We start from the raw sequence: 55730 nt of genomic DNA, 5'->3' as shown, positions 1-55730 counted from the left end.
GTGCAGGGAGGGGCTGTCTCTGAAGTTCCCCATACATGACTGAAGGAAGTTCTTCCAAAAGGAATGCAATTGTCTTGAACTTTTTTCCTAGGAATCTCATCAAACAACCAGAAAAAATTAATCACTGAGAGAAGAGGAGATTAAAAGTCACCATGGCCAGACACAGTGGCTCACGCCTGTAATCTCAGCACTTTGGGAGGCCGAGGCAGGTGGATCACCTGAGGTCAGGAGTTCGAGACCGGCCTGGCCAACATGGTGAAACCCTGTCTCTACAAAAAATACAAAAAATTAGTGGGGCATGGTGGCACATGTCTGTAATCCCAGCTACTTTGGAGGCTGAGGCAGGAGAATTGCTTGAACCTAGGAGGCAGAGGTTACAGTGAGCTGAGATTGCGCCATTGCACTCCAGCCTGGGCAACAAGAGTGAAACTCTGTCTCAAAAAAAATGAAAAATAAAAAATAAAAAAATTCTCCAATTTGGTGCGTGGAATGAAAATAAATCTCAGGACCCCAGAACCACTAAGACAAAGGGAAAAGTCAAGCTGGGAAATGCGTCAGGCAAACCCGCCTCCTATTTTAATCCCAAATAAGATAGCTACAAAGATGAAAAAGCTACATACCTCCCTCACAGTTTTCCCACAAAAAAATTCCTTGTGGGCCTCAGGATCTTTGCCCTAAAAAAGTTCTGTTGAATTTTATCCTGGCAATGTAAATTGATAGCTTATCTTCACAGATGTGGGACAGAAAGTCATCCCTCTGCTCACCTGAGACAAATGCATATCTGATTGCTTCCTCTGCCTTATTGTTTATGTAAAAATGCAGTTTCCCTGATTGAGACTAAGGCATAAATGACAATTTGCTGCCCCCACGTAAATTGTGTATTCAGTGAATTGAGTCCTTGATCAAGGACTCAAAAGAATGCAACTGTTTGTCTCTTATGTACCTATGACCTGGAATCCCCCTCCCCTCAACTCCTTCAAGTTGTCCCTTTCCAGACCAAACCAATGTACATCTTACACATATTGATTGATGTCTCATGTCTCCCTAAAATGTATAAAAGCAAGCTGTACCCTGACCGCTTTGGGCTCATGTCATCAGGACCTCCTGAGGCTGTGTCACAAGCGTTTTCTGAACCTTGGCAAAATAAGCTTTCTAAGTTGATTGAGACCTGTCTCAGATATTTCAGGTTCACAGGTGATATGTAGACTGTGTAGGGCAGGGGGTAAGGGGGTAGGGGGAGGAGTGGAGGAATGCACACCAGGAAAAAGTTGCACAATATCCCTCTATATTAGAAACCCCTCTCCCGCTACACTAAAAAGCAGTACTTGTCACAAGATAGAGCTGTCAGACTTCACTATTTTGGCATCTCCTCTCTGTAGGATACAGTTAGGAGAGTCTTTGGGAGTGATTTTGGAGACTACCCAGAATGAGTGATCTCCAAGAAATAATCAAGGCTTGGCAAGACACAAAGAAAAAAATAAAATAATGTGGAAATAGGGGTCAGTTGCCATAAAGATGCCCAGAAAGTCACACTAAAGCTCCCTCTCATCAGTGTGGAGTAATTAGCATCATATATAAAGCCAAGTATTAGTCAGGATTCTCTGAGAAACCAGACGAATAGCAGATAGATAGATAGATACTAGATATACGAGAGTAGATTTATTCTGAAAATAAGCTTGTGAGGTTACAAAGGCCAAGAAGTCCCATGATCTGCTGTCTGCAAGCTGGAGAGCCTGTAAAGCCAGTGGTGTAATTCAGTCTGAGTCCAATGTCCTAGAATAAGAAGGGAGGCTTTAGCGTAATCCTACAGTCTGAAGATCCCAAAGCCAGGAGCTCCAATGACAGGAGAACATGCATGTCCCAACTCAAGAAGACAGAGCATTATCCCTTCCTTCACCTTTTTGTTCTTTTCAGGCCTTTAATGGATTGAATGATGTCCGTGCACACTGGTGAGGGTGGATCTGCTTTACTCAGTCTGCTGATTGAAATGCTAATCTCTTTCAGAAACACTCTCACAGATATCCAGAAATGATGTTTTATCAGCTTTTTTGGGTATTCCTTACCCCAATCAAGTTAACACACATAATTTGCCATCACAGACCATAAGAACACTAAATCCACTACACCTTTCTCTCTCCAGAAGGAAGGTGAGGCTGGTGATTAGAAAAGATAGGGTTAGTGGAAGGATATGGTCCTAAGGCTAATTATTTCTGACAACCTCATGTTAGAGTAGGCACTAGGCAGACATGAACATGGCATGTCTGCCTAGCTACCCCAATCCCCTGCCCCAAGAATGTCAGGTCACCAGCAGGTGATGATCAGGCAGTTGTTAAACTGTCTCTCTAGAATAATAATTGGTCAGCCGGGCGCTGTGGCTCACGCCTGTAATCCCAGCACTTTGGGAGGCCGAGGCGGGCAGATCACCAGGTCACCAGGTCAGGAGATCGAGACCATCCTGGCTAACACGGTGAAACCCCGTCTCTACTAAAAACACAAAAAATTAGCAGGGTGTGGTGGCGGGCGCCTGTAGTCCCAGCTACTCGGGAGGTTGAGGCGAGAGAATGGCCTGAACCCAGGAGGTGGAGCTTGCAGTGAGCCGAGATCACGCCACTGCACTCCAGCCTGGGCGACAGAGCGAGACTCTGTCTAAAAAATAAATAAATAAATAAATAAATAATAAATCAATAAAATAAAATAATAATTAGTCATAGCCAGCACCAGGGAAAGGCAGTCTCCCAGTAGAGGCAGTCTCCCAATAGATAGAAAACATTTGGTGTTGGTTATCAGCAGCTTCCCAGTAAGATCTCAGGAGCTGGGCGAGGGGGTCAAACATGTCCACTAAGAGGCAAAATGGTGGCGTTTAACCAGTGTACGACCTTCCTCTAGGAACACTAGAAACACTAGACTGGTAAGGGGAAACACCTCAAATGAGCATGTGCACAACTTCGGTAAACACACAGTGCATGTGGCCCTCCCAAGGGCTGGCAGGCCACTGAGCATGCGGATAGCTCACCTTAAGGGAAAAATCAAAAGAGGAGAAACAGAAACCTTGGAACCATGCCAATGTATAAAACCCCAAGTCAAGGGCCAAACAGCACACGGATCTCTCAAGTTGCACGCTTGGCCTTCTTCCAAGCTCTAAAACTTGCCTTGGTCTCTTACTCTGCCTTATGCCCCTCGGACAAATTATTTCCTGCTTGGAGGCAATAACTGAGTTACTGCAGACCCGTATGGAATCGCCACTCCAAGCACTCAAACCAACAATTTCACCTAAGCTAGAAGAACAATTTAAAACTGGCAAGTTAGAGTTCTTCCGGTATGACAGTCACTTTGAAATGGCTAAACCAGCTCTATTAGAAGTACATAAGGAATTCGCTAAAGATTATAAAGTAGTTCATAGAACACCTGAGTAAGCCAGAACACCAGGCTTGTAGACTATACAGCTAGAAACAACACCCAAAATCACACTACAGAACTGCTCACACTGTTGCCACTACAAGGCAATAGTTCATGGCTTTTCTAGGAAAATGAACATATTGGCTAATACCACCACCAGAATGGATGCCTTGTACTGTCTGCTTCTTTATGTCCACAATTTCATTTCTTTTCTTTCTTCCTTCCCTTCTTTCCTTTCCTTCCTTCTTTTGTTTCCTTCCTTCTTTCTTTTCTTTTCTTTTTTTTTTTTTTTTTTAGATGGAGTCTCACTCTGTTGCCCCAGGCTGGAGGTGCAGTCTCAGCTTACTGCAACCTCCACCTCCCGGGTTCAAGAGAGATTCTCCTGTCTCAGCCTCCCGAATAGCTGGGACTACAGGCGTGAGCCACTACACCCAGCTAATTTTGTATTTTTAGTAGAGATGGGGTTTCACCATGTTGGCCAGGCTGGTCTCAAATTCCAAACCTCAGGTGATCCACCTGCCTTGGTGGCTGGGATTACAGACATGAGCCACTGCGTCTGGCCTATGTCCACAATTTCTGAATCAAAGCCTGATGTGGATGAACTTGGTTGGTGAATTCTTTGTCATATGCTTATGCTCTGGATGCAAAGAAAATGAGTTCAAAGACAAATGAAGGGGGCTTTGTGCTGTGGCTCACGCCTGTAATCCCATCACTTTGGGAGGCTGAGGAGGAAGGATCACTTGAGGACAGGAGTTTGGGATCAGTATGGGCATCCTACTGAGACCCTGTCTCTACAAAAAATTTTAAAAATTACCCAGATGTGGTGTCATGCACCTACAGTTTCAACTACTGGGGAAGTTGAGGTGAAAGGATGGCTTGAGTCCAGGAGTTCGAGGCTCCAGTGAGCTATCATCACACCATTGCACTCCAGCCTGGGTGACAGGGAGACCTTGTCTCAAGAAAAGAAAAAAAAAAGACAAGTGAAGGGGATCAAAATATGGCACCTCAAAATATGCTACTATAGCATAAGAATTATTTTTAGCTGAAGGCAACTGAGTGAAACACCAGATGCCAGAAATGCTCTCTACCTTCCCCCTTTCTGTCTAAGAGCAGAGCGTAAATTTACTTTTGTGAAGGTCTTCCCTCTCCCCTCTCACATACTGGGAAGAGGAGACAACTCTTATCATTGGAAATGCATCATCTACAATCTGCTTAAACAAACCTTACTTCCATTAACATCTTCCCCCCATCTGTATATTTACCTTACCTTACCTAAAAGCCTAAGTGCTTTTCATTTGTCTTGTCAGTTCTCCGGAATTTATCACCCTTTGTTAAATAGTGCATAAGTTCTCAAGCCTAAACACTTCTTTGGGTTTTTACTTTCTTTTCTGTGAGACCCCTGTGTACACATTAAAATTAAAATATTAGCATCAAACAAAGTCTGTATGCCTTTTCTCCTATTATTGTTTTTTGTCAGTTTAATTTCCAAGACTCCACCCACTAAACCTAAGAAAGTCAAGGAAAAAGTTTTATTTCCCCCCATAGAAGATAACAGAATTGAGTGAAAGTAGAGAATGAAGAGCAAAGAAAAGAGTGTGCTATAACAATAACAGAATTAACAAATTAGAAACAGCAAGTAAAGGAGTTTGTGGTCCTTCCCCAAAAAACTGAGTGACAAGAAAAGGTTCGTGAAAATTTCAAATAATTCAAAGAAAAAAGACAAACATATAAAAATAGTTATAAATTTTATTGAAAGATGACGGAGAACTAAGCAAAATCAGGTAACTTATGTCTGAAGTTGAGAATAACTTCAGTGGAAAACGAAATAAAACTTCAATAGAAATATTTGTAAATGTTTATAAAGAAAGCCATGTTCCACGAAAAACAAGTACTTTCAATCCATCAAAAGAAGGTATCTTAGCTGGGCTCAGTGGCTCACGCCTCTAATCCTGGCACTTTGAGAGGATGAGGAAGGCAGATCGCTTGACGCCAGGAGTTCAAGACCAGCCTGGCCAACATGGCGAAACCCAGTCTCTACTAAAAATACAAAAATTAGCTGGATGTGGTGGCACACGCCTGTAGTCCCAGCTGCTCAGGAGGCTGAGGCACAAGAACCTCTTGAACTGGGGAGGTGGTGGCTGCAGTGAACCGAGATCCCCCCATGACATTCCAGTCTGTGTGACATAGCGAGACTCTGTCTCAAACAAACAAACAAACACAAAACTGAGATACCTTTTAGGTCACCCCAGAATTTAGAAAAAACAAATAGATAAACAAAATGGAGACACATCCTCATGGTTACCAAACTTCTAAATGTAATTGCCCAAAAGGTTCGTCTTGCCAGCTGCCCAGGTGGAGCTGATTTATCAAGACAGGGAATGGCAATGGAGAAAGAGTTTAATACACATAAAGCCAGCTAAACGGGAGACTGGAGTTTTACTGTTACTCAAATCAGGCCCCCTTGAAAATTCAGAAGCTAGGGCTTTTAAATGATAGTTAAAAATTAAATTCCTCCCAAAGTTAGTTCCACCCACACCCAGGAATAATAAGGCCAGCTTGGAGGCAAAAGCCAAGATGGAGTCAAGTCAGATCTCTTTCATGGTCATACTTTTCCCACTGTTATAATCTTTGCAAAAGTGGTTTCAAAAATACAGAAAGAGGCCGGGCGCTGTAATCTCAGCACTTTGGGAGGGCGAGGCGGGCAGATTACCTGAGGTTAGGAGTTCGAGACCAAGCCTGGTCAACACGCTGAAAGCCCATCTCTACTAAAAATACAAAAAATAGCCAGGCATGGTGGCGGGCACCTGTAATCCCTGCTACTTGGGAGGCTGAGGCAGGAGAATCACTTGAACCCGGGGGGGCAGAGGTTGCAGTGAGCCGAGATCGTGCCACTGCACTCCAGCCTGGGTGACAAGAGTGAGACTTCCTCTGAAAAAAAAAAAGAAAGAAAAGAAAAAATACATTATTATTTACTAGATATTATTCAAATATAACAAAGGTGTGCAAATGGTGCTATGAAAAAGCATCTCTAACCTAGATTGAGGGCAAAGTGATACATTATTTGAATTCTGTAGTAGTAGGACTTAGCTAGAAGAAGGGATGAAATTATTATTGCATGCAGAAAAAGCAGTATCTATGAAGTCATGGAAACATAAAGTACCCTGAGGGCTTTCAGAAAGGAATGATAGTCCTAATGTGCAAGCAACTAAAAGCTGCTCTGGCGGATTTTAGTGGAAATGAATAATCTGTGCCTGTCCTGATTCTTAAGCAATTTAAAGTAGATTTTCCAAACTTAGTACAACAAAAAGTGTTGGATTATTTCAAAAATCCAAATTACCATTTTGAGGCGTCTATTTGTGGCTTGTGGACATTATTGTATTATTCAGTATTTAGAACAAATGTGGTGGAGAGAAACTCCATCATTTTAGTCTCTGATATAGATTACTGATTTTAACAATTTATGTGAGCCACTCAGATGTTATCTTTGGGTGTTCAATTTTGCAGGCAGCTCAATTCCGATTCTGAGGCATAAGTTGAGACCAGGAGGATTGGTCACTTTACATTTAGGTAGAATCTTTATCAGGGCTTGCTGTGTTGTTTTCTTTGTTCTTCTATATTTGCTGACTTTGATTTATTGGGCTTCAGGTAAATTTTCTACCTCCTGCGGTATTTACAAACTCATTACATTCTGATTGTCTCGTTCTTTTTTTTTCTTTCTTTCAACAGGGTCTCAGCTCTGTCACCCAGGAGCGTGACCATAGCTCACTGCAACCTTAAACTCCTAGACTAAAATGATTCTACCTTGGCCTGGAATTACAGGCTTGAGCCACCGTGCCCAGCCTGGTTGTATTTCTTTAGCTGTGCTTCATTCAAAAAACTGTTACTTAGCAGAGACTAGGGTTCATACTCTGCAAGGCTCTGAGATACAATATTAAATAAGATATGATGCCTGCTATCAGGGAACTTACAGTCCATTAAATAAGCATTATAAAATCGATAATTATAATATAGTTTCTTTAGGCCTACAATGACTAAATTAGTGGGGACTCCTTAGGTTGCGGGTGACTGAGATTTGATACAAATTAGTTTATCAGAAAGAGGCATTTATTAGCTGGTTTATATTGCCACTAATTCTGGTATTGGTAAATCTTCAAAGATTCCTACAGCTGAATTTCGTGTATCTTCAACAGTCCAGATAGCACAGCAGTTTCATTTCCATCTGTTATGAGGAATTTTAATTTTAGAATTCCTTAGTTTTGGTGATAATTTTGGTGCTGTGTATTTAGTCTTGGTTTTCAGTAGGAAGCAGTGAAGCCAGCTTGCTTCCGCCATTTTGGAATCAGAGTGTGTTTCTAGCATTTCCTACTTTTGCTACCAGTACATTCCTGCATTCTGAGAAGGTGGGCTAAAATGGGTGCTTATCGATTTGAATAATTTCCAGTTTTAGGTTTTGGCATCTAATAAACGCACCCTTCGGCAGGGCGCGGTGGTTGACGCCTGTAGTCCCAGCACTTTGGGAGGGCGAGGCGGGCCGATCACTTGAGATCAGGAGTTCCAAACCAGCCTGGCCAACATGGCGAACCTTGTCTCTACTCCAAAACACAAAAATTAGCCGGGCTTGGTGGTGCAGGCCTATAGTCCCATCTACTCGAGAGGCTGAGGCGGGAAAAAATCGCTTGAACCCGGGTGGCGGAGGTTGTATGGAGCCCAGATGGCGCCACTGCACTCCAGCCTGGGTGACGTGAGCGAGACTTCGTCTCAAAAAAACATAAAAATAAGACACAAAAAGCTACACGCGAACACCAGAACCCAAGGCTCAATCTGCTAGGCCCTGGTGAGATTTGAACTCACGACCCCTGGTTTACGAGACCAGTGCTCCAACCCCTGAGCTACAGGGCCAGGTTAAAATTCAGCTTACTTCTTCTTACCAAACCTAATTTCACTCTCAACTCAGTTTTGTTGCTGATTTTTCACTTTCCTCCCTCTTCCAATTTTCTGGCCTATGGTCAAACAACACAAATTCCTGCATTCTCTAATAGTTTTAGCATCCCCTCCAATTAGCTTTTTGCCATTTTTAGCCACGCCCCACTGTCTGCAGTACTTTTCACGCTGCTTAACGCCCAGATATTCTGGACTTCAGTTCTTAGCGCCTTGGGGGAAAAGTGCCTTCATCTGTCTCAGATTCCCCCAAATCATAAATCAAAAGAGCCATACTGATAGGTGAGGGTAAGGGTGAGACAGTCAGGAAGCGGGCAGTGAAGCACCTCCCGGGGACGGAAGCCCAAGAGAGGCTCCGCCTGCTCGAGTCGTCTTTAAGATTGTATCATTTTGGATCCTCCACCCAGGGAGTAAATCCTTGCCGTGTTTCTGCTTCTCCACTGAGCGACACCGAAATCCAAATAAAAGAGTTCCGTCCAACGGCGCTGTGGCAAAGAAACCAAAAATTTGTTCTCTTCCACAAGGGGAAAGGGGCTGGGAGGGGCATGAGAAAAGCTATTTGAGACTCGGCTTGGACAAGCAGACCGATGTAAAAAAGTAAACCGAACCATAAATCTTAAGTCTCCTGTCCCAAGTCGGGGGCCCTGTGCTCATAAAGAAACAGTAAGTATCCCTTAAAAAAATAAAATAAATAAAAATTTAAAAAGTCCTCGACTACTGACAAATACAAGTAACATTAAAACAACTCAGAAAAAAATGAGAGCCACTGGTTGGGACGTGGGGAATCCAGGCTCTATGCGCCTGTCTTATCCCGAGGACGCAGCTCTCCCTTCCAGAAGAGAGGCTGTGAAATCTGCTGTTTAAGAGCAATCCAGCCAGCTCTCCAAAAGGTCTTGAAGGGTAAAACAATCACACATTCCGCATCCCCACCTTCATTCCGCAAATACCGGCAAAATAATGCCCGTGTGACCGGAAGTAGTATAAACGCAAACAATAGGAAAACAAAACAAGAAATGGAGGGGCTTATGAATGCGGCAGAGAGTGAGAGCGGAGAGAATCCAAGGTCAATTTTTCCACTGTTCTCCATCCTGAACTTCTTAGAATCAAAGGCTCGCCTCCCAGAGGAGCCAGTTGTTTTTTTCCGATTTTTCAAAATCCTAAACTTGCCTGGGTAGAAGGGACCCTTTCTCCTGAAGCTCCTTGTCATCACCCGAGTACCAGAGAAGAGGGGGTTGCAGGTCCAAGAAGGATCGTGAAGTCCCAACAAGCCTGTGCAGGACAGTTTTTGAGAATGTCGTTTTATGTTTAGGTACAGTGTTCGCCTCCTGATTTCTAGTGCCTAAAGAAAAGTATAACCTCAGTGAAACACAGGTCTACTATGTTCAGAGGAATCACTTGAGTCTAATTTTTTTTTGGTGTTTTTTTTTTAATGCTCTTAAGGTATCTCAGTGGGCTCTCTTTCTTTCCTTGTCTGCTGAGATTAAGACTTCTGCTTCTTAAAGGTATTCATTTAATACAGTATTCAGTAATGCATGAGCAATCATTATGGGAAATGTACTATGGATGTCACTTCTTTATCTCAAGGAGTACACAGTAGTTAAGAGTAGGCAGGGCATGCATTCAAATCTCTACCACATAAGGCACTTGTGACACAATACTTAACCTGCAAACACACTATTATATCGCAAGTGTTTTGGCAGCTACGCGAGGGTCTGCAAGGACTGAAATTCTGGAAAAGTACCAGCCTTAATATCTCTTACTTCTCACTTCGTTTTCCACAAGTCAGCAGAGGCTTGCACCAGGGAACTTACATGGAGGGTGTCTGGAGCCTGAAGATAAAACAGACCTTCGGTTCTTGAAAAAATTAGGTATGGCCTCTTTTACAGAGCTTTTCTCAACCTGGGCTCTTTCAGAATTAGAGAAGACTCATAAGTTAGGGGGTGGAGGGAAGGGGACAGTGGTGAGAAAACAGAGACATAAAGGAAAAATAATAAAGATGAAAGGGAGAATGCTGAAGGGCAGGAATTAGGAGTGGATAGGTAGCCTGTTCCTATACACATTTCCTCTACCAAATTTGTTAGCCACATTCCCAAAGATGCCCTGACTCCACTGCCATCTCCCAGGCTCAAGTCTCTGGTTGTGAATCTGGATTTTAGAAAATAGGTAATGATCCACCTTTCAACTTATGAACACCACATTGTATACTATATACTATATATAGGTATATGTAGGTACATATATATGTATGCGTATAGGCATATATTGTATATGGAGCTTGTGCCAGAAGGCAAATCAACTATATCACTAATCATCTTCAGTTCCATTGACTCACTGATTGTAGGAAAAGTTCCTCAGTAAAGGCAGCAGTGCATTTAATTATACTTTGGTGCAAGCTTATCAGACCGTACCATATCCATATGGAATATCATGCAGCTCTTACAGATTTTTAGAAGAAACCTGCATTTAATAATACAGAGAAAGTTCATGAACTACCATTGAGTGAACAAAGCAGAGGGCAAAACTTAAGGATCACAATTTCATTCTCAGTGTATTTGCATAGCAAAATCTTAGAAGGAAATAAATCAGCATACTGATGACTATTGGTTGACTTTTGAATTTATCTATAAGTCAAATGATTATATTGTAATACTTTCTAAATTATAAAAAAATAAAATATGCTAAAGTAATATTTCTTTGTATTTGGTTTAACCTTCTAATAAATGTGATTTGAGGAGCTGAATAATTCAGGATTTAGTAAATGTAAGATCTGTCCCTTTGACTCTGTGACACTAGATTAAACAATTAACTTTATTGTTTTTATTGTTATTAATTTCTACTTCCGGTAGGAAGCAGTGGCTCACGCTTGTAACCCCAACACTTTGGGAGGCCAAGGCGGGAGGATCACCTGAGGTCAGGAGTTCGAGACCAGCCTGGCTAACATGGTGAAACCCTGTCTCCACTGAAAATACAAAAAATGGCCGGGTGGTGGCTCATGCCTGTAATCCTAGCACTTTGGGAGGCCGAGGCGAGCAGATCACGAGGTCAAGAGATGGAGACCATCCTGGCCAACATGGTGAAACCTCGTCTCTACTAAAATACAAAAATTAGCTGGGCATGGTGGTTCGTGCCTGCAATCCCAGCTACTCGGGAGACTGAGGCAGGAGAATCGCTTGAACCCGGGAGGCGGAGGTTGCAGTGAGCTGAGATCAGGCCACTGCACTCCAGCCTGGCAACAGAGCGAGACTCCGTCTCAAAACGAAAAAGAAAATACAAAAAATTAGCCAGACGCGGTGGCGTGCGCCTGTAATCCCAGCTACTCAGCAGGCTGAGACAGGAGAACTGCTTGAACCTGGGAGACAGAGGTTGCAGTGAGCTGAGATTACACCATTGCACTCCAGCCTGGGTGACAAGAGTGAAACTCCATCTCAAAAAAAAAAAAAAAAAAAAAAAAATTCCTACTTCCTTCTATTGTAATATATACCTTTGCCTAATTAGAATGTTTTAATGAGTGCTTTCAGAGCACCCATTATACTGATTTCTAATTTCAGAGTTATGTTTAAGAGGGAAAATCACAAGTGCAGGAAGTTACTATTCAGGCCATGGATCTTGATGCTCTTATAGACTCCATCTTTTTTTTTTTTTTTTTTTTTTTTTTGAGACGGAGCCCAGGCTGGAGTACAGCGGCGCGATCTCAGCTCACTGCAAGCTCCGCCTCCCGGGTTCACGCCATTCTCCTGCCTCAGCCTCCCGAGTAGCTGGGACTACAGGCGCTCGCCACCACGCCCCGCTAATTTTTTGTATTTTTTAGTAGAGACGGGGTTTCACTGTGTTAGCCAGGATGACCTCGATCTCCTGATCTCGTGATCCGCCTGCCTCGGCCTCCCAAAGTGCTGGGATTACAGGCGTGAGCCACCGCGCCTGGCCTAGGCTCCATCGTTGAAGTGCCTCCCCACACCGCGGTCAGGAGAGTAAGGATCAGAAGTGGGCTTGGGTAAATCTGGTTATATTCATCAGGTCGATTGAGGAAAGATTATTGGAGGGCTTCTTTATAGAATCAAGGGAACCAAGAAGATGTGAGGAAATCTTCAGGGATCAGAACAGTGGGGGTCTTCACTATTCCTAGGCATTAAGGGAAAAGGGAAGGGGCAGAATTGCCAGAATTTAGCAAGAGTTCCAGCAACGGGAGAGGAACCACCCACTGGGAGCTGTGCCCATGGGAGGAACACAGGCTGTCAGGGCGCAAGTAGGAGAAATACTGTACATGCACCTGCCTCTCTTTCTTTGTGCCCTCTTATCTCCTGCTGCTGTCTTCCATTGGCTGAATCCAAACGGGAGCCAGGGGCCAAGTGATTTATTTCCAGGGAGAAGAAAGGCAGATAATGGATCTGGAAGTGCAAATGCAGAATGAGCTGCATTATCTGATTGTTCTTATAATTATAGTGATACCTTCCAGGAGTTTGTTGGGTGATGAATTTCTGTACTTTTTTTTTTTTTTTTTTTTGAGACAGAATCTTGCTCTGTTGCCCAGACTGGAATGCAGTAGGGCGATCTCTGCTCACTGCAACCTTTGCCTCCCGGATTCAAGCGGTTCCTTTGCCTCAGCCTCCAGTGTAGCTGGGATTACAGGTGCCGCCACCATGCCCAGCTAATTTTTGTATTTTTAGTAAAGACAGGATTTCGTCATGTTGGCCAGGCTGTCTCGAGCTCCTGACGTCAGGTGATCTGCCCGCCTCAGCTTCCCAAAGTGCTGGGATTACAGGCGTAAACCACCGCACTCGACCAATACTTCATAAACTTTGATTGATAGGATAAGTTGAAGGCTGAGTAGCTGATAAAAAATAGTATTTACCTCAAGATATTTTTTATTTTCTCATATTGGGAGCACTACCACTGCAAGGAAGAGTATGAATAGGTTTGCCATAAACTGCTATGACGGAGGAAGTCTAGGTTCTTCCCAATAGATGCATCTCAGTGAGACTAGTATATAGAAGGCTCACCTTCTGTCAAAAAAGGGTGAAGAGGCATCTGGCCTGGGGAAGAATGCGATGCAGCTTCTGGCTTTAAGCAATAGCTTGGTTCATTCTAAATAGCCTGATAAGGCTGGAGTGATATTTTCTGGCTTTGTTATCCCAGTTTGTTTTTCTTGGAGACTTCATGAACTATACATAAATAATGTTTCATAAATATTTTTCTAATTATACCAATAAAATGAATTCTCTTTTAAAAATACATATGCTGGGCTGGGCACAGTGGCTCACGCTTGTAATCCCAGCACTTTGGGAGGCCAAGGAGGGTGGATCACGAGGTCAAGAGATGGGGACCATCCTGGCCAACATGGTGAAACCCTGTCTCTACTAAAAATACAGAAATTAGCTGGGCGTGGTGGCATGCACCTGTAGTCCTAGCCACTCGGGAGGCTGAGGGAGGAGAATTACTTGAACCCGGGAGGCGGAGGCTGCAGTGAGCCAAGATCTCGCCACCGTACTTCAGCCTGGCAACTGAGTGAGACTCCATCCTAAAAAAAAAAAAAAAATGCTGACTTCCATACAAGTGTTGGAATATCCCTCTAATACTAGTGGTGTGCAAAATTGTGCAGGGAACACCAGTTACTGGTCTACAAAAAGATAAGCTTGCACCAAAGTATAATTAAATGCACTGCTGCCTTCACTAAGAAACTATTCCTACAATAATCAGTCAGTCAATGGAACTAAAGATGCTTAGTGATATAGTTGATTTGCCTTCTGGCATAAGCTCCATATCTTAAAACAGACCAGACTAGTAACTAACATTTATAAATTAGCACTGGGTTGCAGACCACACTTTGAGTGGCTGTGCTTTACACAGTTTTATGCCTCATAGTTATTTACCCCAAAACAGAATGTATCCACTGACAATATCTACATGCATTAGTACAACCTTGGATCAGTAGATAGCTAACTGGTTCTGTTGGACTAAGAGTTTACATACAAAGCAAAGAGAAGATTCTGATTTTGTAAACTTTTGGTGGCCAGTGCGTGATAAACAAGGCTCAACTAAAATTCATAGCATTTCTCCTTACAGCTAATGCCTGATGAGGCTATTGTAATACTAACTGTGTTGACCTTTGAAATACCTAATAGGTAAAATTTTGCGGAACAAATACTTTTGCCTCCTCCTTTGTAGGATGAAAAGGGGGCAGCAGGAGCCGAGGAGACATAGATACATTTCTAGCCAGGCATAAATAACTGAAACTAGGGTGAGGCGTGGTGGCTCACACCTGTAATCGCAGCACTTTGGGAGATCCAGGCGGGAGGATCACTTGAGGCAAGGAGTTCAAGACCAGCCTGGCCACCATGGTGAAACCCCATCTCTACTAAAAATACAAAAAATTAGCCAGGCGTAGTGGCGGGCACCTGTAAGGAGAATCGCTTGAACCTGGGAGGCGGAGGTTGCAGTGAGCCAAGATCGTGCCATTGCACTCCAGCCTGAGCAATAAAAGTGAAACTCCATCTCAAAAAAATACAAAAATACAAAAATTAGCCAAGCATGGTGGCACATGCCTGTACTCCCAGCTACTCGAGAGGTTGAGGCTGGAGAATTGCTTGAACCCGGGAGGCAGAGGTTGCAGTGAGTGGAGATTGTGCTACTGTACTCCAGCCTGGGCGACAGAGTGAGACCCTGTCTCTAAATAAATAAATAAATAAATTAAATAACTGAAACTGGGTTCAAAGAGCTTAGAAAGTAAAGTGGTTAGGGAAGTTCATTGGCAAGAACGTCAGGGATTCTATAAATGAGGCATTTTATCTCAGTTCCAAGAAAAGTCAGAACAGAAGAGCAATTGGGCCATGAAGCTCACTTGTATGGGAAAGAGACTGTCTTTATAACCTGCTTAGGTAAATAAAAAGAAATAAGTCCTTTACCGTCCAAAGAGGAGGCTGATGGAGCCTCCAGCACATGATTATGGTGGAGGAAAGTATGCCTAGCTCTCTGCTTTCTACAGATCTCTAAACCCCAGATTTATATCCCACCCCACTCCAGGCCATGCTTGCATATAAGGGGCAACTTGTACAGATTAGAGAAAAATTGTTAGCCCAAGCAGTCTGGAGTTGGTTCCAACTCCTCACACTTATATCACATAAACAACAAACATATGGAAAGACATGGAAGTTCTAATCATTCTCCAGAAGAACAACAAAGAACTCAAAGTTATCAGTGCATACAGAATGAAAGGTATAGAACAAAAGAATAGAGCAATAAAGTCATGCCCTTGGCTTCATCTTTAGACCATGTTTTGCTGACAATGCCTTGGGTCTGATGTTTTCCTAGAAGACTTTTTTTTTTTCCAGCTAAGGTGCCGTGGCAGAAGCCTTTTCTTTTCTTCTCTCTTTCTCTCAGCAGAATCAAAGCCTTTTCTTAATTATAGCATTATCTGTCATCTTGAGAGGCTGGTAATGAGAAGCAGTTTTAGTTTTGAATATCCAACAAGTCCTGAAGTATTCTTTCTTTAGTTTATCTCCCTGCTGTCTTATTTTACTATAGGCAGCTAGAAAAAGCCAGGTGGCATCTTCAATATATTGCCTGGAAATAACCTTAGCTAAAGAAGCAAAATCATTAGGTATATTTTCTACTTTCCACATTTTCTTTTTCTTTTTTTTTTGAGATGGAGTCTCTCTCTGTCGCCTAGGCTGGAGTGCAGTGGCTCGATCTCGGCTCACTGCAAGCTTCGCCTCCCGGGTTCACGCCATTCTCTTGCCTCAGCCTCCCGAGTAGCGGGGAATACAGGCGCCCGCCACCAAGGCCGGCTAATATTTTTTTGTATTTTTAGTAGAGACGGGGTTTCACCGTGTTAGCCAGGATGGTCTCGATCTCCTGACCTCGTGATATGCCCACTTCGGCCTCCCAAAGTGCTGGGATTACAGGCGTGAGCCACCGTTCCTGGCCTCTTTCTTTCTTTCTTTCTTTCTTTCTTTCTTTCTTTCTTTCTTTCTTTCTTTCTCTTTTCTTTCTTTCTTTCAATTCATTAGGTATATTTTCTACTTTCCACATTTTCTTTCTTTTCTTTTCTTTTTTTGAGACAGAGTTTCACTCTTGTTGCCCAGGCTGGAGTGCAATGGTGTGATCTTGGCTCACTGCAACCTCCCCCCTCACCCCCACTGGGTTCAAGCGATTCTCCTGCCTCAGCCTCCCAAGTAGCTGGGATTACAGGCATGTGCCACCACACCCAACTAATTTTGTACTTTTAGTAGAGACGGGGTTTCACCATGTTAACCAGGCTGGTCTCAAACTCCTGACCTTAGGTGATCCACCCACCTAGGCCTCCAAAAGTGCTGGGATTACAGGTGTGAGCCACCACGTCCGGCCTACTTTCCACATTTTCACAACAGTGTTGCTAAACTTTCTGTCTCTAGATAACAAAAGTCCAGTTTCTTCCAGCTTCTAGTAACATTTTCCACACTCTCCATTAAGCATCACTGACTTTGGGACTGAGTGACAGGCAGCAATTGTCTTCAGGTGTTTTTACTCACATTCTCCTCAAGGTCTTTTCAGTTTCCACTTGCTGCCAAGTCCCAAAGTCACATGGTTCAGAATTTATTAATTGTGGCAATATCCCATTTTTAAGTAAGGAAATCTGCATTTGCTTGTACCCATTCAGGATTTGTTGCCTCTCAGCTCCAAATTCACCCTTTTTGCCTGCTTCGTGGAAATGAATCTTGAGTCCTTAGTTTTCTTTTGCCAATTGGCATTTGAAGCTTTGTCAGTAGAGGGCAGTGGAGAGACATTGCGGAAGAAAGTGAGTTTTGCTTCTTGGTTCCCATGTATTACTTGGCCTGCTGCTTCCCCAGTGCCTAGCTCCTACATGCATGCCTTTCCCCTGCATCAGTCTACTGCAGCACCCAGCAACCACTAATTTTCCCTGGCATCTTCTTTGAGTGTTTTGTAGTAGAGTGCCCTTGGTGAGACACCTCTCCACGAAGAGCTTTTCAAGAAACCCTTGAAGATTAATTTCCAACAAATTCCAGAGGACAGATTTCAAGCAAATTCTGCTGGCATAGCACCATGACCTTTTCTCTGCTATTCCATGAGTCACAGCCATGCCCTCCCCAACAAGGTCTGGATCTTAGCCAGGGGTGGGGTGAGAGGTAGAGGGCACTTCTTTTAGAGCTTTGTTTCAGCCCCAGGTGAGGTCACTTCTATGTTCAAATAACTGTGTAATTTCTCTCTCCTGATTGCACCAAGACTGACACATACCTAACTATTGTTACATAACAAATCATACTAAAATGCAATGGCTTAACTTAAACAACAATTATCATTTATTCTCTCTCACAGATGTGTTGGTCAGGAATTTGAGCAGAAAACAGTGGGGACAGCTTGTCTCTGCTCCATGATTTCTTAGGACTCAACTGGAAGACTATAAGGCTGGTTGCTGAAGGCTGGGCATGGTGGCTCACACCTGTAATCCTAGCACTTTGGGAGGCCAAGGTGGAAGGATCCTTTAAGCCCAGAATTTCAAGACCAGCCTGGCCAACATGGCAAAACCCCATCTCTTCAAAAATTTTTTAAAAATTAGCTGGGCATGGTGGTGCATGCCTGTAGTTCCAGCTACTCGGGAGACTAAGGTGGGAGAACTGCTTGAGCCCAGGAGGGCGAGGCTGCACTGAGCCATGTGCATACCATTGCACTCCAGCCTCGGTGACAGAGCAAGACCCTGTCCCAAAAAATGGAGGGAAGCTGGTGGCTAGAAATAATCTGAAGAATCATTCACTCACATGCCTGGCAGTTGCTGCTGGCTGTGGACCGGAGGCCTTAATTTTTCTCCATGTGTTCTGCTCCTATGGCCTAGTTTAGGCCTTCTCAGAGCACCATGACTGAGTTCTGAGGGCAAATGCCTTGAGAAAAAGCTGGTGGAAGCCTCTATCACATTTTATGACCTAACATTGGAAGTCTTGGTGTATCACTTCCATCATAGTTACAGGCCTATCCAGATTCAAGGGAAGGGAATGTACACCCCCACCCCTCAAGGAAATGTGTGAAAATTGTGTTAAAATAAGACAACGTGTGATGAGATATGTTGATGTGGCCATCTTTGGAAAATACCATCTGTCTCAAGTATTTTTTTATGGTCGAACCCCAACCACTCAGAAGCCCCTATCACTTCAGATTCAATTTCCTCCTAACTTGTAAAGAAAGATTAGAGAAAATAAAATAAATATTAAGGAGGTTTTTAGAAAATATACTGCCCAGAAGTTCATGAAACATTGACTATACTGTGCCTCACAAGAAGCAATGTGTAAAAGACAATTGGATTAAGACATATTTCAGTTGCAATTTCACATTCACATTACATTTTTATATTATTCATTGTCAGGTATCCCAATTTTTTTTTTTTTTTTTTTTTTTTGACACAAAGTCTCACTCTTGTGCCCCAGTCTGGAGTGCAATGGTACGATCTTGGCTCACTGCAACCTCCACCTCCTGGGTTCAAGCGATTCTCCTGTCTCAGCCTCCCGAGTAGCTGGGATTACAGGTGCGTACCACCATGCCCAGCTAATTTTTTGTATTTTTTAAGTAGAGATGGGATTTCACCATGTTGGCCAGGGTGGTCTCGAACTCCTGACCTCAGGTGACCCACTCACCTCCGCCTCCCAAAGTGCTGGGATTACAGGCGTGAGCCACACCCGGCCTATCTCAAATATTTTTAATCTACATTTAGAGGTTTTCATTTCTACAGGAAATGTATACATAGACTTCAACAGGAATAGGGAGCTACTAGAGCAAATATTCAACATATGCATATATTAAAATATATACTGCCAATTTTGCATATGATTGAATTGCACTTAGTATATACGAAAAGTATAGTTGCATTGAAAAGATTAAAATCTACAAACGGTAATCCAATTTTAAAAAGAGATGTTTCCAGTTTAATTTTAGAGTCATAGATGAGGAAATTACAAATTTAAAAATGATAACTCTCCAGGCCAGGCACGGTGGCTCACGCCTGTAATCCAGCACTTTGGGAGGCCGAGATGGGCGGATCTCTTGAGGCCAGGAGTTTGAGACCAGTCCGGCCAACATGGTGAAGCCCCATCTCTACTAAAAATACAAAAATTAGCATGGCATGGTGGCAGGCGCCTGTAATCCCAGCTACTCGGGAGACTGAGGCAAGATAATTGCTTGAACCTGGGAGGTGGAAGTTGCAGTGAGCCGAGGTTGCGCCGCTGCACTCCAGCCTGGGCAATAGAGCGAGATTCTTCAAATTTGTGTACCATCCGTTTAGGCCCTTACAGTTTAATTATAGAAACTCAGTGGCACTCCTCGCTACTAGAATTTTAAATTGTTTCTCTCTTTCACAGTTCAATCCTAGAAAAATCATTGCAACAAGGTTCTTTCTTTTTCTTTCTTTCTTTTTTTTTTTTTTTTTTTGATGATTTCGTTTTCACAGTCTTAGAAAAGTATTTTTCAGTCATAAAAAGTACACTTATCTTTAGAAATAACTGTTGCCGGCTGGGCGTGGCGATTTATCCCTGTAATCCCAGCACTTTGGGAGGCCGAGGCGGGCGGATCACCTGAGGTCAGGAGTTCGAGACCAGCCTGGCCAACATGTTTAAACCCCGTCTCTACTTAAAATACAAAAAATTAGCTGGGCGTGGTGGTACGCACCTGTAATCCCAGTTACTCGGGAGGCTGAGGCAGAAGAATCGCTTGAACCCAGGAGGCGGAGGTTGCAGTGAGCCAAGATCGCGCCATTGCACTCCAGACTGGGGGAAAAGAGTGAGACTTCGTCTCAAAAAAGAAATAGCTGTTGCCTCCCACGGTGGGTAATATTTGCAGAAAAGCATCTGAGAGCTCTAGAGAGAGGAGAGACAGGATTATCACTATACAACACAGGCGACCCTACAGGGCAGAAGACAGTGACGTTTACTGAACTGTGTAACGAAATGATGACTTCCGGTGGTGAAATCACAGTTCGGATAGGCTGAGGAGAAGGGGAAATGCCTAGAAATCCATGTACAGAACAGCCCCACTCTGTTGCTATGGCCTCCTCTTGTCCAGAAAAGTTCCCACTGGCCCTGGGGCAGCATCAAGTTGGAGCTGCTGCATCAGGACTTAAGTCACAAAGAGCAAAGTGACCCCACAGGGTCAGGGTCATAAGCAGAGGTCTATGCGAGGCAGGAGGCCTGGGTCAGAGGGAGAAGGCAGGGCCGAGAGCAGGGAGTTACTGGAGGAAGGGGAGAGGTGACGTGGAAACGTCTCCTTCATATCTTGTTCCCCAACTCCCACCTTGGTTTCCAGTACTGTAAGAATTATTCAGTTCCGCACTAATAGTTGTATTCTTCTACCTTTCCAGTCTGTAATCAGTGAATTCGGAGCTCATGTTTAGTCGGGCAAATTCCAGAGATAACTTTTGCAGCTGGGATTCAGCCAGAAGGCGAGTCGTAAGCCATGATTACTCATCATGTATACTTTCAGAGACTTTGTCACAGTGTCAGGATGGCCGAGTGGTCTAAGGCGCCAGACTCAAGCTGCATGCTTCCTGTGTTCGGGTCTTCTGGTCTCCGTATGGAGGCGTGGGTTCGAATCCCACTTCTGACACACTGTGGTATTTTGTTTTTCCCTACCAGATTTGTGCCGAAAGTTTCGCCAAGGAATGCCACAATAGTTCAGCCGTTTCTACCTCCAAGATTTCCCGCCCCAACCGATATTTGCCAAACAGGGTCTCGCAAAGAGAGAGGCATCTCTCTTACATCAAACCAATCGACAAATGAAAACCCCAGATTTACAGAATCCTGGAATATTTTCAGTGCCATTTGGACGCAGTCCCGCAGCACTGTTGGAGATCCCTTTCTCCTGCAAGAAAGTAAGCAGCAGATTTCCATCTATTGGTCTGCGAATCAGCTAACATAAAAATTAAACAAACAAAAAAAGAAAAGAAAAGAAAAAAGGCACGAGAAAAAGGTCTCCGTTCTCAGAGAGCCCTGTAGGAATGTTCCTGATTCCTGTATATTGTCTGTCTCTCTGAAAGGGGAATCGGACATTGATCTGACCAGCAACTGTCATAAACTCACACCGCTGTAGCAACGACGGTAACACCTGTTCTTTTCCTTAGCCATTCAACTGATCAGTCATGTGAGGGAAATGACTAAAATCTTCATTGCTTTTCTGCACACGTAAAATAATCTGTTACAAACTTCTACCAAAAGATTTCCTAGGTTACCTCTAAAACCTAAGAGGAAAGAACCCTTAAGATTATAACACTGCTGAAAACACGTTTGGGTCATCAATAACAAAAGAAATAATCATCCTGTTAAAAAGAAACTAAGTTTAAAGCTCCTTCTGAGATTGCTTCTCAGAATTACCTGATTTGGATATCCTTTCTGTCTCTTGTTTTTGAAGATAAAAATTGCATTATATGAAGTACTACATAGATTGAAATCTTGGGCTTAAAATTAGGGTCTTAGGTTTTTTTGCAATATTAACATTACCTGGGTTTTCCTCCTGTATAACTTTTAAATTATTACCCAGCAGTTCCACTTCTAGGAATCCACCTCAGTGAAATTCCAGCTCAGCTCCATGATTGGTCTTGCCAAGTACAGTCCTTCTAGGATTTTGAGGTAGCAGATTGTTAGAGGCAACCTAGATGTCCATCAGGTATACTGCCTATGGTTTTCATACTATGCAGCAGCCACAAGTGACCAAGCAGATGTACATGTAGCAGGATGAGTAGATTTTTCAAACAGTGTTGAGTAAAAGAAAAGAAGTTAGGATTTATTTTTATTTTTATTTTTTGAGATGGAGTCTCGCTCCGTGGCCCAGGCTGGAGTCCAGTGGCACAATCTCGGCTCACTGCAACCTCTGCCTCACGGGTTCACGCCACTCTCCTGCCTCAGCCTCCGAAGTAGCTGGGACTACAGGCATTCACCATCACTCCCGGCTAATTTTTTGTATTTTTAGTAGAGACAGGTTTCACCGTGTTAGCCAGGATGGTCTCTATCTCCTGACCTCGTGATCCGCCCGCCTTGGCCTCCGAAAGTGCTGGGATTGCAGGTGTGAGCCACCACGCCCGGCCAGAAGTTATGATTTAAATCACGCAAATCAACAACATATTTTTCAAGGATAGTTTATTATAACTTTGGCCGGGCGCGATGGCTCACGACTGTAATCCCAGCACTTTGGGAGGCCGAGGTGGGAGAATCACTTGAGGTCCGGAGTTCGAGACCAGCCTGGCCAATATAGCGAAACCCCATCTCTACCAAAAATACAAAAATTAGCTGGGCGTGGTGGCACGCGCCTGTAATCCCAACTATTTGGAGGCTGAGGCAGGAGAATCGCTTGAACCTGGGAGGCAGAGGTTGCAGTGAGCCAAGATGGCGCCACTGCACTCCAGCATAGGAGACAGAGTAAAACTCCATCTCAAACAACAATAATAATAATAATAGGCCGGGCGCGGTGGCTCATGCCTGTAGTCCCGCCACTTTGGGAGGCCTAGACGCGCGGATCACTTGAGGTCAGGAGTTCGAGACCAGCCTGGCCAACATGGTGAAACTCTGTCTCTTCTAAAAATACAAAAAAAAAAAAAAAAAAAAATCAGCCAGGCATGGTAGCGCGCGCCTGTAGTCCCAGCTACTCGGGAGGCTGAGGCACAAGAATCGCTTGAACCCAGGAGGTGGAGGCTGCAATGAGCCAATATCGCGCCACTGCACTCCAACCTGGGTGACAGAGTGAGACTCTGTCTCAATAATAATAATAATAATTTTAAATATTTTAGAGAGGGTGCCTGTATGTTGGGAGAGAGGAAACGGCTGTATGGGGGGCATGACAAAGAAAAACAACAAAACAGTAAAGGAAAAAGAGTGAGAGAGAAAGAGAAAGATTTCATTGGCCAATAACAAAAATGAGCCATGGACAGTTTGATTAATTTACCTCTCCAAACCTGACGCCTCTTCTTCCTCTCTTACACGCCTCCATGATTAATTCCACTTTTTCACTCTTCTCACCTCTGCACATTCACAAGCACCTACCACCCTTTCTTGCTCTAGGAACCTCTTAAAATGATAAAATTATTAATTTATTTTTCTCCATTCTCCACCTTCATCTTTTCCAACCATTCTTTTGAATTGGGACAGTTCATTTTTCTGTTACTGATTTTATTTCTGCTTCAAAGTATTCACAGTATATTTTGGGCTAGGTGGGGAAACCGGAAAAGTAACAATAAAAATAATGTATGACTTTTGTTTCCCTCTACAAAGCACCTGCTTAGGACGCTGAATACTGAGTTTTGAGGGTCCCTCTAGCCAGGAAACTGTTACGGAGCTAGATAGTAACTTAGGAAGCACTGTTCTGAGTATTTGCCACTTTCCCTATTGTTTCATTTCTGACTTAACCTGAAAGATAGCAACATAAGGTATTTTGATGATGCTGTTTTTAGCATCATTTAGAATAGCACCGGGCAAAATAATAAATACCGTTATGAAAACCAGGAGCGTACGCCACCCATCCGAGGTCTTTTCCTCCTTTATCGGAGCCCGCGTCTGCTGACTACGAGTTACATAAGGAAACTTAAGCGGTAATAACGCGTGTCAGGATGGCCGAGTGGTCTAAGGCGCCAGACTCAAGTTACTACTTCCCAGATTTGGGGCTTCTGGTCTCCGCATGGAGGCGTGGGTTCGAATCCCACTTCTGACACTGATATTTTGCCCCTTTAATCCTAGGATTGGGGGACTGGGCGCGGTGGTTTACGCCTGTAATCTCGGCACTTTGGGAGGCAGAGACGGGTGGATCACCTGAGGTCAGGAGTTCGAGACGAGCCTGGCCAACATGGCGTAACCCCGTTTCTAATAAAAATACAAGAATTAGCCGGGAGTAGTGGTGGGTCCTCGTAATCCCAGTTACTTGAGAGGCTGAGGCAGGAGAATCGCTTAAACCCGGGAGGCGGAGGTTGCAGTGAGCTGAGAGCGTGCCGTTGCACTCCAGCCTAGGCGACCAAGCAAGGCTCCCTCTCAAAAAGCCACGAGGAAAAAAAAAAAGGCATAAAACCACTAGGATTAGGGGACTAAGCAGGGAGGATTGTTTGAGCCCAGGAGTTCCACCCCGTCTATATAAAAAATGAGCGGTGCGTGGTGGCGCGCGCCTGTAGTCCCAGCTACCTGGGTAGGAGAATGGCTTAATCACTTGAGCCCAGGAGCGCGAAGCTGCAGTGAGCTGTATGATCGCGCAACTGCACTTCAGCCAGGACGACAGCGCGAGATTATGTCTAAAACAAACAAAAACAGGAGAAAAGGGCTTGAGATGTAGATTTTACCAGAACCATTTTGCATCTACCACCTTTCAGGAGCTTTCCCCAATGCTTCTGACCACATTTTAACTTAACAACCCGTGAGTGGGACTTACATATTCCCTGTACAATTATTTTCAGCATCTTAATGGTTTCTGCAAGGGTATGCGATAGGCTGGAGTATTATTGCACAATCATCTGGTTTCCTTTCTCAAGGTCAAACCACCACCACCGCTTCCCCCCACGCCCTCCCGCCTTTCTTCTTTCCATGTTTCCCCATTCTTCCTCTCCCTCGCTTATCTAGACCCCCTTTGATTCTTTCTTTGGTGATGGGAGAAGGGATGTGAAGTAAAGAGACAAGATGTAGGTTATTATGGGATGCATGTAAGAGAAATATAAGACCATGATGGATGAACAGAGAGATCTTCGTCTTGATTTAAAACTCTACCGAGTAATAAACAAATATATATATATATATATATATATATATATTTTAACAAATCCCTCTTGCTTTGTTAAGGTGGGAGACATACATCCAATATTTACTTTCCATTCTGTTCCATAGTAATGTTTTCAATTAGCAGCTTTCAGAAACTTCATTTCCTACAGAAACGAAACAACGAACATACACGCAGAAGACAATCCAAACATACTCGAATGTACTGGCAAACAGCTATTGCAAGATCCTATTTTGTGTACCCAACGATCAGGGGTGAATTGTTTTTTGTTGTTGTTGTTTTTGTTTTTGGTCTTCAAATGGAGAACTTCAAATGTTACCGGGAAGTGCGAAGTCCTCCGTTCTTGTTTTTTGGTTAAAAGAATATAAGCAAGAGACAAGCTACAACGAAGTTACCACCTTAAGGCAGTTTATTGCAAAAACGAAAGTACACTGAAAGCTGAGTCAGAGCAGGCTGCTTGAAGATGAGACAGTGCCAGCTGGCACTGGGGATACCCCCTTTTTGGGATTCTTTTTTAATTTTATTATTTATTTATTTATTTGGAGTGCAGTGGCGCGATCTCGGCTCACTGTAACCTCCGCCTGCCAGGCTCAAGCAATTCTCCTGCCTCAGCCTCCCGAATAGCTGGGACTACTGGAAAGCGCCATCATACCCTGCTAATTTTTGTATTTTTAATAGAGGCGGGGTTTCACCATGTTGGCCAGGCTAGTCTCTAACTCCTGGCCTCGTGATCCGCCCGCCTCGGCCTCCCAAAGTGCTGGGATTACAGGCGTGAGCCCCCGCACCCGGCCGGGAGTCTTATATGTTTATTCAAAAAGTGGCAGGCAGGAGGAGGTGTAACTAGTAAGCATGTTTTGGGTGATCCTCTGGGTGCACATGCGCTGTGGCTATACATGCTAGTACATACATTGCATGTCTCATTAACATCCTAAATCTCCACCCAGGGGTGTGTTTTTTACTATTATAATGAGCAAAAGGTTACTTTTGGAGCAAGCAAAACTGGAGCAAACTATACTCCGCTTGCCTCCCTGGGGTGGAAAGTCCCTTAAGGGGTTAGTTCCTGCTTGAGCCAGATAAGTTCAACTGCGAGAAGGGTCCAAGGGCTCTTGAAGTCTCAGATGCGGCTGATGTGTCGCAACTGTCATGGCCCCTTTCCTGGGTGTGCCAGAGATGGAGGCCAGCCTGGAGCCCACCTCCCTGTTCATATTTAACTATTGTTTATTATTATTATTTTGAGACAGTGTCGCTCTGTCGTTCAAGCTGTAGGGTAGTGGTGCGATCTCGGCTCACTGCAGCCTCCTCCTCCAGGGTTCAAGTGATTCTCTTGTCTCAGCCTCTCGAGTAGCTGAGATTACAGTCTGCCACCACCACGCCCAGCTAAAACCCGACGGGTTTCACCATGTTGAGCAGCCTGGTCTCGAGTGATCCGCTGGCCTCGGGATCCAAAGTGCTGGGATTACAGGCGTGAGCCGCCGCGCCCGGCCAAACAGCATTGTTTTAAAGGCAATGTGCAACAGTAGCAAACATAAGCCTCTTGAATCAGGTATATGTGTTTAAATTCAAGCTCCATCACTTCCGAAAGTAAAATGTATGGTATTTTGTATTATTTAGATCATTTGTGAAACTTTTCTTCATCTGCAAATGTAGGGAAAATTCTTCAAAATTATTTGGGTGTTGGCCGGGGACGGTGGCTCACACCTGTAATCCCAGCACTTTGGGGGGCTGAGGCGGGCGAATCACCTGAGGTCAGGAGTTCGAGACCGGCCTAGTTAAAATGGTGAAACTCTGTCTCTACAAAATTACAAAAATTAGCCAAGCATGGTGGCGTGCGCCTGTAATCCTAGCTAGTCTACTCGGGAGGCTGAGGCAGGAGAATCACAGGAACCCGGGAGGCAGAGGCTACAGTGAGCCGAGATCGGGCCATTGCACTCCAGCCTGGGGTACAGGGCAAGACTACGTCTCAAAAAATTTTTTAAAAAAGTTAAAAAATCCTTTGGGGATTAAAAAGAATTTGAGCAGTTGCTCAAGTGACCATTCAGCTTCATATTTCTATTTACTGCCTCTGGCATTTTTACCGATTTGCAACAACTCAAATTCTCTGCTCCATCGCCATTTCTGGACCAAGGTGTCCTACCTTCCAAACACTTAGAAAATGTGCTCGGAGTCCCTTTTTCTCTGACAATTAAAATCTTTCAAACTTATACCTCACACCCCATCATGTGCTTGTCATCCAGCACTTGACATCCCCGTCAGGACTTCTTTCTTCCTCTTTTGAACCCCCAAACTGTACTGGTGTTGTCAGTCACATGAAAAGCTGAAAACCTGACTTTCATACAAATATAACATGAATGTAGTGTTTAAGATTTCATACATCTCACTAATTACTAAGTAAATTGAGAAAACCCCTTCAAAGACGAATTTGAAGAACAAACAACACACAATAGAAAGGCTGAAAATTGTATCTCAACTGAGTACAATCTTAGGGTTAATGCAGACATGAATCACTTGCGTTATTATCACTTTTCTATAACTTAACTTCTACCATCACAGAGCTTAGCCTAGTGAATAGAAAGTCAAAGATGCATAGCTCTAAAAAAATCAGATACTTGCTAGAGAGTCTGCCAGACAATGCCAAGCATGTCACTGAAAGGAAGGACCCAGTAATTTCTGTTGTCGATTTTTAAGTCTGACAATTCTTTCTGACGCATATGGCACCTTATAAAAGTTGCTTTGAAGTAAACATGGGAGATTGTTAAAGGAGATAGAGTCTTGTTGTTGTTTGTTTGTTTGTTTTGAGGTTATTTAGTTCTGACCTTGGTCTTCAGTTTGCCCATTTATACAACTAGGTGTGTATATATTTAATTTTAATATTGAGGTCAGGTGGAACATTTAAAATCTTTTATGCTTTCCTTGGTTTACATTCTTTCTAATGGACTCTTTTTATATTTCCAACATGAATAAAAATGAATGTATTATTTTACTTTTGTTCTGACTCTTTCTTCTATATCTCCCTACTTGATTATTTTTATTTAAAATGTCAGATGTATTACGTAGTGTAAAGGGACTCCAAAATCAGCAAAGTCCAATAAGTTATTTCTTAGGCTCGATATAATGTGCCAGTCAGTTGAGATGGTCAAAATCTAGCAGACCAGAGATATTCTCAAGGTTATTAAAGACTCCAGAATTTGATTCAAGTAACTAACTCCATATTAATCTTTTTGGGGAAATTTTTGAAGCTTTCACTTGTAAAGATATCTTTTAGGATGGAGAGCAATAGCAATATATTTTCTGCGAACTCTATCAATGCACTTGAAAGAAGTCATTTTAAGAGCTCCTGAAGAGACCCTTTATACCGTAAAAAAGGTAGTTTGTGATGGCAGCTGTCTGTGCAAAAGTCACATAATTGTCTTGTAAGCTAGGGGTCAATGGAATAAAAACTCTGATGCCCACTGGCACCCAAATCCTATGAAATCAGTTTGTCTGGGGGGGTGGGGGGTAGAAGCCTACAAAAATTAGTACAGCTAGCCCTCCATGTCTGTGGGTTTTACATCTGTTAATTAAACCAATTGTGGATCAAAAAAATATTTTTTTTTAAAAAAAAGGATGGTTGCATCTATACTGAACATTACAGATTCTTATATTCTTGTCATTATTCCCTTATCAATACAGTATAACAATTATTTACATAGCATGGACATTGTATTTTAGGTATTATAAGTAATCTAGAGATAATTTAATGTATACAGGAGGATGTGCATAGGTCGTAAGTGTAGGGAAAAGAAAGAGAGATCAGACTGTTACTGTGTCTAAGTAGAAAAGGAAGACATAAGAAGATCCATTTTGACCTGTACCCTGAACAATTGCTTTGCCCTGAGATGCTGTTAATCTGTAACTTTGCCCCGACCTTGAGCTCACAAAAACATGTGTTGTATGGAATCAAGGTTTAAGGGATCTAGGGCTGTGCAGGACATGCCTTGTTAACAAAATGTTTACAAGCAGTATGCTTGGTAAAAGTCATCACCATTCTCTAGTCTTGATAAACCAGGGGCACAATGCACTGCAGAAAGCCACAGGGACCTCTGCCCTGGAAAGCCGCGTATTGTCCAAGGTTTCTTCCCATGTGCAAGTTTGAAATATGGCCTCGTGGGATGAGAAAGGCCTGCCTGTCCCCCAGCCCGACACCCATAAAGGGTCTGTGCTGAGGTGGATTAGTAAAAGAGGAAAGCCTTTTGCAGTTGAGATAGAGGAAGGCCACTGTCTCCTGCCTGCCCCTGGGAACTGAATGTCTGGGTATAAAACCCGATTGTACCTTTGTTCATTTCTGAGATGGGAGAAAAATAGCCCTATGGCGGGAGGCGAGACATGTTTGCAGCAATGCTGCCTTGTTATTCTTTACTCCACTGAGATGTTTGGGTGGAGAGAAACATAAGTCTGGCCTTCGTGCACATCCAGGCATAGTAACCTCCCCTTGAACTTAATTATGACATAGATTCTTTTGCTCACATATTTTCTTGCTGACCTTCTCCTAATTATCACCCTGCTCTCCTACCTCATTCCTTTTGCTGAGATAATGAAAATAATAAGCAATAAAAACTGAGGGAACTCAGAGACCAGTGCCAGTGCAGGTCCTCCGTATGCTGAGTGCCGGTCTCCTGGGCCCACTGTTGTTTCTCTATACTTTGTCTCTGTGTCTTATTTCTTTTCTCAGTCTCTCATCCCGCCTGGTGAGATATACCCACAGGTGTGGAGGGGCAGGCCACCCTTTCAATAAGCAAATACTACCCCATTTTACATAAGGAACTTGAGCATGCATGGATTTTGGTATCCGTAGGAGATCCTAAACCAATCTCCCACAGACACCAAGGTACGACTCTATTTTTAAAGATCCTGAAGTGTGATTCTAATGTGCAAAGTTTGAGAACCACTGTTCTAGGCTATTTCCGTATCATTGGTTACTCTATTTTTTTAAAAAAAATGTGGAATGCTTCACAAATTTGCATGTCATCCTGCACAGGGGCCATGCTAATCTTCTCTGTATAGTTCCAATTTGTGTATATGTGCTGCCAAAGTGAACACAACTCTAACTGCTGCTTGTATACATATAGTTTTTCATTATATACAGACAGTCAAAGCCAATTTTTATAGTGTAAAGAAAATCCCTTATCATATACTATAAATCATATTTAATACTACCCTCTAACAATGATTAAAGTAACTGTGTTTCTCCTTCACATCAAGAATGCCAAAATGGGACAGGTGCGGTGGCTCACACCTGTAATCCTAGCACTTTGGGAGGCCTAGACGGGCGGATCACCCGAGGTCAGGAGTTTGAGACCAGCCTGTCCAACATGGTGAAACCCCGTCTCTACCAAAAATATAAAAAAAATTAGCCGGGCGTGGTGGCTGGTGCCTGTGATCCCAGCTACTCAGGAAGCTGAGGCAGGAGAATCGCATGAACCTGGGAGGCGAAGGTTGCAGTGAGCCAAGATCAAGCCATTGTACTCTAGCCTGGGTGACAGAGCCAGACTCTGTCTCAAAATAAAAATAAAAAGAAAAGAAAAAAAAAAGGAATACCAAAATGTACAGCGAAGATAGTGTTTTAAATCTCGCCCAGGCGTGGTGGCTCACGCCTGTAATCCCAGCATTTTGAGAAGCCGAGGCGGGCAGATCACCTGAGATCAGGAGTTCGAGACAAGCCTGGCCAATATGATGAAACCCCATCTCTATCAAAACTACAAAAATTAGCTAGGCTTGATGGTGGGCGCCTGTAATGCCAGCTACTCAGGAGGCTGAGGCAGGAGAATCGCTTGAACCCGGGAGGAGGAGGTTGAAGGGAGCTGAGATTGCACCACTGCACTCCAGCCTGGGCAACAAGAGCAAAACTCCGTCTCAAAAACAAACAAACAAACAAAAACAAAAAAAAACTTATAAAAATATGAATATTTTCATTGGCATCTTTCTTAGCTCAAATTTATTGAATTATGTGTTATTTATATATAAAAAGCAAAACACATGGTGTTGGTGTCAAGGAAAACATTATTCATGGCAATTGTTAAAGACAGTAAGGAAAACTTCATTAGAGAGGGATTTTGCAGAAGGTGAGAGAGACCGGGTTCAACTTTGCATACAACAAGGAAAAGTGGGAATTTATAGCCAAGGATCAGGGTGGGGAGATGAGGTCAGTGGATGGAAAATTACTGAAAGGAAACATCACAGGTAAGGGGGTTTCTGGCTAACCTGGCCTGATAGGATTCTTGAAGGCAGGCCAGGGTGATTACATCACTGGAGCGTGGTGGAGGATGAGGAACCTGACCAGATATGAAGGATGATCAGATAATAGAGGATGAGGGATTCTGGCTAAACTGATTTAGCACGATTATTGTTGAAAGTGGGCCATGCAGAGCTACAAACATTTAAGTCCAAAAGTCAGGGTTTTTGTTGAGAAGAGCCTTCAGAGGAACCTGAGTAGAATTTGGTCATGAAGAGAATCTTTGTCACTGTTCAAAAAATGTCTGATAAACAATTAAATTATTAGAGATTAGTTGATATATTATCTAAATGTGTTAGTAATTTACATGGTTTGGCATCTTTTCTGACCTGAATTTTATAATCTTTAGATAATGTAAAAATAGAAACTTATAGCAGCGTTAAGCATTGGGGTTTCAAAATGAAGCCTCCAAATTCTTCCCTTGAGGACTCCAAGCTCCATCTTTAAGAATCCAGGGTCTGATTTTTCTTTCTTTTTTCTTTCTTTTTTTTTTTTTTTTGAGACGGAGTCTCGCTCTGTCGCCCAGGCTGGAGTGCAGTGGCGTGACTTGGCTCACTGCAAACTCCGCCTCCTGGTTTCAAGCAATTCTCCTGCCTCAGCCTCTCTAGTAGCTGAGATTACAGCCATGTGCCACCACGCCTGGCTAACTTTTTTGTATTTTTAGTAGAGACGGGGATTCACCATATTGGTCAGGCTGGTCTGGAACTCCTGACCTTGCGATCCATCCGCCTCGGCCTCCCAAAGTGCTGGGATTACAGACGTGAGCCACCGCGCCCGGCCCCCAGGGTCTGATTTTTCAAGCGTGAGAACAAGATAGTAAAGAAGCCTGAGGGGAGCCCAGCAAAGAGAACCAAACATCACTGAAATTTGGGGAGCAGAACCAGCTATATAATTTGCAGGGCCCAGTGAAAAATTAAAATGAGGGAGCCCTTGTTCAAAAAGCAGGAAGACAATGCTGTTATCATTATGAATATATACCGATATGGGTGTGAGCTGCAGGCTCACTCCCACCAAGACGCCCTTCCAACTCACCTGGGCGCTGCCAGGCTGCCAGCCAGCGTCAGGAATGACAGCCATTATGCCACACCCCAGAAATCCCGGGATTAGGCTGCAGGAACTTAACCCCTCTTCTGTAGACCCCCTAGGGGGCTTTACTGCTGAAGGCAGGTGGGGAAGAGGGGTCGGGAAAGAGAGTGGGGAAGGATGTCAGTTAGCAGGGCAAATTCGTTGCTGAAAACCCATTCAGGGGAGGCAGAGCTCTTGGGAGCCAACTCTTGGGCAGAACTCTTGGGAGCCAACTGACCCCCGTGCCTAAGCATGATACATTGTCATGTTGGCTATAGCTTACAAAACACAAGTTTAAGGATAAAACTATTGAAAACTTCAAGAAAGTCATTACAAAACACTAAACCCCAAGAGTAGGGCTGAGTGTGTTTGTGTAGGGGTGCTCGGGGGATGGTGGTAAATTGTGCGACTGCATAGATCTCAGGCCCATGAAGCTCACCCCATTGGGGAGCTTAAATTATACTCAGAATCTTTAAAACGGCTTTGCGCAATTCCTTGGCTGGAAGAACCAAGACTGACAAAAACGGGTCCACAGACGCACCTAGAAAGCGATCTGAGCCTCAGTTTTCCGACCCAGTGTCCAAAGGCCAAGTGGTCAACACACACACGCTCTCCTTGTAGTTAGGAATACCCATTACGATCTTTGTGAAAGAAGTTTCATTGTGGTGGGGGACACAGAAAACTGAATCTTCTTTGAGTAGGCATGTCGTCTCCACGTCTCCCTCAATTCCGCGAGCAACGATTTTCAGAAGTACATGCATTTCCTTCTCTTCCGTTCGTTGCATCTTCAGTTTCTCCTTAGTCCCTCCCACCTGGCCGAGGACAGGGCCACACGACCACACAGTGCCCTTGTCTTATCACGGACAAGGAGGAATCAAGGTGTTCCAAATGCAGACAGTGAGTGCACTATGGAAGGCGCGGAAGATAAACAAACAAACAAACAAACAAACCCTGAGTTCTAAATCCAACCCTAGAAGTCGGTGTATGAGAGCCTAACGGTTTGAAAATCAAGTTCCTGAGAAAGGATTTCAATCGGTTTTCTTAAGTTGCAAAGGAGCAAACAACAGGTTGTAGGTGACTATGTTGAGAAGGAAACGTGAGACAACTCGAGGATGAAAGACAGAGACTAGAGAAGATAGATGGATAAGGAAGAAAAAAAATATTGACGCAGCTGGACAGCGGTGTTAGGAGATGTTTAAATTACTTGGAAATAAGGCACAACAACTTACGGGGACAGCAGAGTGGCGCAGCGGAAGCGTGCTGGGCCCATAACCCAGAGGTCGATGGATCGAAACCATCCTCTGCTAGCTGCGTTTTTTCTTCCTCCAAAACACTGGATCTTGACTTGTTAGAGGTGCTTTAACACCTGTCATGAATGACAGAAGACCTATTGTGACCGAGCGAGCAAACTCTGTTTTAACTGCCTGGTCCTTTCTGAAACCTAGTGGTTCACTTTCAAAGAACGGAAGCATAAGCGGAGAAATGAGTGAATCTACAAATGGGAGGTCTGAAAAATAAGGCGGTAGAGGAGCAGAGATCGGTGTGAAGAAGGGAAAGACTGAGGAAGAGGTGAAGAAAAAGAGAGCGAAAGAGGAAGACTAGGTTGGGCGACCGGGAAAAAGATATTACAAAATTTTGGAGAAGTGGGTTTTGAAGACGGTAATTCCCCAGACATAAGCGGGTGTCACATGTTTGTTGCTCTGGCATTACGATTCCAGGAAACTTCATCTCTGAAAGAGCTAGGAAAACACCGCAGGAAACAAGGGGAATTGAACTACTTCCCTTGTGCCATACTTAATCTTTCTTTACCCAAATGTTTGATACTTCTGAAGTTTCTTCCCACTTATTGAAGTCATTGCTGAAACGCGTACCTTCTGCCTCCAACCTTTTGGTAAGCTGATGAAGAAGCCTGGGCGTCCGCTCTAAAGCCGCCTTTACCAGCCAGCTACGATCTCTAAGGGCTCCTGTTTGCAATAATGAGCCGCGGGATTATTCACTACCGAAGGGGTCCCACTCTGTTCTGAGCCCGATTTTCTTCATTTCCCCTGTAATAAATACTACACAATAATTTTATATTTAACGCATAAACAGTTTAAGGATTAAATGAATGCTCAATATAATAAAGTTCGGCTGCAGTGCTGAGGCACGGGTATATGACCAGAACGCTTGGAAGAGCCTAATAATTACTGAAACGATAAGCCTTATTACCACTTCTTAGTGAATTGGAGGCCAGAATGCAGAGCCTGGATAGCTCAGTCGGTAGAGCATCAGACTTTTAATCTGAGGGTCCAGGGTTCAAGTCCCTGTTCAGGCGAGTCGCGCAGCTTTTACTTCAGTTAGGTCTAAATCCCATCCCATTCGGGAACATCTTGTGAGGAGAGGGAAATATCACAAAGGCCGAAACAGACAAATGCATCGCTTTCTTTATTAAATTATCCTTTCCCAATATTATTTGAAACGTATCCCCAAGATTTCAAGAGAAGTGGAAAAGGACATGATATAAAAATAATAAACTGGTGATGGAATGACTGTGAAATGGACCATTTTAAAACTCCCTTGAAATGGCTCATTAATCCAGGCATGGGGGGAGCAGTTTGGGCAGTCTTGATTAAAATCCAAAATCTTTAAGAGCAGTGACCTTTGCATAGTCTGTCTCTGTGGTTCTTTGGAGTTTAGACCGGCTCTTCTTTCACAGAAAATTTGACCTCTTTGCAACAGTTCCCAGTTGAAAAACTCATTTCCAAACACTTTTTGAAATAGTATTTTTTGTGTTTACATTATTTATGTCATTATCCTGGGATTTGGATTATGGTTAATGACCCTGATCATGGGCTTCTAGTGCATGGCTTCTGCGGGCAGCGTGCTAAACAACGCCACTATGAAACAAAGGTACCAAGAGTTCAACGTTGTTGATAGTTTTTCTGTCATGTCCCTTTTGTCTTGACCCTGACTACATTCAGTCCAAACACTGCATTTGGGTCCATTTTGTAAGGTCTCGCCCTTTCTTTTTTCAGTTATGTGATTCATTTGAAGTAATCAGGTCCATTTTGACTTTCCCCTGACCCTGTTTATTTTTTTACTTTATTTTATTTTTTTGAGACGGAGTTTCACTCTTGTCGTCCAGGCTAGAGTGCAATGGCATGATCTTGGCTCCCTGCAACATCCACCTCCCGGGTTCAAGTGTTTCTCCTGTCTCAGGCTCCCAAGTAGCTGGGATTACAGGAGCGCCACCATGCCAGGCTAATTTTCGTATTTTTAATAGAGACGGGGTTTCACCATGTTGGCCAGGCTAGTTTTGAACTCCTGACCTCAGGCGATCCGCCCGCCTAGGCCTCCCAAATTGCTGGGATTACAGGCATGAGCCACTGTGCCCAGCCTATTTTATTTTTTGTACATACTTAAAACATAACGTAATTTTAAAAGTTAGAACTGTGCAAAAGAGACATACTCGAAGAAATATCACTTACTTCCCTTCATTGCTTCTTTTTCTTTCCTTCTTCAGCTTTTTCAACTCATTCTCATCTACCCCCATAGGTAATCCATCTTATCAGTTTCTTTTTTATCCTTCCGGCACCTCCTTTTGGATAAGCAGGCAGACACATACTTATTTATTTATTTATTTGTTTATTTATTTATTTTTAGAACAGGCTGGAGTGCAATGGCGCGATCTCAGCTCCTGCAACTTCCGCCTCCCGGGTTCAAGCGATTCTCCTGTCTCAGCCTCCCGAGTGGCTGGGATTACAGGCGCGTGCCACCAGCCCTGGCTAGTTTTTGTATTTTTAGTAGAGACAGGATTTCACCATGTTGGTCAGGCTGGTCTCAAACTCCTGACTTCGTGATCCACCAACCTCGGCCTCCCAAAGTGCTGGGATTACAGGTGTGAGCCACCGCGCCCGGCGATACATACTTTTTTAAATGTCCTCTTCTTTCTCCGACTAAAGATATTATACTATACTGTACATATATTGATTTACAGTATATAGATATTGATTTGCTTTATATATATTGTATATATGTTGATATCTATATAGTATATATAGATACATACGTATCGTATATGTAGTATATATAGATACATACGTATCGTATGTGTAGTATATATAGATACATACGTATCGTATGTGTAGTATATATAGATACATACGTATCGTATGTGTAGTATATATAGATACATACGTATCGTATGTGTAGTATATATATTGATTTACAGTATATAGATACTGATTTGCTTTACTTTTTTTGTTTAGCAATGTATCTTAGAAATCTCCCCATGTCAGTTCATAGAGATCTTTTGTACAGCTGCATAAGTACTCCATTGTGTAGAAGTAACAATCTAATCATTCTTTTATGCTTAAGCATTTAGGTTGTTTAAAAAATTTTGCAATTGCAAACAATGCTGCAATGAATAAATATGCTTATGTATATTTTCATTTTGTTGGATGTAGATTTTCAGGGTAAATTGTTAGACTTGGGATTGTTGGGTGAAATGATTAATGTATATATAATTTTGTTAGACATAGTCAAATTCCCCTTCATAAAGATTTTATTGATATCAATGTGCTTCCTTACCAGAAATAAATGACACTACCTGTTCCTGTATGCACTGACATACTTTTTAAATTTTTACCAATCTGATAGCAGAGAAAATAGTATCTTCACATAGTTTCAATTTGCAATTCTTTATTACAGAATTTAAACATATTTTCACATGTGCAAATATATATATTAATTATCTATTAATGTTTTTTGCCCATTTGACTATAAAGTTTTGGCCTTTTTCTTCAATTGTTGAAAAATGTTTCTGTATTAAGGATATTAACTCTTTATCTGTGATACACTTTGCAAATAGTCTCCCGGCCCCCATTCCCACCATTTGTTAACTCTTTTTAGAGTCTGTTTATCATTTTTTTGTACCATATTTTAGGTACTTTAAGATATTAAATTTTCTTTTATTATATCTACAGTTTAAGTTATAATTAGGAAACTTTCTATATCGAGGCTACAAGAGAATTCACACATGACTCTTTTTAATACTTGTAGGTTTCAGTGTTTGCACTTAGATCACTGATTCATTTGGAATTTATTCTTGCATAAAGAGTGAGGGCTGAATTTCATTTTAGCTCTAATTGGCTAACAAGTTGTTCCTGAACTACTTGTCATAAAGTCCATCTTTGCACCTATGGCTTGAAATACATGCTTTATCAAATATTAAATACCCATATGTGATTTTATTTACTTCTGGACTTTGTATTACATTACTAGACTGTCTATTCATTTGTGAATGCTATACTGCTTTAATTATAGATGCATGAAGAGTATATTTTAACATCTGATAGGGCTACCCCTCTCCACAGTATCAAAGCTCCATTCTCATAGCTTCAAGGAGTGTTGACTGCTAAAGTGTCATTTCGCCTCAAGGAACAGCGCCCCTGCCAAAGATTGTACTCTCTCAGGACTAGACTCTCTCTCTGGGGCATACAGTATCCAATGACCATATTTTTGCTTCAATTTGGGACAGTTCTGAAGGGCATCCTACCAGAGCTCCTGTGGCTTGGCTGAAGCCTCTGCTGTAACTGCTTTGCAGTTTTACTTTTTCATCTCTCCAATTCTGCTTTTCTCTCATTCTTCTACATTTTCTTCTGTGTACTCTAATAAATTTTGTGCACATAATCTCTGTCTCAGATAATCTGTTTCTTGGGAACCCAAACTAAGTCACTCTCTGAGACAGAGTCTTGGCTTTAATATTATTTCCTTTTTATTGGTAGAAGTATTATTTCCTTTTTATTAAGTCTACAAGTTTTCCTTTGATTACTGCTTTAGTGTTATCGTATGGAGTCCGCTACATAATATTTTCATTGCCTTTGTTGTATAGAAATTTTATGCTTTTTGTTTATATTTTCCCCTTGGCCCTAGTGTTTTGTTGTTGTTTTTTGTTTGGAGATGCAGTTTTGCTTTATTGCCCAGGCTGGAGTGCAATGGCGTGATCTCGGTTCACTGCAACCTCCGCCTCCCGGGTTCAAGCGATTCTCCTACCTCAGCCTCCCGAGTAGCTGGGATTACAGGCACCCGCTACCATGCCCGGCCAATTTTTGTATTTTTTAGTAGAGACGGGGTTTCTCCATTTTGGTCAGGCTGGTCTCGAATTCCTGACTTCAGGTAATCCACCTGCCTCGGCCTCCCAAAGTGCTGGGATTACAGGCATGAGCTCCCGTGCCTGGCCGGCCCTAGCTTTTAAAAGAAAGTTTTATAATTTTCAAGCGTCAGAAACTGTTGATTTCTACTATTTCTACGTTTTAGAATATATTGAGAATTTTTTTGTGGGATAAGAACAGCTAATATATGAATAATTGTCATGCATATATTATGCATATACCATGGGAAATTTTCTCATTTCAGAGTGCAGACTTCAAAAATCTTTGCATCAGGCCTTTCAACATCAACCAATGAGCATCTGAGTTGTTTCCAGGTATATTTAATATTGTTAACAGTTCTATGAAAAATTATGCATATGTGGCATGGTACAGAGTTACAAGTACTTTGTGTGTGTGTGTGTGTTTGTGTTCCTAGAAGACAAATTGTTAATTTGTTAGATTTTGTAAATGTTTAACTTTTTGAGATAATGACAAACCATTTTCCAGGGTTGTAAAAATGGATGCCTCTCTTGGCAATGTATTAGGGATACTACTACATATCCAAATAGTCAACTGCTGTTATTTTTGCACATTTCATTTTAATCTGATCAAGTGGAGGTTAATAGTATCTTATTGTAGTGATGGTTTGTATTCCTTTATCACAATGAGGTTGAACATATCTACATATGTTTGGATTTATACATTTGAATTTTCTTCTAAACGTCAGTTTATTTATCTATTTGATTATTTCGTGTATATATTTGATTTATTTACATGTGGAAGTCTTGCTACACTTTTTATCTTTCTCCTTATCTAATCATTCCTTGCAATTCAATTATTTGAATGCAGTTTAATCTTTCTCAGTGTAACTTGTGTTTTCAATTTAATCTGTAATTACTTTCATAAACATCAAGGTTTTCTTAAACCTGGAGCATTTTTGTGTCTTGTTTAACCAGTGTTTCCAGTCTTTACTTCTTCCAATACATATTTGCATATATGTGGTAATCACTGCCTCTTGCTTCTCAAATTCTTTCTTCACCCTTCTCCTGCACCTTTTCCCCACATCAAAGGGGGCTGAACTCAGACTGTATTTCCCAAGCCTACTTCACATTTATCTGCAGCTCAGTTTAGTCAACAAAATGCACTGGTGGGTGATAGGAGAGTAAAAGAAATAAAGAAGTCAGATAATTTCTATCACTGTCTGCCTGCTTTGGGCACCCTCTATGGGAACAGCTGCCATGTTCTCCTTCGCTTTAGCTCTCACTACACAGGAGTAGTACCATTAAACCTTAAGCCAGATAATTTCAATTCCTAGGCTCTAATAATGCTGTCTCTTCCAGAAAGTGTGATGGTACTTGCTTCTCTTTTCTGGGGGAGTTTAAGGATCTCTTCATATGCAGAAAGCATTAGTTTTTAAATGCGAGTTACATATTGGTAAAATGCTGAGATTGGATGATAAGTAGCAAAAGAGGTAGACTTCACTTAGCTGTTTTTGCTCAGACTTATTCATCACCCATGCTCTTTTGTGCTCTACACTGCAATGACGTTGTTGTAAACTGCGTTTCCCAGACTCCCTTGTCAACTGACTTCTGGCTGGACTTAACCAATGTTAGGCACCGAATGGAGATGAAAGGGAAAAAGGAAAAGTGGAAACAGGGAATTGCCCATCCCTCCTGGGTTTCCGCTACATCTTAATGTGTCAAGTGCCTGAAGGGTAAGCCTGCCGTGGCTTCAGGTTCTTCCAGGTGGCGGAGGCTTTTGCCCTTTAGTGATTTCCCGTTCTTGCTAATCTCTGTACCATTTGTCATATCAGTTTCTCTATCACTAGTGTAGCCAATTTATTGTATTAAATGTCTCAATCTTACTACCTAACTAGTGCATACAATGTCCTGATTGATTTCTATAAATACTACTAAGAATTGTAAATTTTGTTTTTGACATTTATGTCCTTGATCTTCATGGTGTTAATCTTTTTTTCTTTTTTAGACGGAGTTTCTCTCTTGTTGCCCAGGCTGGAGTGAAACGACGTTATCTTGGCTCACTGCAACCTCCACATCCCGGGTTCAAGCGATTCTCCTGCCTCAGCCTCCTGAGTAGCTGGGGTTACAGGCGCCCGCCACCACGCCCATATAATTTTTTGTACTTTTAGTAGAGACAGGGTTTCACTATGTTGGCCAAGCTGGTCTCGAACTCCTGACCTCAGGCGATCCACCCGCCTCGGCCTCCCAGAGTGCTGGGATTACAGGCGTGAGCCACTGCGCCCGGCTCATGGTGTTAATCTTTACCCAATTTCATGTTTCCCCTCTATAGGAATATTATATTCCTGGCTTCATTTATTAAATACCCCCAACTCTCCTCTGATCTAGCATAACCTTCTGTCGATATACCAGAGTTTATATATGTATGGGCTTTTTAAATGAGTTCTTTTTCATATTTTGTCAACTCAAGATTTTGTATCAGTACCTGTTTTAATATACGAATTTCTGGAATGTCTAATAAGTCCTGCAAATTTGTTGGCAATTCTCTCCTTATTTTTAGTAAGTGTTCTTGCTATTATAGTTCCTATGCACTTCCATATAATTTTACAACCAGTTTATCAAGTCCTTGGAAAAACACTTTTGGAATTTATGTTGAAATTACACTGAATCAATAGATCAGTTTGGGAAGAAATGATATAGTTGAGATATTAAGTCTTCTTATCCGTAAACATATTTTCCCACTTATTTAGGTTTTCAGTTTCTATTTTGAAAACAAGCTATTTTGTCATTCTACCTCTTCTGATATTTTTAGAAAGTTTGTAGTTTTTATCTATTAGTTATCTTCATCATTACATTATTATTTAAGGGTTTGGTTATTGTGTTTCTTTGGACAATCTCTTTGTTTCCTTAGTTTGAACAATAACAATGCAAGATTGCATATTCTTCCTCCCCACCTCTCTTCCCTCTCACCCACAGCTAATTTTAATCAGTAATTTTACAGCTCTTAATGTTTACTTTGGTGTAGTTAATTAAGCTCATGCATATAACACTTCTTCATTCTTAGTTGTAGTGGATTAAATAATGTTGCCCCCAAGTTTGTGTCCATCCAGAACCTCAAAATGTGACTTTATTTGAAAATAGGGTCTTTGCTGATGTAATTAGTTAAGATGAGGTCATACTGGATTAGGGTGAGGCTTAAATCCAATGACTGGTGTCTTTATAAGAAGAGATGACATACAGAGACACAGAGAAAAGAAGGCCACATAACAACAGAGACAGAGATTGGAATTACGCAGCTACAACCCAAGGTACACTAGAGGTTTCCAGGAGCCATCAGAAGCTAGAAAGAGGCAAGGAAATATTCTTCCCTAGAGCCTTCAGAGAGGGTGACTGCAGACGCTTTGATTTCAGACTCCAGACAACAGAACTGAGAGCAAATTTTTATTGTTTTAAGCCACACAGTCTGTGACATGTTACGGCAGTGCTAGAAAACTTGCTGATTTTCTCTCAGTACACACTCAGATTTCTGATGCACATCAGGTTGCCTTTAATTCCCTGTTACATCAAATTGGTACAATGAATATCTTGTTTCTGTGAAGCCACTTATTGAGCTCAGCTGGAATTTCACTGAGGCACATTCCTAGGAATGGGATTTCTACTACTAAACGGCTATGCAAAAATAAACACCCATTTAATGTCACCGCTGCAAAATCTAAAACCTAGACTTTAAGATCTTTCCTTTATGAAAGAAAATGTAGAAATTCATAAATGTACGATTTTTATCATGGTAAACAGAAGCAGAGGAAGGGCATCTAACTCACATTGGTCCGAGAAAAAATCCTGGGGGACGGTGACCTTGAGGTAAACCTATAACGAATAAACTTGAGTTGAAGAAGAAAGGAGGATATTTCGAGCAGAGAAAGCTTTTTAAGTTTACTGTACTCCTTACTATTAATGAACATTTCTTTGCTATTCATCACCTAGAACTATTTTCAGCAAAGTCATAATCTTTTGCAGAACTGCCGTTTTCAGATTTTCGAAGCGACATGGGAAATCTGTTTTATACAATTTTAAAACAACTTTTTAATATGAAGATTAGCATATTTTTAGGAATTCTCTGCCAAGAATTAAAATTCAGTAGCCAATGTATGAATGCCATTTCAATTGAGTTTCTTTTTACACTTTCCTCAGGTCTTCCTTGTTAGTATAGTGGTGAGTATCCCCACCTGTCACGCGGGAGACCGGGGTTCGATTCCCCGACGGGGAGATGAAGTAGCTGGTTTTGATTAACAACCTAAACAATATCAATCTTATTGAGAGACTCAAGCCTTAATAAGGCCAATCTTAAAAAGCAGCTGTTTCTAGTTTTGTTTTTATTATTTATTTTATTTATTTATTTTTTTTGAGACGGAGTTTCACTCTTATTGCCCCGGCTGGAGGGCAATGGCGCGATCTCGGCTCACTGCAACCTCCGCCTCCCGCCTCCCGGATTCAAGCGATTCTCCTGCCTCAGGCTCGGGAGTAGCTGGGATTACAGCTATGCGCCACCACACACGGCTAATTTTGTATTTTTAGTAGAGATGGGGTTTCTCAATTTTGGTCAGGCTGGTCTCGAACTCCCAACCTCAGGGGATCCGCCCACCTCGGCCCCCTAAAGTGCTGGGATTACGGGCGTGAGCCACTGCGCCTGGCCCTGGTTTTGTCATTTTAAGTCGGATTCCCGCGTATTGGTTTATCAATGGGTTCACGCAGCAAGAGATCATCTGATGGCAGTCCACTGCCACTTTCTCTCTGGGAAGAGAGGTCACCGAAGGCGCCAGGATTCAAAGTGTTTTCAGCTGGCTCTAGAAACACGCCAGGATCTCTAATTGGGAGTTATCATTCCTCGATTGTTTGGTTGGGAGCAAGAAATGCGTTTTTCTTTGCCTTAGTGTGTTCCAAGCGTGCTAGTTGTTGAGAGTCGTTTGAGGCCTGCCTCCCACGGGAGTGACTCTGAGGCAGAAAGGGCCGAACTACTGGGGCGGATAGTGAAGTTTACATTTAGGCTGCATCACTTGCAAATTGGGCCATGTCTTGGGTTATTCTGTCCTCTCCTTTCATCTGTGAATTTAAGATAACAATTTGTATTTTAGGATTCTTGGGGAAATTAATAAGTAAATGATACATGGAAAACTGATTAATAATCTATACAGGACAGGCCGGGCGCGGTGGCTCACGCCTGTAATCCCAGCACTTTGGATGGCCGAGGAGGGCAGATCACGAGGTCAGGAGCTCGAAACCAGCCTGACCAACTGGTGAAATACCGTCTCTACCAAAAATACAAAAATTAGCCGGGCGTGGTGGCGCGCCGCTGGTAATCCCAGCTACTCCGGAGGCTGAGGCAGGAGAACGGCTTGAATCATCCCAGCTACTCGGGAGGCTAAGGAAGGAGAATGGCTTGAATCTGGGAGGCAGAGGTTGCAGTGAGCCAAGATGGCCTCACTGCACTCCAGCTTGGGAGACAGAGCGAAACTCTGTCTCAAAAATAAAAAAAAAAAAAATAATAATAATAATAAAATAATAATAATCTAAACAGGACAGTAAAATGCAATATCTGGGGTACAGGACAGTAAAATGTAATATCTGGGGTTATCTTTTCTACTGGAAATTAATTATATTTCTATTAGACAAAATTTATTTGAGTTGGTATGGTCTAATATCATTTGCATTACTATCAGTTACCTACAAGTCAACTTTTCTCCTGTGGAGTCCTCGAACAGTTCAACAAATAAAAATTTGATCAAAAGTACACACTCAGAATCAAGTAATTTCCAGAGGTCCATTAGACAATGCTCAACACTTCACTGAAAAGACACCCAATCATTTCTCTTGCCCATTTCCAAGATTCTGACAATTTTTTGTAACACATGAAACTTTAAGTTGTTAAGCACTGTTTCAAATCGAGTTAATGAGGTGTTAGCAGAGACAGAGACACCTTTAACCAGGTCACTTAGTTCTGTCCCTCTGTTTATCCAGTTGTAAATCCGGTCAGTGTATGTTTTTAACTTTAGTACCACAATTGGATGGGATATTTTAAGGTCTTACTCTTTCCTTATACTGTTTCTTAAGGATTCTTCATATGAACAAAGATGAGTGAAAATAAATGCATTCTCTGGCAGTTCTACAAGATCTTTCTTCTATCACTCCCTACTTGCTCTCCCTCATTTAGAAGATCTGTTGTTTGTGGTATGAGGAGACTTCAGCAGGCATCAGTAGATGCCATTAATATTTCAGGATGCATGTTGCGTCTGTTGTCCAGGTCTAACAAAAAGTCCACTGAGTCAACTGAGACAGTCAAATTCTGCCAGTACAGAGATATAGCCAATCTAAGGCTCTGCAATCCAAGTGACTGAAGGAACTCACACTGCAGCCTCGACCGCTTGGGCTCAAGCAATCCTCCCACCTGAGCCTCCCTAGTGGCTGGGACCACAGTCATACGCCACCATACCTAGCTAATTTATTGTTATTATTTTTTGTAGAGACAGGGTCTCACTATTTTACCCAGGCTCTCACTATTTTACCCAGGCTAGTCTCAAACTCCTGTGCTCAAACAGTCCTCCTGCCACGGCCTTCCAAAATGCTGGGATTGCAGGCATGAGCCACTGCACTTGGCCCTCATTACTTTTTATAGCTACATATTACACCATTATGTGTGAAACAATAGTTCATTCAATAAATGTCCTATGTTTGGTAGTTTAGGTAGTTTCCAGTATTTTGCAGTTTCAAATAGTCTTGAAGTTAATATGTGTAGATAGTTTCATATTGTTGGAAATGTATCTTAACTATAAATATTTCAAAGTGCAAGTGCTAGGCTGAAGGATGAGTAAGAAAGCAAGATGTTGATTGGCTTGTGGCTTGAGGTGTTTGTATTTTATAATGCTAAAGGACTATCCAACTGTTCTTAAGAGTGTCTTAGAAAATGGTAATAATTTTGTCAAAGTTCAACATCCAATAATAAAGGAGATAATTATATAATTTTACTTTTGCACATGAGGGGCAATGGCCCATCCCTTTATTGTGAGGTCCTTTGTGAATGTTTGTATGCCTTTTTTTTTTTGAGACAGAGTTTCACTCTTGTCACCCAGGCTGGAGTGCAATGGTGCAATCTTGGCTCACTGCAACCCCCTCCTCCTGGGTTCAAGTGATTCTCCTGCCTCAGCCTCCTGAGTAGCTGGGATCACAGGTGTCCACCACCATGCACAGCAAATTTTTTTATTTTTAGTAGAGACAGGGTTTCACCATGTTGGCCAGGCTGGTCTAGAACTCCTGACCTCAGGTGATCCACCCGCCTCGGCCTCGCAAAGTGCTGGGATTACAGATGTGACCCACCGCACTCAGCCAAATGTTTGTATGTCTTGAATGAGTGTGTGTGTCAAATAAGTCTTCTCAGAGAAGAATGTCATCAATGTAATATCACACCCATATTTCTGGAGAAAGTTGGATGCAGTTAAGATCTTGCCAGCAAAGATTATGTGCTATGGCAAGCCACATGCGATAACCCATGGTAGGGAGGTAAAGATGTACTGTGTTCCTTCACAGATGCAGGCAAACTGAGAAGCTTTGAGGCATTGAAATAGCCACTAAACAAAACATAGTAGACAAATCTATGACTACAGAGTATATACCAGTTAGCAATTAAATGGAGTCAGTAATTACAATAATATTTGGTATAAGGACCTTAATGGGTGGGACCATGGAATTAAGGTTGCAGTAATCTTCCATTAGGAGGCATTCATGCTTTCCAAGTTTAATAACAAGCTAACCTGGGCTGTTCAATAAGAAACTGTAGGGATAATCACCCCTTCTCTAAACAGAGCTTATGCAATGGGCTCAATAGTTGAAAGTCCTGTTTTAATTTATATTATACTGTATTAACTATTTTAATTGACAGGGGTAAAAGGGAGGTCCACGGGGTCCCATTTTGTCAAGCTAATTGTGACAAAGTCTTAATTATCTTATCTTAATTATTACTCATTGGCAAAGAGTGTCCATGCTTACCATGGACTATTTCAAGGCAATGTGTGCTATAACCGTAGAGAATGTAAGCAAAGCAATAGTTCTGATGGTTAAAGTGAGGCATACCTGTTTGTCTGCTATTTTATGTTTAGTAACTCCCCTAAGAGTATAAGGCAACTTGTTTAAATTTAATGGGATTCTCAGATATGGGGTACCTTGTTTTCAGTTAGTGGCATAACTGTAATTTGAGCAATACACTAGAGCCGTTGAAAGTAATTTAAATGGAGCCCTGGGTAAGAATGAATACAGGATGAGGGAACTGCAGTGCTTCCTAAAGAAGGCAAGGTGAAACAAAGACTGCAAGAAGTCTCTTTTATCTAAACATTTGTGCCTCCCCAAATAATGCCATGTGGCATAATATAAATAAAATTTTTGACAACACAGAATTTAAACCTAAGTTTTCAAATTCTACTAACAGATTAACCACCTGAACAGTCAAATATCCCACTACATGTAGCATTTTTTAAATCTCTTTTCTACAGTCTTTTAATACTGATAAAGCAATTTCCACAATACTCACTTTGACAAGGCAAACGCTTACCTGAGCAGAAAAAGCCAGAGAATGTAAAATTTGGGAAGGAAGAAAAACCTGAATCTAAAGTTCCCAGGCTACAGAAAACTCATGAAATCTTAAAATTAACTTGGGTTCCATCTCCCCTTGTATAGCTTTCACCCTTACATGCTCAGAGCTATGCCTATACTCACCCTCACATCCATCTCATTCTTTGGCCAGAGGTTGCTAGTACATAATATTCAGAGAAGAAAGAAATGCAGGAGACTCGTGGGATGAAAGGTAGGGGGATGGAGGAAATGGATGAAAACAGAAGGAAAACAAATCAAGAATGAAGAATAAAATTGTACTTCTGTGTTGAGCTGAACCAATTTATGTGAATCCATAGGACTGTTTTCATGGCAACTTATGCAAAGTCAGATTGCACAGCAGATGCATGCTGGACCTACAACACAGACCTCGATCGGTGAAACCATACTAACATTTTCAATATGGCACTTGTGGACTCCAAAATTATTCTGTTTTCCCCAACTCTGAGTCCCCCAGGAGAGAAAAACAACGCAGTTTATGTAAATCACAGCCACTGCTTTCTGTTTCTGCCCTGTCCCATACTTGACAAAATCTAGCCTTTCATCATTTTCCATGGTTTTGGTTTATTTATTTATTTAGAAACTGACATTATTGTGGGAAACATTGTGAAGTCTCTTGTTGTCTTGGTTCTTACCTCATTGCTTCCTTTCTTCTTCTGCAAATGTGCTCAACCATGTCTCATGCATGACTGAAGGCCGAATATGACTGTGGCAGCAAATATTACTTTTTCAACGTCTAGGTCATTCTTGTCTTTGAATGAGATGGAACTTGAGATAAGATGTGATGAAGCATATTAGAAGAGGACATGTATTAATATGGAATCTCTGATGTTCAAGGTGGTGCATTACCAAGTGATTCATTCAACTTTGCCCTTATGGATGGGAAAGGAAACACTTAAGTAGCAAATGAGAGGTAACAGAGAATGAAAGGTAGAAGAAAAGAGAAGACAAGAGGGAAAAGAAGAAGGACCCAGGGAAAGGTGGAGGAGAGGAGAAAGGAAAAGTTAGCACTAGGATGGTTGTGCTAAAAAGGGAGAAGCACAAGAGATGTGGGAGGTGGTCTTCTACGCCTGCAAAACCCTTGGAAGTGGGCAGTCATTCCACTTCCCATCCCCACCCAACCCTAAATAACCCAGGAAATCCCAACTGTGAAAGTGCAGAAAAAATGTCGAAGGGGACAACAGATTTAAATCCTCTGTCTTGTATGGTAAGTTATAACTTTCATTCTTCTTTCTCTATCTTTTATTTTTATTTATTTATTTATTTATTTGAGACCAAGTCTCACTCTGTCACCCAGGTTGAAGTCCAGTGGCATGATCTTGGCTCACTGCAACCTCCCAGGTTCAAGCAATTCTCCTGCCTCAGCCTCCTGAGTAGCTAGGACTACACGCGCGTGCCACGACGCCCAGCTAATTTTTGTATTTTTAGTAGAGATGGGGCTTCACCGTGTTGGCCAGGCTGGTCTTGAACTCCTGACCTCAAGTGATCCGCCCACCTTGGCCTCCCAAAGTGCTGGGATTACAGGGGTGAGCCACCGCACCCGGCCTCTTTCTGTATCTTTTAATTCCTCTGAAGAGGAAACCTTGTTCACTCCAGTCATTACTAAATTGGACACATCTCTTCAAGTTCAGGAAGAAACATGAGTCCCCAGGTGATTGAGACACGCTTTGGGAGACCCTGAAAGTCTTTGGAACCATGAATTCCTCTCTTCTTCTTTTTTTTTTTTTTTTTTATTTATTGAGAGGGAGTCTCGATCTGTCACCCAGGCTGGAGTGCAGTGGCGCGATCTCGGCTCACTGCAAGCTCCTCCTCCCGGGTTCACGCCATTCTCCTGCCTCAGCCTCCCAAGTATCTGGGACTACAAGCGCCCGCCACCACGCTCGGCTAATTTTTTTTTTTTTTTTTTGTATTTTTAGTAGAGACGGGGTTTCACCGTGTTAGCCAGGATGGTCTCGATCTCCTGACCTCGTGATCTGCCCACCTCGGCCTCCCAAAGTGCTGGGATTACAGGCATAAGCCACCGCGCCCGGCCGCTCTCACTCTACTTACAGATCTCATCCTTTGACCGCTGAATCAAGACCAAAGAGAGAGCTGGAGGTTCAGTCTGGGGAACAGCAGACTTTTGACCTTTCAATACCTGTTTCTGCTAAAATAATACTTCATTTTTATGTCAGGTGCATCCAGGGACTGACGATTCCTGCTGCCCTGCCTACTGAAGGATTTCTGAGGTCCACTTTGAAGGCGGGAAAACTTCCACAACTTTTCAAATACAGGGTTTCTCTGATAGAAATCTCTTTAGCTCTACTCCTCTTCTCCAGGGTACATATGACTTAGTGAAAATGAGGGAACCAGTCATAAAGAATATGCACTTACTGTGTTCACAATATCCACTGGGTAAAAACTTTGACTTTTTGTCCAAAACCCATTTCATGTCTTATAAAAATCTATAGAGCTGTACACAGAAAAAATGCACAAAAGCCCATTTCTGGGTTTGTTTGTTTGTTTGTTTTTTAATAGATTATATGTTAAGATAAGGGCAGTAGCTTTGTAAGGAAAGCACAAAACGGATGACTAACAATTTCAAAGTCTGTCTGGATTTTAGTTTATAAGTGTTTCTTGCAGGGTTTTGTGTACTACCATCTCTCAGAGTCTACATGCTACTAGGGTCCTCCCAAACTGCAACACCCTCTAGAATGATGTTGTTATCCCCCACCAGGTAACGGAATTTGAAAGTGGCTATCCAATAACTCCAGTGCAAGTTACTTGTTACAATATCTTTACCATAATCCTAAATTTGCTTACAAATATGTGATTTAGTTAGTCTCTGGAGGGTATAAGTAAGTAAGGCTAGTAAAGTGTACAACAGTTTTGACACATATGGCAGAAGTTTTCTGTTTTGACTTCTATGTGTGGCAGAAGTCAAAACCACACTTATCGCCTGGACAGGGACTTGAACCCTGGACCCTCAGATTAAAAGTCTGATGCTCTACCGACTGAGCTACCCAGGCTCTGTAATAGTGACTTTGTTCATTGTTTAAATAATGTAATCCCATCAGTAATTGGATCGCCAAGAAAAGCTGCAGGAAATCCATGGTTTCAGAAACTACCAGGGTTGTGGCTCAATCACCTAAGCCATTTTATCACCAAGCAGATAATTTAACCTCCACACTGTACTTTCATTAAACAGCCTATTAATGTGCACAGTTGCAGGGAGAATGAAGATTATTCCTATATTGCCAAAGGGAGTTCGTTGCTCTGGGCAGAGGGATCCTTGGAGACCGAATTTGCAGGCTCCCTCGCCATCTTGGAGGGAGGAACCAGGAGGAGGAGACCGTTTTAAGGAACGATTGGCCTAATTGAGGAGAATCCTCGAGAGAATTAAAAAATGTGGAAAGAAGATGAAGGTTCTCTGTTGCCCCATTTGGTATTTTTCCCACACTTTCAGAAATGGAATGTCTAGGTTCTTCAGAGCTAGGAGGAAATAAAAATACAAGTCCTCCTCTAATTTTCTCTTCGCATTTTGTCTGGAGCCCCAACTCATTCAAAGACAAGAATGGCCTAGGAGTTCAGGAAATAGTGCTCATGGTTCGTTCAGTATTCATTAATTCGTGAGACGCTTTGAGCACCTGTAAAGAGGGACCATGGGGACAAAAACCCCACAGCAAATGTGGCAGAAGAGGAAGACAGGAAGAGACTTATTCCATGAGAAGCTGTGCCAGACCTGGACTGCCTAACCCAGGACTATTTATTTTTGAGTCAGTAATTCTATTATTTAAAACATTAGGCCGGGCTCTGTGGCTCACTGGGGTTACGTCTGTAACCCCAGCACTTTGGGAGGCTGAGATGGGTGGACCACTTGAAGTCAGGAGTTTGAAACCAGCCTGGCCAACATGGCGAAACCCGGTCTCTAATTAAAAAAAAAAAAAAAAAAAAAAAATTAGCTGGGCTTGGTGGTGGGCACCTGTAATCTCAGCTACTCCGGAGCGTGACGCAGGAGAATCGCTTGAACCCAGGAGGCAGAGGTTGTAGTGAGCCAAGATTGCACCATTGCCCTCTAGCCTGGGAGACAGGGCGAGACTCCATCTCAATAAACAAACAAATAAGCTTTTCTTTTTCCTTTTCTTTTCTTTTTCTTTCTTTTTTTTTGAGACGGAGTCTTGCTCTGTTGCCCAGGCCAGAGTGCAGTAGCGTGTTCTCGGCTCACTGCAAGCTCCACCTCCTGGGTTCAGGCCATTCTCCTGCCTCATCCTCCCAAGTAGCTGGGACTACAGGCGCCCGCCACCACTTCTGGATAATTTTTTGTATTTTTTGAAGTGTGGGCAGAAGGGGAGGCTGAGGTAGGAGAATGGCGTGAACCCGGGAGGCGGAGCTTGCAGTGAGCTGAGATCGCGCCACTGCACTCCAGTCTGGGCGACAGAACGAGACTCCATCTCAAGAAAAAAAAAAAAAAAAAAAATTACCCCCACTTCCTGACAGTATCCAAAGCATGGCAAAGCCTTACTTTCTTAAACCCTCTCCCAAATCACACTGCAAAAGTCTAAATTTTATAATTTTTTTCTAACACCCTATTAGTGAGACACCCGAGGTTTCCACGGTGTGTGTTCTCCCTCGCTGCAACATGTAATAAACCCAACTTGTTCAACTTCAGGTGTATCCCTGGAGGCCTTTGATGAGAGTGCGTTGGCACCAATTAGTTTGATGTATTTGTCTGTCTCCCTCCACTGCTCTACTTCTGTATCTTTGGTACCAGTTACAGAATCAGAACCTGGCTATGCATTCAACAAATATTTGTGAAATGAATAAATGAATGAATGAATGAATGAATGAATGAATGAACGAACAAATCAATAAAGTCAGCTTTGCCCACAGGAAAGCAAAAGGCTACGTTCCTGAGCAGGGCAGGCCAAGAAAGCAGCAAATCTTGCCATATGCCTGGCTTCCAGAAAGGTTGGATTAGCGTAGCTGGAATAAAGCAGGCTATCATTAGAACATTGCCCTTCTTTCAGCTCTTTTTGGACCAGTGTGGTTTAGAAATCCTTTCCCTCTTTCTTCTTTCCTCTGTCCTTTCAATAAAAATTACATGTTTACAAATTTCTACATGGAATAATGGTAATAGCTCAGTCTTAAAATCTAGGTCTTAAAATATAGATAAGGGGAGGGCTATAAGTTCCTATTTTCAGTCCTTTAACTTCTCTGTGAGAGTAAGTGGCAGGCATTTTGAGCATTCTTCCATAATTCTGCATGTCTTTCCTTCTCCATTGTCCTCACCAGACCTTCTTTTTCTTCACCTGATGGCCTTTTTCTTTCTTTCCCCACATACCTTCTCCCTGTCACTTTACTCTGCTGTCCTAATGGTATGGTGGGTGAAGTAAAGAGATGGGATGTGATATATTCTATGGCATAAGATAAGAGAGATGTGAGAGGCAGAAGAACAAGAACAGTGGTTCTCAACTAGGAGTGATTTTGCCAAAGTCTAGAGACATTTCCAGTTGTCACACTGGGGAAGGGTGCTACTTGCATCTAGTGATTAGTTATCAGGGATGCTGCTAAACATTTTACAGTGCATGGGACAGCATCTGCAACCAACTAAGAATTATCTAGCCTAAAATGTCAATAGTGCTGAGATTGAGAAACCCTGGATTAGGAAGAACCTCTCTCTTTGTTTTATAATCACTATTGAGTAATAAGTCATGTATTTGTTTCCTTTTGCTATTGCAACAAATTATCACAAACTTGGTAACTTAACACAAATTTATTCTCATACAGTCAGAAGTCCAAGATCAAGCAGGATTTTGTTCCTCCTGGAGGCTTCAGAAGAATCTGTTTCCTTGCCTTTTCCAGCTCTTAGTGGCCACCTGTATCCCTGAATTCAAGGTCAAGGCCCAGTCCTCCATTTTCTTTTTTCTTTCTTTCTTTCTTTTTTTTTTTTTTTTTTTTTTGAGACAGAGTCTCACACTGCCACCCAGGCTGGAGTGCAATGGTGTGATCTCGGCTCATTGCAACCTCCGCCTCCCAGGTTCAAGCGATTCTCCTTGCCTCAGCCTCCCAAGTAGCTGGGATTACAGGTGCCCACCACCATGCCCCGCTAATTTTTTTGTATTTTTAGTAGAGATGGGGTTTCACCATGTTGGCCAGGCTGGTCTCAAACTCCTGACCTTGTAATCTGCCTGCCATGCCTTCCCAAAGTGCTGGGATTACAGGTGTGAGCCACCGTGCCCAGCTAGTCCTCCATTTTCAAAGCCCATACATCACTCTATCCTCTGGTTGCATCATCACATATTCTTTTTCTCTCTCTTTCACTCTTGACTTCCCTTTTATTATATGGGGCCCAACTGGATCATCCAGGATACTTTTCTCATCTCAAGATCCTAAACTTAATTACTTTGCAAAATCTCTTTTGCCATGTAAGGTAACATATTCATAGGTTTCTGGGATTAGCATGTGGACATCTGTGAGGGGCCACTATTCAGCCTATCACAAATGGTTTCCTGACTTAAGGTGAAAGATGTTCATGCACTGGTCACTTTTCATACTAGTATTTATTAGCTTTCAGAGGCTTTCATTTCCCATGAAAGACAACACAAATATTATAAGCAACAATTGGCCATTGGGTATCTAATTTTAACTATTTTGTGTGTGGTTGGTGATCTGGTGGTGTTTTGTTTGCTTAGTTTTTCCTGCTTAATTAAATTTGCTTGTTTCTCAGATAGAATACCCAGAATATTACTTTGAAACAATGTAGAGAAGTAATACCATGAGAACTTTGAGTCAAATATCAGGAGTTTGAATTCAAGTCCCCCAAATGAACTCCTCTAAAAGGTAAAATTTTCTTGTTCCTAGAAATGTCATCAAACTTCAGTAGCTGACAATTTCAAGTATTCCTGCCCTACTTCATATTACCCTAGTCCAACATGATCTATGTTATGAGTCAGCCAATGTTTTCTGTAAAAAGATCAGATGGGTCAAGAGGAAAACTCAAGGATATTCTGTAAGTTTTATATTGTAAGAGAAAAAACAACATTTGTTTGTTTGTTTTGAGATGGAGTCTCACTCCGCCGGCCAGGCTGGAGTGCAATGGCGCAATCTCAGCTCACTGCAACCTCTGCCTCCCAGGTTCAAGTGATTCTCCTGCCTCAGCCGCCTGAGTAGCTGAGATTACAGGCACCCACCATCAAGCCAGGCTAATTTTTGTATTTTTGTATTTTGTAAAGACAGGGTTTCACCATGTTGGCCAAGCTGGTCTTGAACTCCTGACCTCAGGTGATCCACCCGCCTTGCCCTCCCGAAGTGCTGGGATTACAGGTGTGAGCCACCACGCTCAGCTGAGAAAACATTTTTAACAAAATTTAAAATATAACTATAGAATTGAGCAACATTTTTTCTAGTATAGGCCTACTAATGAAAAGAATGAAATTCTTTTGGCGGGAATAATGTTTCAGTTACTTGAAATTCAAAGTCAGCACTCCCTATTATCAAGTAAACTAAGCAGTATTAGTAACATCTATCCATCTATCCATCTATCCACACATCAAGAGCCAGAGGAAATCATTCAAAGGCATTTGCCTTTGTTGTAATTGACTACTAACTTTACTCACAATGTTTTCAGTTCTTAGCAGAGTTCTGTTCTGAAGGTTGGCTGTTCAGGTTTCTGTTGGAACTAACTCATAAGATAGGATTTCTTTCTCTTCTTTCCTTCTTTCCATCTTATTTCCAACCAAATTTTAGTGTCTCTCACTGTTTGCTTTGGTTCAGTTAAATAATCATAGGCACAGAATATTTGTCACTCCTAAGTAATACTTTTTATCTTAGTTATTAGAGATTGTACAGTGAACTTAAATTCTGCAGTATTGCTCCATACTCCTTCAAATTTTTAGTTATATCATCTCTATATTGTCATAGCATATACCATTTCCACTTTCTCTAGTTACCGTTGTCTTTCTCACTGTTTTGGTAATCTGCAGTTTAATATATTCAGTGCCCCATGTTAATTCTTTTGTTGTAATTTCCCCAGTCATTTTATTTGTTTGTTTGCCTAGAATACTTTGTGTAGTTGTTTATTGAAGGCAAGTCTATGTGATCAATATATCCTGACCTCTTGCATTTTTAAGTGGTTTATCCAGAATATTTGACTTAAAAATGCAGCTTATCTGAATATATACAACCCCTTATTCACCCTATATTTCCTTGAGTGTATAGTAGATGCTCTACTGTCTTTAGGCATTTGATGCTGTTGTAGAGAAATCAGATGCCAATATGATTTTCTTTCCCCTGATGTTGACTTGACCTTTGTAGCTGCTACCCAAATATTTTTTTATCTTCAAAGTCAAATAACAGTAGTAGAAATTATCCTGACTATTTGAGATCAATTTTCTCTGGTATGCTTTGTGATCTTTCAATAGATATATTCAAATTTTCTTTTAGATTATGAATATTTTATCATGTAATGCAAATTCTGCTCTGTTTCAATAATTCTTATCTTGGAGGGGGGAATTCCTCTTATGTGGGTTTGTTGTGGTTGTTGTTGTTGTTTCGAGACAGAGTCTCACTCTGTTGCCCAGGCTGGAGTGCAGTGGCAAGATCTTGGCT

At 42.2% G+C, this 55730-nt stretch overlaps 7 non-coding genes across 7 annotated transcripts; 4 read left to right on the top strand and 3 right to left on the bottom strand.

The window, feature by feature from the left end:
• Positions 1-8222: 8222 nt before the first annotated feature.
• Positions 8223-8295, bottom strand: TRNAT-CGU (transfer RNA threonine (anticodon CGU)). Its single transcript has one exon. It is a non-coding gene; the product is annotated as a tRNA-Thr (tRNA).
• Positions 8296-20802: 12507 nt separating this feature from the next.
• TRNAL-CAA (transfer RNA leucine (anticodon CAA)) lies at positions 20803-20910 on the top strand. Its single transcript has 2 exons — positions 20803-20840; positions 20865-20910. It is a non-coding gene; the product is annotated as a tRNA-Leu (tRNA).
• A 2983-nt stretch (positions 20911-23893) lies between these two features.
• On the top strand, positions 23894-24000 carry TRNAL-CAA (transfer RNA leucine (anticodon CAA)). Its single transcript has 2 exons — positions 23894-23931; positions 23955-24000. It is a non-coding gene; the product is annotated as a tRNA-Leu (tRNA).
• Positions 24001-30017: 6017 nt separating this feature from the next.
• LOC112133953 (U6 spliceosomal RNA) lies at positions 30018-30123 on the bottom strand. Its single transcript, XR_002915552.1, has one exon. It is a non-coding gene; the product is annotated as a U6 spliceosomal RNA (small nuclear RNA).
• Positions 30124-33615: 3492 nt separating this feature from the next.
• Positions 33616-33687, top strand: TRNAM-CAU (transfer RNA methionine (anticodon CAU)). The gene has a single exon. It is a non-coding gene; the product is annotated as a tRNA-Met (tRNA).
• A 934-nt stretch (positions 33688-34621) lies between these two features.
• Positions 34622-34694, top strand: TRNAK-UUU (transfer RNA lysine (anticodon UUU)). The gene has a single exon. It is a non-coding gene; the product is annotated as a tRNA-Lys (tRNA).
• Positions 34695-50079: 15385 nt separating this feature from the next.
• On the bottom strand, positions 50080-50152 carry TRNAK-UUU (transfer RNA lysine (anticodon UUU)). The gene has a single exon. It is a non-coding gene; the product is annotated as a tRNA-Lys (tRNA).
• Positions 50153-55730: the final 5578 nt, after the last annotated feature.

The sequence above is a fragment of the Pongo abelii genome, chromosome 5 (assembly GCF_028885655.2).
Source record: "Pongo abelii isolate AG06213 chromosome 5, NHGRI_mPonAbe1-v2.0_pri, whole genome shotgun sequence".
NCBI lineage: Eukaryota > Metazoa > Chordata > Mammalia > Primates > Hominidae > Pongo > Pongo abelii.
This window is presented reverse-complemented; position numbering and strand designations above follow the sequence as displayed.